Genomic DNA, 71,046 nt, shown 5'->3' with positions numbered 1-71,046 from the left:
ATATTATGATGGTGTAAATAACACTAGTCACAGTACTATATTATGATGGTGTAAATAAGTAAGACTAGTCACAATACTATATTATGATGGTGTAAATAAATAACACTAGTCACAGTGCTATATTATGATGGTGTAAATAAGTAACACTAGTCACAGGCTTATATTATGATGGTGTAAATAACACTAGTCACAGTGCTATATTATGATGGTGTAAATAAATAACACTAGTCACAGTACTATATTATTATGGTGTAAATAAGTAAGACTAGTCACAATACTATATTATGATGGTGTAAATAAGTAAGACTAGTCACAGTGCTATATTATGAGGGTGTAAATAACACTAGTCACAGTGCTATATTATGATGGTGTAAATAACACTAGTCACAGTGCTATATTATGATGGTGTAAATAACACTAGTCACAGTACTATATTATGATGGTGTAAATAAGTAAGACTAGTCACAGTCTTATATTATGATGGTGTAAATAAGTAACATGTCACGTCCTGACCAGTAAAAGAGGTTGTTTGTTATTGTAGTTTGGTCAGGGCGTGGCAGGGGGTGTTTGTTTTGTGTTTTTCGGGGGTTTTGGTATATGTTCTATGTTAGTATATTTCTATGTCCGTGTCTAGTTTTCTATTTCTATGTTTAGGGTTTTTGTTTGACCTTCAATTGGAGGCAGCTGTTTCTTGTTGCCTCTTATTGGAGGTCCTATTTAGTAGAGGTTTTTCAGCTTGTGTTTGTGGGTGGTTGTTTTCAGTCTAGTGTTTTGTACCTGACGGAACTGTTCAGCTGTCGTTCGTTTCTTGTTTTGTTTACGTGTTCAATAAAAGTAAAGAATGAGCACTCAACCCGCTGCGCCTTGGTCTACTCCTTTCGACGGCCGTTACATAACACTAGTCACAGTGCTATATTATGATGGTGTAAATAAGTAACACTAGTCACAGTGCTATATTATGATGGTGTAAATAAGTAACACTAGTCACAGTGCTATATTATGATGGTGTAAATAAGTAACACTAGTCACAGTGCTATATTATGATGGTGTAAATAAGTAACACTAGTCCCAGTCTTATATTATGATGGTGTAAATAAGGTCTCAGTTCTTGGACAGAAAAAAGCCACAGACACTTAACTGAGTAGAAACCAAAACCATGAGGGTTCTAGAAGATAACTGGGGTAGTGGCCAGAAGAGGAAGAGGTAGCAGCTTGTTTGACTCCTGCTCCCGCAGTGTGTTGTATTTTATAATAATGATCCAGGCAGAGGGGATCTACTAGCACACACACACACACACACACACACACACACACACACACACACACACACACACACACACACACACACACACACACACACACACCTCCCTATCTCGCTCTCTCTGGTTTATTTTTACAAACACACAAACACAGACACAGTCGCAGCACAGCTCTCCCACACTTCTTCACATCTGTTTTCACTTATTTTTCGTCTGACACACCCCCCAACTCCTCTCTCCCCCTACCTCCCCCACCCCCCAACTCCTCTCTCCCCCTACCTCCCCCACCCCCCAACTCCTCTCTCCCCCTACCTCCCCCACCCCCCCACCTCCTCTCTCCCCCTACCTCCCCCACCCCCCAACTCCTCTCTCCCCCTACCTCCCCCACCCCCCAACTCCTCTCTCCCCCTACCTCCCCCACCCCCCAACTCCTCTCTCCCCCTACCTCCCCCACCCCCCAACTCCTCTCTCCCCCTACCTCCCCCACCCCCCAACTCCTCTCTCCCCTACCTCCCCCACCCCCCAACTCCTCTCTCCCCCTACCTCCCCCACCCCCAACTCCTCTCTCCCCCTACCTCCCCCACCCCCCAACTCCTCTCTCCCCTACCTCCCCCATCTCCCAACTCCTCTTTCCCCTTCTCTTCCCCTCCCTCATCCTATTCTTCCTCCTCACTACAGGCAAAATGTCCCCCTCTTCCTCATTCCCCCTCCAGTTGTCTGAAAGTCTGAATGGCAGGTATATGGTGACAGGATGCAGCGGGGCATGTGAGCGTGGCTGCCCCCCCCACCATGGCTCCCAGCGTTGACAAAGTAAACCGATCCGGGGGGGCCTACTGTGGACGACTGACAGGGGAAATGTCTGACACACACACACACACACACACACTCCGGCGGGAGGGAGAGTGCTGGTGAAGCCCTGCTCACACAGAGATTAAGTTACAGCTGAGTTGGATCTGAGCTGTGGGAACCAGCACCTTTTCCCAGCCACACACACAAGCGCTTGCTTACATATACACATTCTCACACACACACGCATGCTCACACACACACGCATGCGAACAGATGCACATAGACACACACACTTCAACAGATGCCAACAGCCGTGCACACACACACACACACACACACACACACACACACACACACACACACACACACACACACATTCACACACACACACACACACACACACACACACACACACACCACACACACACACACACACACACACACACACACACACATTCACACACCTACACACACCTGCTTACATTATACACTAGTAGAGCCAAGCGTGTAGAGACATAGCAGTACACAAACACACACACACACACACAGACACACACACACACACACACACAGGGGTGGAGGGGTGGAGGGGTGAGGGGTGGAGGGGTGGAGGGGTGAGGGGTGGAGGGGTGGAGGGGTGGAGGGGTGAGGGGTGGAGGGGTGGAGGGGTGGAGGGGTGAGGGGTGGAGGGGTGGAGGGGTGGAGGGTGAGGGGTGGAGGGGTGGAGGGGTGGAGGGGTGAGGGGTGGAGGGGTGGAGGGGTGGAGGGGTGAGGGGTGAGGGGTGGAGGGGTGGAGGGTGAGGGGTGAGGGGTGAGGGGTGGAGGGGTGGGGGGTGGAGGGTGGAGGGGTGGAGGGGTGAGGGGTGAGGGGTGGAGGGGTGGAGGGGTGAGGGGTGGAGGGGTGGAGGGGGGGAGGGGTGGAGGGGTGAGGGGTGAGGGGGTGGAGGGGTGAGGGGTGGAGGGGTGGAGGGGTGAGGGGGTGAGGGGTGAAGGGTGGAGGGGTGAGGGGTGGAGGGGTGGAGGGGTGGAGGGGTGAGGGGTGAGGGGTGGAGGGGTGGAGGGGTGGAGGGGTGAGGGGTGGAGGGAGGGTGGAGGGGTGGAGGGGTGGAGGGGTGTGAGGGTGAGGGGGTGAGGGGTGGAGGGGTGAGGGGGTGAGGGGTGGAGGGGTGGAGGGGTGAGGGGTGGAGGAGTGGAGGGGGTGGCGGGGTGAGGGGTGGAGGGGTGGAGGGGTGAGGGGTGGAGGGGTGGAGGGGTGGAGGGGTAGGGGTGAGGGGTGGAGGGGTGGAGGGGTGAAGGGTGAGGGGTGGAGGGGGGAGGGGTGGAGGGTGGAGGGGTGAGGGGGGAGGGGTGGAGGGGTGGAGGGTGGAGGGGGTGAGGGGTGAGGGGTGAGGGGTGGAGGGGTGGAGGGGGGTGAGGGGTGAGGGGTGAGGGGGTGGAGGGGTGGAGGGGTGGAGGGGTGAGGGGTGGAGGGGTGGAGGGGGGGAGGGGGGAGGGGTGAGGGGTGGAGGGGTGGAGGGGTGGAGGGGTGGGGGTGAGGGGTGAGGGGTGGAGGGGTGGAGGGGTGAGGGGTGAAGGGTGGAGGGGTGGAGGGGTGAAGGGTGGAGGGGTGGAGGGGTGAGGGGTGAGGGGTGGAGGGGTGGAGGGTGGAGGGGTGGAGGGGTGGAGGGGTGGAGGGGTGAGGGGTGGAGGGGTGGAGGGGTGGAGGGGTGGAGGGGTGGAGGGGTGAGGGGTGAGGGGTGGAGGGTGAGGGGGTTGAGGGGTGGAGGGGTGGAGGGGTGGAGGGGTGAGGGGTGAGGGGTGGAGGGGTGGAGGGGTGGAGGGGTGGAGGTGTGAGGGGTGGAGGGGTGGAGGAGTGGAGGGGTGGAGGGGTGAGGGGTGAGGGGTGAGGGGTGGAGGGGTGAGGGGTGAGGGGTGGAGGGGTGAGGGGTGGAGGGGTGGAGGGGTGAGGGGTGAGGGGTGGAGGGGTGGAGGGGTGAGGGGTGGAGGGGTGGAGGGGTGGAGGGGTGAGGGGTGGAGGGGTGGAGGAGTGGAGGGGTGGAGGGGTGGAGGGGTGAGGGGTGAGGGGTGGAGGGGTGAGGGGGTGGAGGGGTGGAGGGGTGGAGGGGTGGGGGGGTGAGGGGGTGAGGGGTGAGGGGTGGAGGGGTGGAGGGGTGGAGGGGTGAGGGGTGGAGGGGTGGAGGGGTGGAGGGGTGAGGGGTGGAGGGGTGGAGGGGTGAGGGGTGGAGGGGTGGAGGGGTGAGGGGTGGAGGGGTGGAGGGGTGAGGACTGGAGGGGTGGAGGGGTGAGGGGTGGAGGGGTGGAGGGGTGGAGGGGTGAGGGGTGGAGGGGTGGAGGGGTGGAGGGGTGGAGGGGTGAAGGGTGGAGGGGTGAGGGGTGGAGGGGTGAGGGGTGGAGGGGTGGAGGGGTGAGGGGTGGAGGGGTGGAGGGGTGGAGGGGTGAGGGGTGGAGGGGTGAGGGGTGGAGGGGTGAGGGGTGAGGGGTGGAGGGGTAAGTCCTCAGGAGTGTGTGTTGTGTTGGTTGTCTGGTGGGCTGCAACCTCTTGACTTTAAGAGAAAAGAAGAGCTGAAAGAAACCAACAAAACAAGCAGGACAACTTAATTGCCTTCAGTTTTCTCATGCTAATGCACTCTCTATTCTGAGGAGCAGTGAGCACAGGACTCAGGACCCTTTGCCAGGTTCACAGCCCAACAGCCCACCCACCAGTCAGTGAGTGTCTCCCCCAGCCAGACCCATTCCAGCCTGCTCCAGCCCAGCCTCCTCCCACAGCCCAGTTTCCTCCCCAGCCCAGCCCAGCCTTCTTCCCAGACCAGCCTCCTCCCCAGCCCAGTCTGCTCCAGACCAGCCTCCTCCCCAGCCCAGTTTCCTCCCCAGCCCAGTCTGCTCCAGCCCAGCCTCCTCCCCAGCCCAGCCTGCTCTAGCCCAGCCTCCTCCCCAGCCCAGCCTCCTCCCCAGCCCAGTCTGCTCCAGCCCAGCCTCCTCCCCAGCCCAGCCTGCTCTAGCCTGCTCCAGCCCAGCCTCCTCCCCAGCCCAGCCCAGCCCAGCCTCCTCCCCCACCCCAGCCTCCTCCCCAGCCCAGCCCAGCCCAGCCTTCTTCCCAGACCAGCCTGCTCCCCGTCCAGCCTCTTCCCCAGCCCAGCCTGCTCCAATCTGGATGGACCCAGCCTAGCAAAACCCTTGTTTCATTACATCAACCACTGTTTCCAACGGACCACTGCTCCAATCTGGATGGAGCGTTCCCACCATTTGTAAAGATCCTTTTCACTCCCTTGTTTCTTCCTTTCCTCTCTGTCTCTCTGTCTCTCTGGTTCTCCGGCAGCATTCAATATTCCTCGTCCCCTGCCCAGCCTCATCCCCTGCCCAGCCTCATCCCCTGCCCAGCCTCATCCCCTGCCTAATTTAAGAAAATATTTTAAATGTCTATGTCCTTTCCAGACTGTGTCTCTATTCAGGATCTTGTCTCATTGGCTGGTGGAGGAACTGCAGCTGTAATCGCGTGATTACCTGAGTCCCTTTGATGTAAACACCACAGTTTGGATTGAAATACAAGGGCCAGGCTGAAGGCCATTAGACAATGTGTTGACGAGAGAAAACAAAGTTTCACCATCCTCCAAAGGATCCAGTTTCAGCTATTAACGGGCGGGCACACACACACACACACACACACACACACACACACACACACACACACACACACACACACACACACACACACACACACACACACACACACACACACACACGAGCAGCCACACACTGGCCCATTCTTTAGTGTGTGAGAATGGTGGGGGAGTCCGTTTAGGCTCCTTTGTGTGGGTGTCTGTCAGCGGTGTTGTCTAAGTCAGGCCCCATTGTGGCCCACCACTGTTCCTTATTGACACAGGACCCTCTCTGCATGTTCCCAGGCTCCAACCCACCGCCCTGGCTGTGTGCGCTTGTGTGGACGACAGACATGGATGGAGACATGCACTCACGCACACCCACCCACACACACACACACACACCGAACACATAAACAAACACCCATACTTACAAAAGCAGCATAGACACGTACTAAGATAAAGTAACTTACAGTTTTTTACGATTGCTTACACACTCAAGGAGCAAAACACAAGGCTAGATTTGCACAACTGTAAGCACATTGTCAGCTTCACACTATTCGCAAAACATTACACACAGTGATTTGCAAAACACTAAACACACTTGTATACATCAGACACAGAAGTATATCATGATGTCACTTCCTTGCAATTCCAAAGCACTGACTGTCAAATTACCACACCTATGAGCCAATCTGTTAAACACAGCCATCAGGTGCACAAACACGTGATTGCTAAATTGTAGACACACCAATCAGGTTTAAGCACTATAAACATGCAGCAGGTAGGTTCACCTGCCTTCAACCAAAATGGAAGGAGTCAGAAGAAGAGGGAGGGTGAGAGGAGGAGAACACAGAGGAGGAGAACACAGAGGAGGAGAACACAGAGGAGGAGAACACAGAGGAGGAGAACACAGAGGAGGAGAACACAGAGGAGGAGAACACAGAGGAGGAGAACACAGAGGAGGAGAACACAGAGGAGGAGAACACAGAGGAGGAGAAGGAGGTAGAGGAAGAGGCAGAGGCTGAGCCAGAGGTCGAGGAAGACCTGAAGCAGGAGGAGAACACAGAGGAGGAGAAGGAGTACACAGAGGAGGAGAAGGAGGTAGAGGAAGAGGAAGAGGCCGAGCCAGAGGTCGAGGAAGACCTGAAGCAGGAGGAGAACACAGAGGAGGAGAAGGAGGTAGAGGAAGAGGCAGAGGCTGAGCCAGAGGTCGAGGAAGACCTGAAGCAGGAGGAGAACGTGCACAAAGAAGAAGAGGACCAAACTTATCAAATGACATTCGTGCAACACTAGTGGACCATGTTGTGAACCACGGATTGACGCTGAGGGAGGTTGGACTGAGAGTTCAGCCAAATCTTAGCAGATATACAGTGGCATCTGTCATAAGGACTTTTCGACAGGAAAACAGGTAAAAGAAGATCTGTCTACAGTTACAGTAATCAGCCACTTATTGTATGCACTATATCAGCGCATGTATTATTCTCTACATAGGATTGAGGGTTGGGAACGACAAGGAGGAAGGGGGCCCATATTCACGCAAGAACAAGAGAGATAATAAACATGGTTTTGGCCAGTAATGCTATCAGGCTCAGAGAACTACAAGTCAACATTATCGGTGACCATGGCATTTACAATAATGTCCATCAGGCCTCAGAGAACTACAAGCCAACATTATCGGTGACCATGCCATTTACAATAATGTCCATCAGGTCTCTCAGTCAACACTGGCACGCATCCTGAAAAGACATCAGGTTCAAATGAAACAACTTTATCGAGTGCCTTTTGAGCGGAATTCAGAGAGGGTCAAACGGCTGCGGCATGAGTATGTGGAGGTTTGTATTGTTCACTTTAGCACTGTGATGTTGCATACTGCACACATGACTTTTTTACATTGACTGTATACTAGACCTATCCTGAACTACGCAATCTTGTCTTTCACTGTATTTCAGGGAGTTTTGCAGATGGATGCTGAGGAAATCCTGCATGAATTCATATATATTGATGAGGCAGGGTTCAACCTCACAAAAGCAAGAAGGAGAGGCAGAAATATCATTGGCCACAGGGCTATAATCAATGTCCCAGGGCAACGTGGGGGTAACATCACCCTTTGCGCTGCCATTTCACAGCATGGGGTTCTCCTCCGTCATGCCAAAATGGGCCCTTACAACACACCTCACATTCTCGCATTTTTGGACCGATTGCACCACATCGTCACAGCAGGTAATGAAATGCACCAGATGCAATACACTGTCACCTGGGACAATGTGTCATTCCACCGCTCTGCTTTGGTCCAGAAGTGGTTTCAACACCATCCACAGTTGACAGTACTATACCTTCCACCATACTCTCCGTTTCTAAACCCTATGGAAGAGTTTCTCTCTGCATGGCGGTGGAAGGTTTACGATCTCCAGCCCAGGCTCAGGTACCCCTCATTCAGGCCATGGAGGACGCCTGTGACCAAGTCCACGCCGCAGCTGTGCAAGGATGGATTCCACATTCAAGACGGTTCTTCCCGCGTTGTCTTGCTAATGAGGATATTGCTTGTGATGTTGATGAAATTCTCTGGCCAGATCCAGCTAGGCGAAGAGATAATGTATAGTATGTTCACTGTAGTATTTTCTGTACAATATTGTCAGTTTTTTTCAGATTATTTTTTATGTTTGTTGTTATTTACTGTAATTGTAACCTGTACTGGATACAGTATTTTCTGTTTGTCTGTTTGCTGAGCTAACAGTGTTATGTACACTACTGTAGTAGCATGAAAACTGGGACATGTTTTGTTGTGATTCTCCATGTTGACATGTTGACTGATTTGGGTACATGGAGAGAAATAAATGATATTTTCCTCAGTCTGCAGCATTGGTCTTGTGTAGTGTTTGTATAGTTGCACTTTCTCTGTGTACTTCATTTACAGTACTCTAATCACTGACAATTAGACTTGCTAAAAGTGTTTTAGGTTAGCAACAGCAGTGTGTAACTGGTTCAAAAAGATTGAAGTCATATGAAATGTGTTTTGTATGGTAACAAAATATTGTTCTTATGAAGTCGTGTAGAGTTTTGACAAGTGTTCCATTTTGCAAATGATCTGAAGAGTTGTGCTACTTTGGTGTAGGGTTGTGCTAATTGTGTGTAGTGTTTTGACAAACCGGGCCCTGTTTTCAAAATTGTGCTTAAACAATTGAAAAAAACGAACGTACTAATGTAAAGTAATTTACAGTAGGCCTGAAGTATTAATGTAAAGTAACTTACAGTAGGCCTGAAGTATTAATGCAATGTAACTTACAGTAGGCCTGAAGTATTAATGCAATGTAACTTACAGTAGGCCTAATTGTCAAACGTAACAACAGGTTATTGCAGAGATTCACTATACCTTATAACCACCAAACTACCTTTGAATGTTGTGTAACACCAACTGCTATCTAAGGATACAGGATATAAACTTCCTTTAACATCATGCTGACCTGTAGCCTGTCTGTGAGACATCTATCTGAGGATACATAATATACTCCCTTTAAAACCTGTTGGGCTAGGGGGCAGTATTTTCACGGCCGGATAAAAAATGTACCCGATTTAAACTGGTTACGACTCTTGCCCAGAAACGAGAATATGCATATAATTAGTAGATTTGGATAGAAAATACTCTAAAGTTTCTAAAACTGATTGAATGGTGTCTGTGAGTATAACAGAACTCATATGGCAGGCCAAAACCTGAGAAGATTCCATGCAGGAAGTGCCCTATCTGACAATTTGTTGTCCTTCTGTTGCATCTCTATCAAAAATACAGCATCTGTGCTGTTACGTGACACTTTCTAAGGCTTCCATTGGCTCTCTAAAGCGGAATGACGTGTCTCTTGGCTCTGGGCAAAGTACAGCAGCAGAGTTTGTAAGTGGCCTGCCTGGGGACAGTGAGACTGAGATGCGCGTTCATGAGACTTCTCAATTTTTTTCTTTCAGTCTTTCAATGAATACAATGTTGTCCGGTTGGAATATTATCACTATTTTATGAGAAAAATAGAAGAAAAATTTATTTTAAACAGCGTTTGACATGCTTCTAAGTACGGTAATGGAATATTTTGACATTTTTTGTCACGAAATGCGCTCGCGCGTTACCCTTCGGATAGTGACCTGAACGCACGAACAAAACGGAGGTATTTGAATATAACTATGGATTATTTGGAATCAAAACAACATTTGTTGTTGAAGTAGAAGTCCTGGGAGTGCATTCTGACGAAGAACAGCAAAGGTAATCCAATTTTTCTAATAGTAATTCTGAGTTTAGGTTGCCCCAAACTTGGTGGGTGTCAAATTAGCTAGCCTGTGATGGCCGAGCTATGTACTCAGAATATTGCAAAATGTGCTTTCGCCGAAAAGCTATTTTAAAATCTGACATAGCGTTTGCATAAAGGAGTTCTGTATCTATAATTCTTAAAATAATTGTTATATTTTTTGTGAACGTTTATCATGAGTAATTTAGTAAATTCACAGGAAGTTGTCGGTGGGTATGCTAGTTCTGAACATCACATGCTAATGTAAAAAGCTGTTTTTTGATATAAATATGAACTTGATTGAACAAAACATGCATGTATTGTATAACATAATGTCCTAGGAGTGTCATCTGATGAAGATCATCAAAGGTTAGTGCTGCATTTAGCTGTGGTTTTGGTTTTTGTGACATATATGCTTGCTTTGAAAATGGCTGTGTGATTATTTTTGGCAGGGTACTCTCCTGACATAATCTAATGTTTTGCTTTCGCTGTAAAGCATTTTTGAAATCGGACAACGTGGTTAGATTAACGAGAGTCTTATCTTTAAAATGGTGTAAAATAGTCATATGTTTGAGAAATTGAAGTTTTAGCATTTTTTAGGTATTTGTATTTCGTGCCACGCGATTCCACTGGCTGTTGACTAGGGTGGGACGCAAACGTCCCACTGGCCCAGAAAGGTTAACATCATGCTGACCTGTAGCCTGTCTGTGAGACATCTATCTGAGGATACATAATAAACTCTCTTTAACATCATGCTGACCTGTAGCCTGTCTGTGAGACATCTATCTGAGGATACATAATAAACTCTCTTTAACTTCATGCTGACCTGTAGCCTGTCTGTGAGACATCTATCTGAGGATACATAATAAACTCTCTTTAACTTCATGCTGACCTGTAGCCTGTCTGTGAGACATCTATCTGAGGATACATAATAAACTCTCTTTAACATCATGCTGACCTGCAGCCTGTCTGTGAGACATCTATCTGAGGATACATAATAAACTCTCTTTAACTTCATGCTGACCTGTAGCCTGTCTGTGAGACATCTATCTGAGGATACATAATAAACTCTCTTTAACTTCATGCTGACCTGTAGCCTGTCTGTGTGACATCTATCTGAGGATACATAATAAACTCTCTTTAACATCATGCTGACCTGTAGCCTGTCTGTGAGACATCTATCTGAGGATACATAATAAACTCTCTTTAACATCATGCTGACCTGTAGCCTGTCTGTGAGACATCTATCTGAGGATACATAATAAACTCCCTTTAACATCATGCTGACCTGTAGCCTGTCTGTGAGACATCTATCTGAGGATACATAATAAACTCTCTTTAACATCATGCTGACCTGTAGCCTGTCTGTGAGACATCTATCTGAGGATACATAATAAACTCCCTTTAACATCATGCTGACCTGTAGCCTGTCTGTGAGACATCTATCTGAGGATACATAATAAACTCCCTTTAAACATCATGCTGACCTGCAGCCTGTCTGTGAGACATCTGAGGATACATAATATACTCCCTTTAACTTCATGCTGACCTGTAGCCTGTCTGTGAGACATCTGAGGATACATAATATACTCCCTTTAACTTCATGCTGACCTGTAGCCTGTCTGTGAGACATCTATCTGAGGATACATAATAAACTCTCTTAAACATCATGCTGACCTGCAGCTTGTCTGTGTGACATCTATCTGAGGATACATAATATACTCCCTTTAACTTCATGCTGACCTGTAGCCTGTCTGTGAGACATCTATCTGAGGATACATAATAAACTCTCTTTAACATCATGCTGACCTGTAGCCTGTCTGTGAGACATCTATCTGAGGATACATAATAAACTCTCTTTAACATCATGCTGACCTGTAGCCTGTCTGTGAGACATCTATCTGAGGATACATAATAAACTCCCTTTAACATCATGCTGACCTGTAGCCTGTCTGTGAGACATCTATCTGAGGATACATAATAAACTCTCTTTAACATCATGCTGACCTGTAGCCTGTCTGTGTGACATCTATCTGAGGATACATAATAAACTCCCTTTAAACATCATGCTGACCTGTACCTGTGTCTGTGAGTGTTAGCGGTGCTGTGTTGATGGAGCCAGAGATGTGTTGACTTACAGTACTGTAACCATGGCGATCTAGCTGGGCTATCTGCTGTAACACAGGATGAGGTGAAGTGCTCCCACCTTGTGGCGAGAATAAGAATCTCATCACTGAATGTTTTATAGCCAAACTCAACCACTTGATGGCAGCATTGAGTCGTATTAGATGACAGGGCAGTACCCTTATTATAGGTTAGTGGGCTGTACCTTTATTTACACTGACTACAACACATTAGGAACACCTTCCTAATATTGAGTTGCACCCCCCTTTTCCCTCAGAACAGCCTCAATTCGTTGAGGCATGGACTCTACAAGGTGTCAAAAGAGTTCCACAGGGATGCTGGCTCATGTTGACTCCAATGCTTCCCACTGTTGTGTCAAGTTGGCTGGATGCCCTTTGGGTGGTGGACCATTCTTGATATATACAGGAAACTGTTGAGCGTGAAAAACCCAGCAGCATTGCAGTTCTTGACACACTCAAACCGGTGCGCCTGGCACCTACTACCGTACCCCGTTCAAAGGCATTTAAATATTGTCTTGCCCATTTACTCTCTTAATGGCACACACACACAATCCAAGTCTCAATTGTCTCAAGGCTTCAAAATTCTTCCTTAACCCGTCTCCTCCCCTTCATCTACACTGATTGAAGTGAATTTAACAAGTGACATCAATAAGAGACCATAGCTTTCACCTGGATTCAACTTGTCAGTCCATGTCATGGAAAGAAAACCTGAGTGTTTTGTACATTCAGTGTATAGGTTGATGGGCTGTACAAAAAAGACAGTGATCTATAATGATGCAGCATCTCTAAGTGTATTAGGTTAGACTGTCTATGATAAACTTGTCTTTTATCATTTACAGACCACACAACAGTAGTAGGCCTGATTACCAACAATGACGAGACAGCCTACAGGGAGGAGGTGAGGACCCTGGGAGTGTGGTGCCAGGAAAATAACCTCTCACTCAACGTCAACAAAACAAAGGAGATGATCGTGGACTTCAGGAAACAGCAGAGGGAGCACCCCCCATCCACATCGACGGGACAGTAGTGGAGAGGGTGGAAATCTTAAAGTTCCTCAGCGTACACATCACCGACAAACTGAAATGGTCCAACCACACAGACAGTGTGGTGAAGAAGGCGCAACAGCACCTCTTCAACCTCAGGAGCCTGAAGAAATTTGGCTTGTCAACTAAGACCCTCACAAACTTTCAAGGATGCAGAATTGAGAGCATCCTGTCGGCTGTATCACTGCCTGGTACGGCAACTGCACCACCCGCAACCGCAGGGCTCTCCAGAGGGTAGTGAGGTCTGCCCAATGCATCACTGGTAGCAAACTACCTGCCCTCCAGGACACCTGCACCACCCGATGTCACAGGAAGGCCAAAAATATCATCAAGGACAACAACCACCCGAGCCACTGCCTGTTCACCCTGCTGTCATCTAGAAGGAGAGGTCAGTACAGGTGCATCAAAGCTGAGAACGAGAGACTGAAAAGACTGAAGAGACTGAAAAACAGCTTCTATCTCAAGACTGTTAAACAACCATCACTAGAAAATAGAGGCTGGCCACTTTAATAATGGAACACTAGTCACTTTAATTAGGGAACACTAGCCACTTTAATAAGGGAACACTATTCACTTTAATGATGGAACACTAGTCACTTTAATAATGGAACACTAGTCACTTTAATAATGGAACACTAGTCACTTTAATGATGGAACACTAGTCACTTTAATAATGGAACACTAGCCACTTTAATAAGGGAACACTATTCACTTTAATGATGGAACACTAGTCACTTTAATAATGGAACACTAGTCACTTTAATAATGGAACACTAGTCACTTTAATAATGGAACACTAGTCACTTTAATAATGGAACACTAGTCACTTTAATATTGGAACACTAGTCACTTTAATAATGGAACACTAGTCACTTTAATAATGGAACACTAGTCACTTTAATGATGGAACACTAGTCACTTTAATAATGGAACACTAGTCACTTTAATAATGGAACACTAGTCACTTTAATAAGGGAACACTATTCACTTTAATAAGGGAACACTAGTCACTTTAATAATGGAACACTAGTCACTTTAATAATGGAACACTAGTCACTTTAATAATGGAACACTAGTCACTTTAATAATGGAACACTAGTCACTTTAATATTGGAACACTAGTCACTTTAATAATGGAACACTAGTCACTTTAATAATGGAACACTAGTCACTTTAATATTGGAACACTAGTCACTTTAATAATGGAACACTAGTCACTTTAATAATGGAACACTAGTCACTTTAATAATGGAACACTAGTCACTTTAATATTGGAACACTAGTCACTTTAATAATGGAACACTAGTCACTTTAATATTGGAACACTAGTCACTTTAATAATGGAACACTAGTCACTTTAATAATGGAACACTAGTCACTTTAATAATGGAACACTAGTCACTTTAATATTGGAACACTAGTCACTTTAATAATGGAACACTAGTCACTTTAATAATGGAACACTAGTCACTTTAATATTGGAACACTAGTCACTTTAATAATGGAACACTAGTCACTTTAATAATGGAACACTAGTCACTTTAATATTGGAACACTAGTCACTTTAATAATGGAACACTAGTCACTTTAATATTGGAACACTAGTCACTTTAATAATGGAACACTAGTCACTTTAATAATGGAACACTAGTCACTTTAATATTGGAACACTAGTCACTTTAATAATGGAACACTAGTCACTTTAATATTGGAACACTAGTCACTTTAATAATGGAACACTAGTCACTTTAATAATGGAACACTAGTCACTTTAATAATGGAACACTAGTCACTTTAATATTGGAACACTAGTCACTTTAATAATGGAACACTAGTCACTTTAATAATGGAACACTAGTCACTTTAATATTGGAACACTAGTCACTTTAATAATGGAACACTAGTCACTTTAATAATGGAACACTAGTCACTTTAATATTGGAACACTAGTCACTTTAATAATGGAACACTAGTCACTTTAATATTGGAACACTAGTCACTTTAATAATGGAACACTAGTCAATTTAATAATGTTTACATACTGCTTTACTCATCTCATATGTACATACTGTATTATATTCTACTGTATTTCAGTCTATGCGGCTCCGACATTGCTTGTCCAAATATTTATATATTCTTAATATCATTATTTTACTTTAGGTTTGTGTGTATTGTGTGTATTGTGTGTATTGTTAGATATTACTGCACTGTTGGAGCTACAAACACAAGCATTTCGCTACTCCCGCAATAACATCTGCTGAACATGTGTATGTGACCAATAACATCTGCTGAACATGTGTATGTGACCAATACAAGTAGGGGTGTGGATCAGAAAACCATCATTTGTCTCATGCAGCGCGACACATCTCCTTCGCATAGAGTTTATCAGGCTGTTGGTTGTGGCCTGTGGAATGTTGTCCCATTCCTCTTCAATGGCTGTGCGATGTTGCTGAATATTGGCGGCAACTGGAACACGCTGTCGTACACGTCGATCCAGAGCATCCCAAACAGGCTCAATGCGTGACATGTCTGGTGAGTATGCAGACCATGGAAGAACTTGTACATGTTCATCTTCCAGGAATTGTGTACAGAATTGTGTTATCATGCTGAAACATGAGGTGATGGTGGTGGATGAATGTCACCACAACGGGCCTCAGGATCTCATCACGGTATCCCTGTGAATTCAAATTGCCATTGCTAAATGCAGTTGTGTTCGTTGTCCGTAGCTTATGCCTGCCCATACCATAACCCCACCGCCACCAAGGGGCACTCTGTTCACAACGTTGACATCAGCAAACCGCTTGCCCACACGACGCCATACACATGGCCTGCAGTTGAGGCCGGTTGGACGTACTACAAAATTCTCTAAAACAACATTGGAGGTGGCTTATGGTAGAGAAATTAACAATTGGCATGCTGCAGTCAGCATGCCAATTGCACCCTCCCTCGAAACTTGAGACATCTGTGGCATAGGTGTTGTGTGACAAAACCTCACATTTTAGAGTGGCCTTTTATTGTCCCCAGCACGAGGTGTACATGTGTAATGATCATGCTGTTTAATCAGCTTCTTGATATGCCATACCGGTCAGGTGGATGGATTATTTTGGCAAAGGAGAAATGCTCACTAACAGGGATATAAACAAATTTGTGCACAACATTTGAGAGAAATAAGCTTTTTGTGCATAGGGAACATTTCTGGGATCTTTTATTTCAGCTCATGAAACATGGTACAAACACATGTTGCATTTATATTTTTGGTCAGTGTATCATGACTGTAGGTTATAGTGAACCATAGCTGTTCTTTCCCCATGTAAACACAGCATAGATAAGGACTGAGTAATAGCTGTTCTTTCCCCATGTAAACACAGCATCGATAAGGACTGAGTAATAGCTGTTCTTTCCCCATGTAAACACAGCATCGATAAGGACTGAGTAATAGCTGTTCTTTCCCCATGTAAACACAGCATCGATAAGGACTGAGTAATAGCTGTTCTTTCCCCATGTAAACACAGCATCGATAAGGACTGAGTAATAGCTGTTCTTTCCCCATGTAAACACAGCATCGATAAGGACTGAGTAATAGCTGTTCTTTCCCCATGTAAACACAGCATAGATAAGGACTGAGTAATAGCTGTTCTTTCCCCATGTAAACACAGCATCGATAAGGACTGAGTAATAGCTGTTCTTTCCCCATGTAAACACAGCATCGATAAGGACTGAGTAATAGCTGTTCTTTCCCCATGTAAACACAGCATCGATAAGGACTGAGTAATAGCTGTTCTTTCCCCATGTAAACACAGCATCGATAAGGACTGAGTAATCAGAAATGGGTAAAGAATAGAACGTGAAGTGATTAAAAATAATCAGAAATAAATTAACCACAGATCAAGTTTAAGCATTTTATTTGAATATGTATTATAGAGGAACAGTAGTACAATTGAAACAGAAAAAGGAGAATGTAATTCATTTTTGAAAACCTTGGAGAAAAACAAAAATGTAAAAAGAGTAACCTGTGTTTTGTGTTCAGGGTTGAGCCCAGGAAAGGCCCATTGGTTTTGCATCGCTGTAGTTTGAAAAGAGAGTTGAAAAATACACAATTTAAAACATCTTTAAAAAAATACAGCCGAAAAAAGAAAAAAAAAACACTGTTTCTGTAGTAGTGTTTTACTTGATTTGTCCATTACAGTACAGCATAATAAAATCTAAAACAAGTCATCTTGAGATCATCCGTTGTACAGTAAAAGAGAAACAGGATAGTTCGATGGACGAGCACAGGTGTGAACAGATAGAGTGGAAGGTTAGGGACGTGTTCATTAGGGCACACCGTAACAACACATTTTACCATGGAAAACTAAAAACAGGTTTTTTATTGGACAAGTACAGTGCCTTCTGAAGGCAACCCAGTATGACACAACACAAGGCCAAGATTTTAAACAAGCCAACTGCAGCTGAGCGTGTTCCATTAAGTAAAATAAACTAGCTAAATCTTTTTTTTTTCATATATAAAATCCCTCCCAGTGATTTGAAGGTAAATCATATTTTACGAACATGAATGAGGATTTCTCTATAGGAGCTTTCTTTAAAATACATTTGCATTTGGAGTACAGGGAGGTCAAACATTTCTGTATAATTATAGCACTTCAATATATCCACTGCATTTGGACAAACTGCTGTTCCTAGGTTTTAACCTGCAAACAATACATATTTCTTATCAAATATGTGCTTAATTAAATAAAAGAAAAAAGGAAAAGAAAATACATTATAAAAGGACAAATAAAACTATATATGCATTTAAGGTAAAGTGAATGATTTTTTTTTTTTATCTGACAATTACATACACAAGCAGATCTCTACATACTGTAGAGATTACCTGGCTATCTCAACAATAATTAATAAACAATTTGGTTGGACAAATAGATAGAAATTAACAGTCTTGATTGCATTTCGGAGCCAATATAATAATATTAAATAACAAAACATATAAGAAAAAGAAAATAGTTCCATTCAGACCCACTTTGGGGAAGCAAGAAAAGACATTGAAAAACAAAATGATTTTCATGAACGCAAAATAGTAGTAAGTGCATGTCTATTACGCATCATAGATCTTTAGTTTATATCGAACAAAGTGTTTTCCTACCTGGCAGACAAAATAAAAACACTTCTATCAAATTAAATAAACTGATTGTAAAAATTATAACTTTTCAAAATGGAGTTTCTCTTTCAGACTTCATATATCTGCACTCTTTAAAATACTACCTTACACCCAACATTCAAGTGATTCAAAGTATATATATATAGAGAGCTATAATATATCATTACCTGATATAAACCACGTATATATATATATATAAGGTATATTTTTAACTTAGGTCCCTACATGTTTACAAGTACTGCCGGTAGTTCTACAAAATGGTATGTGAGCGTGTGTGTGTTCATTAAATACAAAAAGACAATGGCAAAGCATACCTGATAGGCGCCGTAGCACAACAGTGTTCTATAGAGAGCTGATTAATATATATATTTATAACTGAGTCATTTCAGGCTTTATGATTATAAACATCATATACAGCTGTAGGTCCAGTATTTCGCGACATAAACATTACAGCACCAAACATTTCCGTCATTTGGCAAAATTCAAGCTTTAAGTGAATGTCAAAATGCTTTATAAAGTGTTACTGTGTGGTGCTGTGATTTGTATAAAGCTAATAACATTTCCTCTTGTACTTTCGCTTCTTTTCTTTCTAAATCTTTTTCTATTTTTCTCTTCTTGACTTTTTTTTTTTCTCTCAGTAGTTTTTTGTTTCCTGGTAAATCTTGGTGTGCTTTCTGCTTGGCACAATAGCACAGCCCACTTAACTTAAACTCATAAATATGGCTGTGATAAAATGGTCACAAAACAGATTTTTTGGTTCCAAGATTTGTGCAGGGAAAAGATAGAATAGTAATCATAATGTTCAGGTCATCTAAACATCAAAAATCTTCCTGTCGGCAAATAATGCCCTTTCTTTGACATCCTTCCTTCTAAAAACACGCACCGAGCAATATAGTTACAGATTTGACAGAAAGTACAGTCAAAAACTGAAACTGAACCTCATTGATAGCAGTTTACAACAAAACAGGAAAAAAAAGTATATAATTGAATAAGACCATAATAACTTCTTTCATAAATTAAATAATATTTCTTAAGATGATTGGTCTATTGCAACTAAAAACGCTGTACACCAACACCCCCCCCAAAACAAAATCACCATTAACCTGATTTCAATATTTCATTTTTCTCTTTCTCTAGTGAGCACTAGGCCCAGAGTCTGACACATATCTGTACATCTTGGAGTCCCGCTCTACCAAAGCTTCTCTCTTTGTCTCATACACTAAACCGTGTAAGTAACCTCGAGGTTTTGATAGCACTTTGGAGTTGTTGATTGTTTACCAGCTTAATTTAATTTTTTTTAAATCGTTAACTATTTTTTGTTTGTTTTTATCTGAGCTAGTCATCTTCTGGGGCGGCACCAGTGTCGCCCTCCAAGTTGGATTGGTCGTTGTCGTTAGGCTCCTCCCCCTCCTCGGCCATGTCCTCGTCAGGCTCCTCCCCCTCAAAGTCATCACCCTCGCGGACGAACACCTCCAGGGATTCCAGGCCCTCCTGCGTGGCCGGGTGGGATTCAGCACAGTCCATACACACGCCGTAGCGCCGTGAGCCGTGCCGGATCCCCACGCTGGCCGCCAGCATGAAGATCTTCTTGCACACCATGCACTTGTACTTTTTGTCCTTCTTGTGCACCTGTAGGGATGGGGACGAGAGAGATGGACAAGGGTTAATGCTGCGTTCATGTGCTGTCAGAATTATTGGAAACTTGGAACTGAGAAACTCCTGGAAAAACCCTGGAATCATAAATACAAAAGTTGAAAACCATAAATGAAGGCTGAAATATGAATGGGAAACTGACACTTCCCCAATCCAGCTAAAGTCATGGGAGAGACTTCTACAGAGAGGAAGGGTAGGACAGAGTGATGGAGGACCCACAGAAAGAAAGAAAGAAAGATTGAGACTAAGAGAAAGAAAGGAGATTGAGACTAAGAGAAAGAAAGGAGATTGAGACTAAGAGAGAGCGAGAGAGAGAAACACAGAGCGAGAGAGAGAAACACAGAGCGAGAGAGAGAGCGAGAGAGAGAGAGAGAAACACAGGGAGAGCGAGAGAGAGAGAGAGAAACAGAGAGAGAGAGCGAGAAACACACACAGAGAGAGAGAGAGAGAGAGAGAGAGAGAGAGAGGGTGGGAGACATAGTTATGAGGACAGAGTGATGGAGTACCGTGTGTGGTAATGTTTTGAAGAGGGAGGTGGGGGTGCCTCTGTGTGATAATGTTTTGAAGGGGGAGGTGGGGGTGCCTCTGTGTGATAATGTTTTGAAGGGGGAGGTGGGGGTGCCTCTGTGTGATAATGTTTTGAAGGGGGAGGTGGGGGTGCCTCTGTGTGATAATGTTTTGAAGGGGGAGGTGGGGGTGCCTCTGTGTGATAATGTTTTGCCTGGTTTGGGGATTTATCAATTTTTTAAACTCTCAAAATTACAATTATTCATAGAGAAACAACGAAATGGGATGTTCTGAGTCCATGTCAATGCTGAAATGATATCAGAATATCATTTTTTAGGGTGTAATACCCCTTTAATTGAGCCTTTTGCGACAGAGGAATGTGCTGGTCTAGTTTTTATGCTGCATATGTCATGACAGAGTTTGCAAAACAAAAGCCCACCAGATTGATACAAACCACCATGATTTCGCCAGATATGCTTACTGTGCAGTTAACATTTCATTGAGAAGGTTTGGGGGGAATGTCTTTCTGTCTACCCACAAGACAGTTATCATGATCTAAACTGGCTACACAAACTGAATGATAGACTGGTACGCACGTCACACAGACAGACCAGCGATATTGCTGAAAATGTATTGGCAGGTATGTTAGGTTTGGCTAACTAGGGGTGGGATAATGTCGATGTGGATTTGGTAGCAGCCGGGAGCTTAATCATTTTTTATTGAACCTTTATTTAACTCGTCAAGTCAGTTAAGAACAAATTGTTATTTACAAATGATGGCCTACTGCGGCCAAACCTGGAAAACGCTGGCCCAATTGTGCGCCGCCCTATGGGACTCCCAATCACGGCCGGATGTGATTCAGCCTGGATTCGAACCAGGGAATGAACAGTTAGGGTAGGGTCTAACCAGGGAATGAACAGTTAGGGTAGAAGGTAGGGTCTAACCAGGGAATGAACAGTTAGGGTAGGGTCTAACCAGGGAATGAACAGTTAGGGTAGGTTAAGGGTCTAACCAGGGAATGAACAGTTAGGGTAGGGTGTAGGGTCTAACCAGGGAATGAACAGTTAGGGTAGGGTGTAGGGTCTAACCAGGGAATGAACAGTTAGGGTAGGGTCTAACCAGGGAATGAACAGTTAGGGTAGGGTGTAACCAGGGAATGAACAGTTAGGGTAGGGTGTAACCAGGGAATGAACAGTTAGGGTAGGGTGTAGGGTCTAACCAGGGAATTAACAGTTAGGGTAGGGTCTAACCTGGGAATGAACAGTTAGGGTAGGGTGTAACCAGGGAATGAACAGTTAGGGTAGGGTCTAACCAGGGAATGAACGGTTAGGGTAGGGTGTAGGGTCTAACCAGGGAATGAACAGTTAGGGTAGGGTAGGGTCTAACCAGGGAATGAACAGTTAGGGTAGGGTAAGGGTCTAACCAGGGAATGAACAGTTAGGGTAGGGTGTAGGGTCTAACCAGGGAATGAACAGTTAGGGTAGGGTGTAGGGTCTTACAAGGGTCTAACCAGGGAATGAACAGTTAGGGTAGGGTGTAGGGTCTAACCAGGGAATGAACAGTTAGGGTAGGGTGTAGGGTCTAACCAGGGAATGAACAGTTAGGGTAGGGTGTAGGGTCTTACCAGGGAATGAACAGTTAGGGTAGGGTGTAGGGTCTAACCAGGGAATGAACAGTTAGGGTAGGGTGTAGGGTCTTACCAGGGAATGAACAGTTAGGGTAGGGTGTAGGGTCTAACCAGGGAATGAACAGTTAGGGTAGGGTCTAACCAGGGAATGAACAGTTAGGGTAGGGTCTAACCAGGGAATGAACAGTTAGGGTAGAAGGTAGGGTCTAACCAGGGAATGAACAGTTAGGGTAGAAGGTAGGGTCTAACCAGGGAATGAACAGTTAGGGTAGGGTGTAGGGTCTAACCAGGGAATGAACAGTTAGGGTAGGGTGTAGGGTCTAACCAGGGAATGAACAGTTAGGGTAGGGTGTAGGGTCTAACCAGGGAATGAACAGTTAGGGTAGGGTGTAGGGTCTTACCAGGGAATGAACAGTTAGGGTAGAAGGTAGGGTCTAACCAGGGAATGAACAGTTAGGGTAGGGTCTAACCAGGGAATGAACAGTTAGGGTAGGGTGTAGGGTCTAACCAGGGAATGAACAGTTAGGGTAGGGTCTAACCAGGGAATGAACAGTTAGGGTAGGGTGTAGGGTCTAACCAGGGAATGAACAGTTAGGGTAGGGTGTAGGGTCTTACCAGGGAATGAACAGTTAGGGTAGGGTGTAGGGTCTTACCAGGGAATGTCTCTTGACGTGCTCTCTGCGGGTGAACAGCTTGCCACAGATGTCGCAGCTGAAGGAGCGGACGCCGGAGTGAATGATGAGGTGCCTCTTTAGTGTTCTCCGGTGCTTGGCGATGTAGTTACAGTGGGGACACTTGAGCTTATTCAGGGCTATGTTGGACGACTCGCCTGAGAGAAACACACCATGTATCAGGGCACGAGGTTGCTTTCTAAACAGTGGCTCAAACCCACATTGACACAGATAATGGAAGAGCACAATTGGGGGCAGTCATTTGTAGAGCTGCCCCAGTCTCTGGTGGTAGAACCACTTGGTTCTACACTTCCCAATAAAAGAGAGGAGTCCAGGGGTCGTTGGGTGTGGTGGTGGTGGGACGAGGGGTCGTTGGGTGTGGTGGGACGAGGGGTCGTTGGGTGTGGTGGTGGTGGGACGAGGGGTCGTTGGGTGTGGTGGTGGTGGGACGAGGGGGTCGTTGGGTGTGGTGGTGGTGGGACGAGGGGGTCGTTGGGTGTGGTGGTGGTGGGACGAGGGGGTCGTTGGGTGTGGTGGTGGTGGGACGAGGGGGTCGTTGGGTGTGGTGGTGGTGGGACGAGGGGGTCGTTGGGTGTGGTGGTGGTGGGACGAGGGGTCGTTGGGTGTGGTGGTGGTGGGGACGAGGGGGTCGTTGGGTGTGGTGGGACGAGGGGGTCGTTGGGTGTGGGTTGGTGGTGGGACGAGGGGGTCGTTGGGTTGTGGTGGTGGTGGGACGAGGGGGTCGTTGGGTGTGGTGGTGGTGGGACGAGGGGGTCGTTGGGTGTGGTGGTGGTGGGACGAGGGGGTAGTTGGGTGTGGTGGTGGTGGGACGAGGGGGTCGTTGGGTGTGTGGTGGTGGGACGAGGGGGTCGTTGGGTGTGGTGGTGGTGGGACGAGGGGGTCGTTGGGTGTGGTGGTGGTGGGACGAGGGGGTCGTTGGGTGTGGTGGGTGGTGGGACGAGGGGGCGTTGGGTGTGGTGGTGGTGCGAGAGGGGGTCGTTGGGTGTGGTGGTGGTGGGAAGAGGGGGTCGTTGGGTGTGGTGGTGGTGGGACGAGGGGGTCGTTGGGTGTGGTGGTGGTGGGACGAGGGGGTAGTTGGGTGTGGTGGTGGTGGGACGAGGGGGTAGTTGGGTGTGGTGGTGGTGGGACGAGGGGGTCGTGGGTGTGGTGGTGGTGGGAACGAGGGGGTCGTTGGGTGTGGTGGTGGTGGGACGAGGGGGTCGTTTGGGATGTGGGTGGTGGTGGGACGAGGGGGGTGGTGGGTGTGGTGGTGGTGGGACGAGGGGGTCGTTGGGTGTGGTGGTGGTGGGACGAGGGGGGCGTTGGTGTGGTGGTGGTGGGACGAGGGGGTCGTTGGGTGTGGTGGTGGTGGACGAGGGGGTCGTTGGGTGTGGGGTGGGGGGACGAGGGGTCCGTTGGGTGTGGTGGTGGTGGGACGAGGGGGTCGTTGGGTGTGGTGGTGTGGACGAGGGGGTCGTTGGGGTGTGGTGGTGGTGGGACGAGGGGGGCGTTGGGTGGGTGGTGGGGGGACGAGGGGGGTCGTTGGGTGTGGTGGGGTGGGGTTGGGGGTGTGGGACGAGGGGGTCGTTGGGTGTGGTGTGGTGGGACGAGGGGGTCGTTGGGTGTGGTGGTGGTGGGACGAGGGGGTCGTTGGGTGTGGTGGTGGGGGGACGAGGGGGTCGTTGGGTGTGGTGGTGGTGGGACGAGGGGGTCGTTGGGTGTGGTGGTGGTGGAACGAGGGGGTCGTTGGGTGTGGTGGTGGTGGACGAGGGGGTCGTTGGGTGTAGTGTGGTGGGACGAGGGGGTCGTTGGGTGTGGTGGTGGTGGGACGAGGGGGTCGTTGTGTGTGGTGGTGGTGGGACGAGGGGTCTTGGGTGTGGTGGTGGTGGGACGAGGGGGTCGTTGGGTGTGGTGGTGGTGGGACGAGGGGGGTCGTTGGTGTGGTGGTGGTGGGGACGAGGGGGTCGTTGGGTGTGGTGGTGGTGGGACGAGGGGGTCGTTGGGTGTGGTGGTGGTGGGACGGAGGGGCGTTGGGTGTGGTGGTGGTGGGACGAGGGGGCGTTGGGTGTGGTGGTGGTGGGACGAGGGGTCGTTGGGTGTGGTGGTGGTGGGACGAGGGGTCGTTGGGTGTGGTGGTGGTGGGACGAGGGGGTCGTTGGGTGTGGTGGTGGTGGGACGAGGGGGTCGTTGGGTGTGGTGTGGGTGGGACGAGGGGGTCGTTGGGTGTGGTGGTGGTGGGACGAGGGGGTCGTTGGTGGTGCGACGAGGGGGTCGTTGGGTTGTGGTGGTGGTGGACGAGGGGGTCGGTGGGTGTGGTGGTGGTTGGGACGAGGGGTCTTGGGTGTGTGGACAGGGGGTCGTTGGGTGTGGTGGGACGAGGGGGTCGTTGGGTGTGGTGGTGGTGGGACGAGGGGGTCGTTGGGTGTGGTGGTGGTGGACGAGGGGGTCGTTGGGTGTGGTGGTGGTGGGACGAGGGGGTCGTTGGGTGTGGTGGTGGTGGGACGAGGGGGTCGTTGGGTGTGGTGGTGGTGGGACGAGGGGGTCGTTGGGTGTGGTGGTGGTGGGACGAGGGGGTCGTTGGGTGTGGTGGTGGTGGGACGAGGGGGTCGTTGGGTGTGGTGGTGGTGGGACGAGGGGGGTCGTTGGGTGTGGTGGTGGTGGGACGAGGGGGTCGTTGGGTGTGGTGGTGGTGGGACGAGGGGGTCGTTGGGTGTGGTGGTGGTGGGACGAGGGGGTCGTTGGGTTGTGTGGTGGTGGGACGAGGGGGTCGTTGGGTGTGGTGGTGGTGCGACGAGGGGGTCGTTGGGTGTGGTGGTGGTGCGACGAGGGGGTCGTTGGGTGTGGTGGTGGTGCGACGAGGGGGTCGTTGGGTGTGGTGGTGGTGCGACGAGGGGGTCGTTGGGTGTGGTGGTGGTGGGACGAGGGGGTCGTTGGGTGTGGTGGTGGTGGGACGAGGGGGGTCGTTGGGTGTGGTGGTGGTGGGACGAGGGGGTCGTTGGGTGTGGTGGTGGTGGGACGAGGGGGTCGTTGGGTGTGGTGGTGGTGGGACGAGGGGGTCGTTGGGTGTGGTGGTGGTGGGACGAGGGGGGTCGTTGGGTGTGGTGGTGGTGGGACGAGGGGGTCGTTGGGTGTGGTGGTGGTGGGACGAGGGGGTCGTTGGGTGTGGTGGTGGTGGGACGAGGGGGTCGTTGGGTGTGGTGGTGGTGGGACGAGGGGGTCGTTGGGTGTGGTGGTGGTGGGACGAGGGGGTCGTTGGGTGTGGTGGTGGTGGGACGAGGGGGTCGTTGGGTGTGGTGGTGGTGGGACGAGGGGGTCGTTTGGGTGGGTGGTGTGGGACGAGGGGGTCGGTTGGGTGTGGTGGTGGTGGGACGAGGGGTCGTTGGGTGTGGTGTGGTGGTGGGACGAGAGGGGGTAGTTGGGTGTGGTGGTGGTGGGACGAGGGGGTCGTTGGGTGTGGTGGTGGGTGGGACGAGGGGGTCGTTGGGTGTGGTGGTGGTGGGACGAGGGGTCGTTGGGTGTGGTGGTGGTGGGACGAGGGGGTCGTTGGGTGTGGTGGTGGTGGGACGAGGGGTCGTTGGGTGTGGTGGTGGTGGGACGAGGGGTCGTTTGGGTGTGGTGGTGGTGGGACGAGGGGGTCGTTGGTGTGGTGGTGGTGGGACGAGGGGGTCGTTGGGTGTGGTGGTGGTGGGACGAGGGGTCGTTGGGTGTGGTGGTGGTGGGACGAGGGGTCGTGGGTGTGGTGTGGTGGGACGAGGGGTCGTTGGGGGGGGGGGTGGTGGGACGAGGGGTCGTTGGGTGTGGTGGTGGGACGAGGGGGTCGTTGGTGTTGTGGTGGTGGGACGAGGGGGTCGTTGGGTGTGGTGGTGGTGGGACGAGGGGGGTCGTTGGGTGTGGTGGTGGTGGGAGGGGGGGTCGTTGGGTGTGGTGGTGGTGGGACGAGGGGGTCGTTGGGTGTGGTGGTGGGGACGAGGGGGTCGTTGGGTGGTTGGTTGGTGGGACGAGGGTCGTTGGGGTGGTGGTGTGGGACGAGGGGTCGTTGGGTGTGTGGTGGGACGAGGGGGTCGTTGTTGGTGGGACGAGGGGGTCGTTGGTGGGTGTGTGGCCGGGGGTCGTGGTGTGGTGGTGGGACGAGGGGGTCGTTGGGTGTGGTGTGGGACGGGGGGGGTCGTTGGGTGTGGTGGGTGGGACGAGGGGGTCGTTGGGTGTGGTGGTGGGACGAGGGGTCGTTGGGTGTGGTGGTGGGACGAGGGGTCGTTGGGTGTGGTGGTGGTGGACGAGGGGGTCGTTGGGTGTGGTGGTGGTGGGACGAGGGGGTCGTTGGTGTGGTGGTGGTGGGACGAGGGGGTCGTTGGGTGTGGTGGTGGTGGGACGAGGGGGTCGTTGGGTGTGGTGGTGGGGGGACGAGGGGGTCGTTGGGTGTGGTGGTGGTGGGACGAGGGGGTAGTTGGGTGTGGTGGTGGGGACGAGGGGGGTCGTGGGGTGTGGTGGTGGTGGGACGAGGGGGTCGTTGGGTGTGGGGGTGGTGGGACGAGGGGGTCGTTGGGTGTGGTGGTGGTGGGACGAGGGGGTCGTTGGGTGTGGTGGTGGTGGGACGAGGGGGTCGTTGGGTGTGGTGGTGGTGGGACGAGGGGGGTCGTTGGGTGTGGTGGTGGTGGGACGAGGGGGTCGTTGGGTGTGGTGGTGGTGGGACGAGGGGGTCGTTGGGTGTGTGGTGGTGGGACGAGGGGGTCGTTGGGTGTGGTGGTGGTGGGACGAGGGGGTCGTTGGGTGTGGTGGTGGTGGGACGAGGGGGTCGTTGGTGTGGTGGTGGTGGGACGAGGGGGGTCGTTGGGTGTGGTGGTGGTGGGACGAGTGGGGTCGTTGGGTGTGGTGGTGGTGGGACGAGGGGGTCGTTGGGTGTGGTGGTGGTGGGACGAGGGGGTCGTTGGGTGTGGTGGTGGTGGGACAGGGGGTCGTTGGGTGTGGTGGTGGTGGGACGAGGGGGGTCGTTGGGTGTGGTGGTGGTGGGACGAGGGGGTCGTTGGGTGTGGTGGTGGTGGGACGAGGGGGTCGTTGGGTGTGGTGGTGGTGGGACGAGGGGGTCGTTGGGTGTGGTGGTGGTGGGACGAGGGGGTCGTTTGCGGTGTGGTGGTGGTGGGACGAGGGGGTCGTTGGGTGTGGTGGTGGTGGGACGAGGGGGTCGTTGGGTGTGGTGGTGGTGGGACGAGGGGGTCGTTGGGTGTGGTGGTGGTGGGACGAGGGGGTCGTTGGGTGTGGTGGTGGTGGGACGAGGGGGTCGTTGGTGTGGTGGTGTGTGGGAACGAGGGGGTCGTTGGGTGTGGTGGTGGTGGGACGAGGGGGTCGTTGGGTGTGGTGGTGGTGGGACGAGGGGTCGTGGGTGGTGGTGGTGGGACGAGGGGGGCGGTGGGTGTGGTGGTGGTGGGACGAGGGGGTCTGTTGGGTGTGGTGGTGGTGGGACGAGGGGGGTCGTTGGGTGTTGTGGTGGTGGGACGAGGGGTCGTTGGGTGTGGTGGTGGGGGACGAGGGGGTCGTTGGGTGTGGTGGTGGTGTGACGAGGGGTCGTTGGTGTGGTGGTGGTGGGACGAGGGGTTCGTTGGTGTGGTGGTGGTGGGACAGGGGGTCGTTGGGTGTGGTGGTGGTGGGACGAGGGGGTCGTTGGGTGTGGTGGTGGTGGGACGAGGGGGCGTTTGGGTGTGGTGGTGGTGGGACGAGGGGGTCGTTGGGTGTGGTGGTGGTGGGACGAGGGGTCGTGGGTGTGGTGGTGGTGGGACGAGGGGTCGTTGGGTGGGGTGGTGGTGGGACGAGGGGTTCGTTGGTGGGGTGGTTGGGTGGTTGGGACGAGGGGGGTCGTTGGGTGTGGTGGTGGTGGGACGAGGGGTCGTTGGTGTGTGGTGGGACGAGGGGTCGTTGGGTGTGGTTGGGACGAGGGGGTCGTTGGTGTGGTGGTGGTGGGACGAGGGGTCGTTGGGTGTGGTGGTGGTGGGACGAGGGGGTCGTTGGGTGTGGTGGTGGTGGGACGAGGGGGGTCCGTTGGGTGTGGTGGTGGTGGGACGAGGGGGTCGTTGGGTGTGGTGGTGGTGGGACGAGGGGGTCGTTGGGTGTGGTGGTGGTGGGCACGAGGGGGTCGTTGGGTGTGGTGGTGGTGGGACGAGGGGGTCGTTGGGTGTGGTGGTGGTGGGACGAGGGGGTCGTTGGGTGTGGTGGTGGTGGGACGAGGGGGTCGTTGGGTTGTGGTGGTGGTGGGACGAGGGGGTCGTTGGGGTGGTGGTGCGACGAGGGGTCGTTGGGTGTGGTGGTGGGACGAGGGGTCGTTGGGTGTGGTGGTGGTGCGACGAGGGGGTCGTGGGTGTGGTGGTGGTGGGACGAGGGGGTCGTTGGGTGTGGTGGTGGTGGGACGAGGGGTCGTTGGGTGTGGGTGGTGGGACGAGGGGTGTTGGGTGTGGTGTGGTGGTGGTGGGACGAGGGGGAGTTGGGTGTGGTGGTGGTGGGAAGAGGGGGTCGTTGGGTGTGTGGTGGTGGGGACGAGGGGTCGTTGGGTGTGGTGGGTGGTGGGACGGGGGGGTCGTTGGGTGTGGTGGTGGTGGGACGAGGGGGTCGTTGGTGTGGTGGTGGTGGGACGAGGGGGTCGTGGGTGTGGTGGGTGGTGGACGAGGGGGTTGGTAGTTGGGTGTGGTGGTGGTGGACGAGGGGGTGGTTGGGTGTGGTGGTGGTGGGACGAGGGGGTCGTTGGTTGTGGTGGGGTGGTGGGACGAGGGGGTCGTTGGGTGTGGTGGTGGTGGGACGAGGGGGTCGTTGGGTTGTGGTGGTGGTGGGACGAGGGGGGTCGTTGGGTGTGGTGGTGGGTGGGACGAGGGGGGTCGTGGGTGTGGTGGTGGTGGGACGAGGGGGTCGTTGGTGTGTGGTGGTGGTGGAAGAGGGGGTCGTGTGGGTGTGGTGGTGGTGGGAACGAGGGGGTCGTTGGGTGTGTGGTGTGGGACGAGGGGGTCGTTGGGTGTGGTGGTGGTGGGACCGAGGGGGTCGTGGGTGTGGTGGTGGTTGGGACGAGGGGGTCGGTGGGACGAGGGGGGTCGTTGGTGTGGTGGGGTGGGACGAGGGGGTCGTGGGTGTGGTGGTGGTGGGACGAGGGGGTCGTTGGGTGTGTGGTGGTGGGACGAGGGGGCCGTGGGTGTGGTGGTGGTGGGACAGGGGGGTAGTTGGGTGTGTGGTGGTGGGACGAGGGGGTCGTTGGGTGGGTGGTGGTGGGACGGGGGGGTGGTTGGGTGTGGTGGGGTGGGGACGGGGGGTCGTTGGGTGTGGTGGTGGTGGGACGAGGGGGTCGTTGGGTGTGGTGGTGGTGGGACGAGGGGTCGTTGGGTGTGGTGGTGGTGGGACGAGGGGGTCGTTGGGTGTGGTGGTGGTGGGACGAGGGGTCGTTGGTGTGGTGTGTGGTGGGGACGAGGGGTCGTTGGGGTGTGGTGGTGGTGGACGAGGGGTCGTTGGGTGTGGTGGTGGTGGGAGGTGTTGGTGTTGTGGTGTTGGTTGGGAACGAGGGGTCGTTGGGTGTGGTGTGGTGGGACGAGGGCGTCGTGGTGTGGTGGTGGTGGGACGAGGGGTCGTTGGGTGTGGTGGTGGTGGGACGAGGGGTCGTTGGGTGTGGTGGTGGTGGGACGAGGGGTCGTTGGGTGTGGTGGTGGTGGGACGAGGGGTCGTTGGGTGTGGTGGTGGTGGGACGAGGGGTCGTTGGGTTTGGTGGTGGGACGAGGGGTCGTTGGGTGTGGTGGTGGGACGAGGGGGTCGTTGGGTGTGGTGGTGGGACGAGGGGGTCGTTGGGTGTGGTGGTGGGACGAGGGGGTCGTTGGGTGTGGTGGTGGGACGAGGGGTCGTTGGGTGTGGTGGTGGGACGAGGGGTCGTTGGGTGTGGTGGTGGGACGAGGGGTCGTTGGGTGTGGTGGTGGGACGAGGGGTCGTTGGGTGTGGTGGTGGGACGAGGGGTCGTTGGGTGTGGTGGTGGGACGAGGGGGTCGTTGGGTGTGGTGGTGGGACGAGGGGTCGTTGGGTGTGGTGGTGGGACGAGGGGTCGTTGGGTGTGGTGGTGGGACGAGGGGTCGTTGGGTGTGGTGGTGGGACGAGGGGTCGTTGGGTGTGGTGGTGGTGGGACGAGGGGTCGTTGGGTGTGGTGGTGGTGGGACGAGGGGGTCGTTGGGTGTGGTGGTGGTGGGACGAGGGGGTCGTTGGGTGTGGTGGTGGTGGGACGAGGGGTCGTTGGGTGTGGTGGTGGGACGAGGGGTCGTTGGGTGTGGTGGTGGGACGAGGGGGTCGTTGGGTGTGGTGGTGGGATGAGGGGTCGTTGGGTGTGGTGGTGGGATGAGGGGGTCGTTGGGTGTGGTGGTGGTGGGATGAGGGTTCGTTGGGTGTGGTGGTGGGATGAGGGGGTCGTTGGGTGTGGTGGTGGGATGAGGGGTCGTTGGGTGTGGTGGTGGGATGAGGGGTCGTTGGGTGTGGTGGTGGGATGAGGGGGTCGTTGGGTGTGGTGGTGGGATGAGGGGGTCGTTGGGTGTGGTGGTGGGATGAGGGGTCGTTGGGTGTGGTGGTGGGATGAGGGGGTCGTTGGGTGTGGTGGTGGTGGGATGAGGGGTCGTTGGGTGTGGTGGTGGTGGGATGAGGGGTCGTTGGGTGTGGTGGTGGGATGAGGGGTTGTGTATGTTTGAATCCTCAGTGAAAGGATATCCTGTTTACTATGATGTTTATGGGAAGGAAAAACACTCCGAAACGGTTAAATACTAAACTGTCGTGTTGTCATGGCTACGCTACTGCCTAGGGAGTCACAAAATAAGTATCATTTGATTTCTCTACCAAAAACTACTTTTACCATTAACACACTGATCTAAAATATTCTACATGTAGTTAGGAAAGAATGTCTCAGAAAATGCTGTACCTCAGCTGCTATTAACAGAAGATCAACACAGGCTAAAGTCTTCAAATAGTACAGCCTCCATAACCAATTTACACAATTGAGAAGAAAGATGTTTGACAAATCTAGTATGTGAGAAATGTGTAGTGACGTCGTAACACCGTCCTAACCACCTAAGGGACAACTGTAGATGTGACTGTAGTCAAACTATTGATTTGGCTGGTTAGGTTCACGTCACAGACAGCTGAATGATGGGGTCCTGCCTTTGTCTTTGTTTGAGCCAAGACGCCCTAAACAAAAGCGTTGTCAAGCAGGCCAGGTTGCCAGGGGGGCTGAGGAAAAGCAGGTCACCTGTGTGCTGTGTTCAACTGGCTAACGTGCTATTCACACCACCATCTTGGGGGATATCTGCGTTAGTCATTTATCTCCTATCCAGAACAACCTACAATACCGGAAGTATTCACATCTTTGATCATCATCATATTAACCAACCACTGAATTAGGTTCATGACATAAGGTGTGAAAACAAATCTGTCATAAGAATGTGTTTAGTAATATCGAATCAGGAAGTCTGAACATATATCTGACACTGGGCCATCTACTATATGGTATAATTACAGGAGAGCACAACCCTTACCATTCTCCCAGGACTCCCCTTGCTCGGACTCTTGTAGGAGGCCGTATTGGAACTGATTGGCCAGTTCTGTGAGAGGAGGAGAGGAGGAACAAAGACATGATTAGAGGGTCTGAAAGCTTTGGGTGGGGGGAGACAGAGGGACACTACCTTACGTACACAAACACCAGGCCCCACCTAGCCCAGGGTCTTGTTCAGCTGGGCACACCTGTAGTACAACGGTTTAAAACTAAGTCAGAACAAAAATGTGAGTTTCTTATTTGAAAAGTCGTTGAGGTAGACACTCCCTGTTTCAGTCTGCTTTCGTTCTTTCCGTTTGGTGCCTAATCCCAGATGAACACGACCCTGGTGCCTAATCCCAGACGAACACGACCCTGGTGCCTAATCCCAGATGAACACGACCCTGGTGCCTAATCCCAGATGAACACGACCCTGGTGCCTAATCCCATTATGAACACGACCCTGGTGCCTAATCCCATTATGAACACAACCCTGGTGCTTAATCCCATTATGAACACAACTCTGGTGCTTAATCCCATTATGAACACGACCCTGGTGCCTAATCCCAGATGAACATGACCCTGGTGCCTAATCCCAGATGAACACGACCCTGGTGCCTAATCCCATTATGAACACGACCCTGGTGCTTAATCCCAGATGAACACGACCCTGGTGCCTAATCCCATTATGAACACGACCCTGGTGCCTAATCCCATTATTAACACGACCCTGGTGCCTAATCCCAGATGAACATGACCCTGGTGCCTAATCCCAGATGAACACGACTTTAGTGCCTAATCCCACATGAACACGACCCTGGTGCCTAATCCCAGATGAACACGACTTTAGTGCCTAATCCCACATGAACACAACCTTAGTGCCTAATCCCACATGAACACGATTTTAGTGCCTAATCCCATTATGAACATGATTTTAGTGCCTAATCCCAGACAAACACGACCCTGGTGCTGCCCGTGCTCTGTCATCCATTCCCTAGCCTGCCTGTCTGCTACTGTATGAAGGTATACTTCTTCTAGCCAGGACAGCGTGTTCAGCAGCCTCTCCCACTGGACTGTGGATTAATATGTGAATCACAGGATGGAGCCCTCAGCCCCTCACTTAGGATCACTGAACAGGCTTAATTAGCCCTAGCTCTGGGCCTGGCACTCAGAGCCCTCAGAACCTATTGTTAAGAACCTGACCACCAGTCTCATTCTCTATTCTGCCTGCCAGCCTGCCTGCCTGCCTGCCTGCCTGCCTGCCTGGGTCAATATTTGGAATGGCGAGGACAGCCCCAGTGCATTAGGGGGGATTAGGGAGGGAGAGGGTCAGACCTTAAACGTTTTGCACCTCAGAGGGATTGAGGGGAGTTATTTATTGTGTGTGCGTATAAAGAGGCAGAAACCAAGCAGCTCGCCCTTTTAAACAATCCAACAGCCTTGTTTGGAGAGGAACCAAGAATTTATTGCCATGAATACAGCAGCTCTGCTATAGTAAAGCAGGGGGTGGGGGGGGTGGCCCCGTGGTTCACCTAAAGGATAGCTCCTGTTTTTCTGACACCAAGCATAAGAGAACAGACTGGAACAAGGAGAGACTATAGGAAATGATCATATTCATTGCGTGTTGCAAAATGTTTTAAAACGCTGTGCCCTAATGAACACGATTCCAGGCCTCTACAAGTGCTCAGCCATGCTAAACAGCAGCTTCTCCTCATAGTAATCCATACTACTACAGAGCTCAGCCATGCTAAACAGCAGCTTCTCCTCGTAGTAATCCACACTACTACAGAGCTCAGCCATGCTAAACAGCAGCTTCTCCTCGTAGTAATCCACACTACTACAGAGCTCAGCCATGCTAAACAGCAGCTTCTCCTCGTAGTAATCCACACTACTACAGAGCTCAGCCATGCTAAACAGCAGCTTCTCCTCGTAGTAATCCACACTACTACAGAGCTCAGCCATGCTAAACAGCAGCTTCTCCTCGTAGTAATCCACACTACTACAGAGCTCAGCCATGCTAAACAGCAGCTTCTCCTCGTAGTAATCCACACTACTACAGAGCTCAGCCATGCTAAACAGCAGCTTCTCCTCGTAGTAATCCACACTACTACAGAGCTCAGCCATGCTAAACAGCAGCTTCTCCTCGTAGTAATCCACACTACTACAGAGCTCAGCCATGCTAAACAGCAGCTTCTCCTCGTAGTAATCCACACTACTACAGAGCTCAGCCATGCTAAACAGCAGCTTCTCCTCGTAGTAATCCACACTACTACAGAGCTCAGCCATGCTAAACAGCAGCTTCTCCTCGTAGTAATCCACACTACTACAGAGCTCAGCCATGCTAAACAGCAGCTTCTCCTCGTAGTAATCCACACTACTACAGAGCTCAGCCATGCTAAACAGCAGCTTCTCCTCGTAGTAATCCACACTACTACAGAGCTCAGCCATGCTAAACAGCAGCTTCTCCTCGTAGTAATCCACACTACTACAGAGCTCAGCCATGCTAAACAGCAGCTTCTCCTCGTAGTAATCCACACTACTACAGAGCTCAGCCATGCTAAACAGCAGCTTCTCCTCGTAGTAATCCACACTACTACAGAGCTCAGCCATGCTAAACAGCAGCTTCTCCTCGTAGTAATCCACACTACTACAGAGCTCAGCCATGCTAAACAGCAGCTTCTCCTCGTAGTAATCCACACTACTACAGAGCTCAGCCATGCTAAACAGCAGCTTCTCCTCGTAGTAATCCACACTACTACAGAGCTCAGCCATGCTAAACAGCAGCTTCTCCTCGTAGTAATCCACACTACTACAGAGCTCAGCCATGCTAAACAGCAGCTTCTCCTCGTAGTAATCCACACTACTACAGAGCTCAGCCATGCTAAACAGCAGCTTCTCCTCGTAGTAATCCACACTACTACAGAGCTCAGCCATGCTAAACAGCAGCTTCTCCTCGTAGTAATCCACACTACTACAGAGCTCAGCCATGCTAAACAGCAGCTTCTCCTCGTAGTAATCCACACTACTACAGAGCTCAGCCATGCTAAACAGCAGCTTCTCCTCGTAGTAATCCATACTACTAGAGCTCAGCCATGCTAAACAGCAGCTTCTCCTCGTAGTAATCCATACTACTACAGAGCTCAGCCATGCTAAACAGCAGCTTCTCCTCGTAGTAATCCATACTACTACAGAGCTCAGCCATGCTAAACAGCAGCTTCTCCTCGTAGTAATCCATACTACTACAGAGCTCAGCCATGCTAAACAGCAGCTTCTCCTCGTAGTAATCCATACTACTACAGAGCTCAGCCATGCTAAACAGCAGCTTCTCCTCGTAGTAATCCATACTACTACAGAGCTCAGCCATGCTAAACAGCAGCTTCTCCTCGTAGTAATCCATACTACTACAGAGCTCAGCCATGCTAAACAGCAGCTTCTCCTCGTAGTAATCCATACTACTACAGAGCTCAGCCATGCTAAACAGCAGCTTCTCCTCGTAGTAATCCATACTACTACAGAGCTCAGCCATGCTAAACAGCAGCTTCTCCTCGTAGTAATCCATACTACTACAGAGCTCAGCCATGCTAAACAGCAGCTTCTCCTCGTAGTAATCCATACTACTACAGAGCTCAGCCATGCTAAACAGCAGCTTCTCCTCGTAGTAATCCATACTACTACAGAGCTCAGCCATGCTAAACAGCAGCTTCTCCTCGTAGTAATCCATACTACTACAGAGCTCAGCCATGCTAAACAGCAGCTTCTCCTCGTAGTAATCCATACTACTACAGAGCTCAGCCATGCTAAACAGCAGCTTCTCCTCGTAGTAATCCATACTACTACAGAGCTCAGCCATGCTAAACAGCAGCTTCTCCTCGTAGTAATCCATACTACTACAGAGCTCAGCCATGCTAAACAGCAGCTTCTCCTCGTAGTAATCCATACTACTACAGAGCTCAGCCATGCTAAACAGCAGCTTCTCCTCGTAGTAATCCATACTACTACAGAGCTCAGCCATGCTAAACAGCAGCTTCTCCTCGTAGTAATCCATACTACTACAGAGCTCAGCCATGCTAAACAGCAGCTTCTCCTCGTAGTAATCCATACTACTACAGAGCTCAGCCATGCTAAACAGCAGCTTCTCCTCGTAGTAATCCATACTACTACAGAGCTCAGCCATGCTAAACAGCAGCTTCTCCTCGTAGTAATCCATACTACTACAGAGCTCAGCCATGCTAAACAGCAGCTTCTCCTCGTAGTAATCCATACTACTACAGAGCTCAGCCATGCTAAACAGCAGCTTCTCCTCGTAGTAATCCATACTACTAGAGCTCAGCCATGATAAACAGCAGCTTCTCCTCATAGTAATCCATACTACTACAGAGCTCAGCCATGCTAAACAGCAGCTTCTCCTCGTAGTAATCCATACTACTACAGAGCTCAGCCATGCTAAACAGCAGCTTCTCCTCGTAGTAATCCATACTACTGCAGAGCTCAGCCATGCTAAACAGCAGCTTCTCCTCGTAGTAATCCACACTACTGCAGAGCTCAGCCATGCTAAACAGCAGCTTCTCCTCGTAGTAATCCACACTACTGCAGAGCTCAGCCATGCTAAACAGCAGCTTCTCCTCGTAGTAATCCACACTACTACAGAGCTCAGCCATGCTAAACAGCAGCTTCTCCTCGTAGTAATCCATACTACTACAGAGCTCAGCCATGCTAAACAGCAGCTTCTCCTCGTAGTAATCCATACTACTACAGAGCTCAGCCATGCTAAACAGCAGCTTCTCCTCGTAGTAATCCATACTACTACAGAGCTCAGCCATGCTAAACAGCAGCTTCTCCTCGTAGTAATCCATACTACTACAGAGCTCAGCCATGCTAAACAGCAGCTTCTCCTCGTAGTAATCCATACTACTACAGTTCACTACTACTTCAGAAGGAATTTTTCTCCGATTGGCTGAAGAGACGGAGAGAACGGGAGATGTCGAAGTGCCAAATTAGGGAATGATGTTGTTGCATTAATGATGAGACAGACGTTACTGGAACACCCCTCTCTACATTAAAGTGGTTCAGGAACATGAGCTCAGATCAGTTGTGTTTAAAGAAGCCCAAAGGAAGAATGTTTCCCCTGCATTAGGAGTGAACCCCCTCCCACTTAATACATCATATCATTCCATACAGCACACTGCTTAATGGGGCAGAGCTGGGACTCTGTGTGTGTGTGTGTATGTGTGTGTGTGTGTGTGTGTGTGTGTGTGTGTGTGTGTGACAGGCTCATAGACTTAGAGATTACCCAGGGTTTCTGTGGTATGGGGCGGCAGGGCGAGAAGAGAAGTGGACGGGCTTAAAAACGCTGTCCATAATCATATATGAATGCATTCACTTCGGATCAGACCTGGGTTCAAATACTATTTGAAATCTTTCAAACCCTTTGAACGTTATCTCAAGCCTGCCTGAAGTGCCAGATGGGCGGGTTTCACAGTTTTAGGATTATTCTTTTGGTCCATTAAGCCAGGCAAGCTCAATTGAGCACAGATAAAGTATTTGAAATGATTTCAACTAGTTTCTGAACTGCTCTGGGTATTGTCTCTAGTCACTCTCTCTGCCATCCATAGCTGAGAGAGAGGCTGACTAGCCCTAGCTGGCTGCCATGTCCAGTCAGTGTTGGACCAGTTAGCTAGATACTGTACTCTCTCTATGACTGTGGAACAGAGCTAAACTCTGAACTAACTCAGACTTCTACAAACTCGAAATGCCATGACTAGAGGCATGGTCGTCATACCATGTCAGTCTAGGAACTAGAGACAAAATACTAGGATGTACACATTCACTAAAACAGGCCCGCTGTTTTGTCATCTAAAGAACTGTTGGTTGTTTATGTGTTGTCTATGGGGCGATTGAGTGTAGTGCAGTTGAACAATAAAGTTGTATTGTATCAAACTGTTGGTCTGACCATTGGCTACCTAAAGATCTGCAGGTGTGAGTGAGAGGAGGGTGAGGTGACGTACCAGCGTTCTCAGAGAGGAAGGAGAAGTCCTCCCTGGGGTAGGAGGCTGAGGGCTGGATGAACATCCCCTCGTCAAACCCTTCCTCCGACTCCGGTGGGATGTTGTAGACGAACCGCCGTGTGATCTGTTTTTTCCTCCGCCCGCTCCCCGGCTCCGCCTTCTGATCTTCCCGCTTCACCACCACCGGCCCGCCCGCCGCCGCCCCGGGAGCCGGCTCGTTCCAGACGAACACCGGCCCCGGAACGCTCGGAGGCTCGTTCTCAGCCGAGTTCTCACAGCCCCAGCCGGAGCTCCCCAGGGCGCAGCCCTCCCCCGCAGATACCATCACATCACTGGGCTCCTCCTTCACGCTGCCTCCCCCTACCTGGTCCCCATTGTTGACATGACCACTGGCTTTTATCGACAGCTTGGACAGGATGCTGGTGGCCCAGAAGTTACATCCAGGCTTCTTGTTGGTGCTGCCGTCCGAGCCCACCTGTCCTGCTCCGTCTTTGGCCACCGTTCTCCTCTTGTTGTAGTCCACCACCACTGAGTCGGGGGCCTCCTGCTTGATGCTGATGTTGAGGGCTTCCTTGATGAACGCCCGACACGATCCCACCACCTCCGTCATCTGGAGGAAAGAGGCCATGGACATCACCTCGATGGCGTTCTGACTGGTCAGTAGGAGGTTACCGCTATACAGGAAGTCCAGGATGACTGAGAACCCCGCCCCGGCCGCCACGTCGAGATGGGTGACTGTGGTCGTCTGGTCAGATGGCGAGGATGAGGAAGTGGAGGAGGAGTTCTCGCTCTTGGTCAGGCAGTAGAGGGTCTTGAAGTAACGGCTCCCGGCCACGAGGATGTTCTTGTGCGCCCGGAACACCTCTCCACTCACAACGATGTTGACGTCACACAGGATTCCTCCCTTGCGTTGTTTGTCCAGTTCCTGCAGCAGCTGGTAGCAGTACGAGTCCTGGTTAGGTTTGTTATTACTGTAGTAGTCTTCTGTCTCCATGTCTGTCCCCTGGGGGGGGTCCTCACAGCCAGGCCGCTCCAGCTCCTGGTAAACACACACACACGCACACACACACACACACACACACACACACACACACGATTATTGGCAAGGGACAAAGGACAGGGGTGCACCTGGCAGGGGTGAAACTGGTCTGACTGGCTCCATAATGGGGGAGGTGAGTTGCGAAGGTGTGGGGTTGCTTTACCTGGCGGAAACTGGAAATGTAGGAAAGCCTTCTACTACTGCTGCTTCTGCTACTACTACTCTAAAGTAGGTGAATACACTGTTGTCACGAGAGAGCGGCTTGGGTCACGGTTACTCCCAACTATCCAGATGACGGTGCAGGTCACCCAGATCCAGATGACGGTGCAGGTCACCCAGATGACGGTGCAGGTCACCCAGATGACGGTGCAGGTCACCCAGATGACGGTGCAGGTCACCCAGATGACGGTGCAGGTCACCCAGATGACGGTGCAGGTCACCCAGATCCAGATGACGGTGCAGGTCACCCAGATCCAGATGACGGTGCAGGTCACCCAGATCCAGATGACGGTGCAGGTCACCCAGATCCAGATGACGGTGCAGGTCACCCAGATCCAGATGACGGTGCAGGTCACCCAGATGACGGTGCAGGTCACCCAGATCCAGATGACGGTGCAGGTCACCCAGATCCAGATGATCTATTTATTTCCTATTGAGTTCAGTACTCTTTCTATTGAGAAAGCATAAACATGTGTTTTAGTACAACAATAGGACTTCATCTGGATCTGTGAAAGCGTCCCATTGAGTCAACTTACAATCAACCATGACGGACGGAGACAGATCTAACTACCCTGCTACCTGTCACTGTGATGTCTGATGGGAGAGAAACCCCTCCTCCTTCTGCCTCCATCTCGCCTATCCTCCCTTCATCCTCATCCTCCATGGGAGTTTCCCCAACCAGGGCAGCAGACCAAGTTGGTACGAAGCAGAACACAGCACTGGCTGAACAGTTACTACACTAACACACTGGCTACATACATTTCTGCCTCGTAAGAAATTGCACAGCAGTTGTCCTAATCCTGAGTAATTTGCATTGCTCGAGCCCTGCACCCCCCCACCCCAGCTGGGGTGACTAAATTCAGACTAAATTCATTACTCTGCCTTCGCAGGTCCCTACACCCCTACTCTGCCCTCGGAGGTGCTTACCCCCCTACTCTGACTGGATGCCCTTGTCCAAGCAGACAGGATGACTCTCTCTTAATGCTAGCTAACGCAACGCAAGACCGGGGAGGGGAGAGAGATTGGTCACCCCATTTCTAATAACAGGCCCTCTCCTCCAGGCTCATTGTTCAGTACCTCACTGGGGCCTCTTTGTATGGCCCTGCACTCACTTATTACACACAGCAGCTAAAGCCTGGCTCCTCTGTGTCTCCTCTGCTCTAACTCTGCTCCCACTTAACAATAAAGGCCCTAATGTGAGTGTGTGCGTGTGCGCGTATGTGTTTGCATGCTTGGTAAGACATGGTGCACGTGGCTCTCTAAGAGGGGCTAAGCCCTGAATAGGATAACAGGAAGGAAGGAAAAGGCAGAATGATTCCATCATCATCCACACCACCATACAATGGGCTCAATGCCAGAGAGTCGGTCACTTTATTTTTTTACCCCAACAGGATGGATAGTATTTGGAGAGGTCATAGGTGTGTATAAGGAGGGAGGAGGATGAGCACGTGGATGAAGCATCTCTGGGGAAATCACCAACACATAGTCTTGTCCTACATAAACTAACCTTCAATCCAAACTGGTTCTCTAGCAGATTAGTCAGAATGTCTCGAGAATGTCCTTTTTCAGTGTTCAAGAATGTCCTTTTTCTCTTCATTCAGATTACACCCGCTCACTTTCAGTTATTTGAAAATGAAATCTACAAAATATCACTATTTTTAAAACATGCCATAGAAAGCTGGTTGCAATTTCAGTTTAGTCCACCAGAAAAGAACAAACAAATATTAAAATTGTTCAACTTAAATATACTAATTGATAAAAACCCGTTATTATGGGGTTTTTTCGGGGGGGGGGGGTTAATCTTTGTAAATTATATCATAAATAGGACTGGTGGAGTTGTCACACATGCAGTTAAAAATATATGGAAATGTCAGCTCTATCCAAAATTACAAGCAACTGATTGCAGCATTAGCGCAAAGTGGAAGGTGAAGAACTTGTCTGCCGGCCCTGCGTAAAAGACAAAAATTGTGATAAATAAAAAAAGTCAACCAGTTTAATTTAAGGACCAAAAACATGACAGCTATGCCATAAAGGTTGCGAGGACATTTTCTATGTACCGATTCCATGGCACATGGTTTATGGGCTATACTCGGCCTTGTCTCAGGATGGTAAGTTGTTGTTTGAAGATATCCCTCTAGTGGTGTGGGGGCTGTGCTTTGGCAAAGTGGGTGGCGTTATATCCTGCCTGTTTGGCCCTGTCCGGGGGTATCATGGGAGGGGGCCACAGTGTCTCCTGACCCCTCCTGTCTCAGCCTCCAGTATTTATGCTGCAGTAGTTTGTGTGTCGTGGGGCTTGGGTCAGTCACTTATATCTGGAGTATTTCTCCTGTCTTATCCGGTGTCCTGTGTGAATTTAAGTATGCTCTCTCTAATTCTCTCTCTCGGAGGACCTGAGCCCTAGGACCATGCCTCAGGACTACCTGGCATGATGACTCCTTGCTGTCCCCAGTCCACCTGGCCGTGCTGCTGCTCCAGTTTCAACTGTTCTGCCTGCGGCTATGGAACCATGACCTGTTCACCGGACGTGCTACCTGTCCCAGACCTGCTGTTTTCAACTCTCTGGAGACAGCAGGAGCGGTAGAGATACTCTCAATGATTGGCTATGAAAAGCCAACTGACATTTACTCTTGAGGTGCTGACTTGTTGCACCCTCGACAACTACTGTGATTATTATTATTATTTGACCATGTTGGTCATTTATGAACATTTGAACATCTTGGCCATGTTCTGTTATAATCTCCACCCGGCACAGCCAGAAGAGGACTGGCCACCCCTCATAGCCTGGTTACTCTCTAGGTTTCTTCCTAGGTTTTGGCCTTTCTAGGGAGTTTTTCCTAGCCACTGTGCTTCTACACCTGCATTACTTGCTGTTTGGGGTTTTAGGTTGGGTTTCTGTACAGCACTTTGAGATATCAGCTGATGTAAGAAGGGCTATATAAATAAATTAGATTTGATACAGGCCTGCAACAGTACTGCATGTAAGCTATGTTAGATAGGCTGCTGTACAGAGGTATGGAGTCCGGCTAGGACTCCCTCCTCTCTCCTGGTCCAAGATCAGCTCCAGCTCCACACTCGAGTTCATCCTTCATCCTTTCTCCAGATGTGCCAGGTGTTACAGTGTGTCAGTGCTGCTGGATGGCAGTGCTGCTGGATGTCCAGGTCTCTCACACTGATCTGACTGGGTCCAAAAGAGAACATTATGGTGACGATATCCACCTCTGTGATGTGGCCATTTGTTGTAGGTCTAGAGATAGTTAGTGGTGGAATAATAATCCATCTGCGTCCTTATGCAGTACGAGGAAAAAAATGTATGAAATGCATGCATTCACTACTGTAAGTCTCTCTGGATAAGAGCGTCTGCTAAATGACTAAAATGTAAGGTTCCTACTATCCATGTAGCCTTTATTAAAATAGTTGACTGAAACTACCTACCAATGGATATCCTGTGATGTACAATAATCACTTACCATAACGGAGTTTAAATACAAAACAGTTCCCTTTAGAGTAGAATTCTCAGAACGATATCTCACAACACCAAAACAAACCAAGGGCCGTGCGGGCAACGAGAGCCCTGGTTAATGTGGCCATACACACACACACACACACACACACACACACACACACACACACACACACACACACACACACACACACACACACACACACACACACACACACCTCCAACCCCACAATGAGCAGATGTGACGTAACATTGTTCTCAGAGACGACAGAGGACAGCGGAACACCACTAATTTCTGCTTACCCCCCCATACACACAAACACCCCTGTTCCTCTACCATCGATCTACCAACCCTATCCTGAGGCCAGCTAGCTCCCCACCCTCTCTAACCCAGACATTAGAACACTACTACAGCGGTGTGAATGACCCTACGGTGTGTGGAGGGGAAGGGGGCTCCAGGCCTCCCAACAATGCAAAGGGCTCCACATAGGGCTGAAGAATTCCTGGGAAGAATTCTCTGAATTCAATTCAAGGGCTTTATTGGCATGGGGAAACATATGTTAACATTGTCAAAGCAAGTGAAGTAGATAATTAACAAAGGTGAAATAAACAATAAAAATGAACAGTAAACATCACACTTACAGAAGTTCCAAAAGAAAAGACATTTCAAATGTCATATTATATCTCCCTCTCCCCTTCCCTGGCCGAACACTACCCCAACCCAACCCAACACTACCCCAACCCAACCCAACCCCAACCCAACGCTACCCCAACCCAACCCCAACCCAACACTACCCCAACCCCAAACCAACACTACCCCAACCCAACACTACCCCAACCCAACCCCAACCCAACCCTACCCAACCCAAACACTACCCCAACCCAACACTACCCCAACACAACCCCAACCCAACACTACCCCAACCCTACCCCAACCCAACCCTACCCCAACCCAACACTACCCCAACCCAACCCTACCCCAACCCAACACTACCCCAACCCAACACTACCCCAACCCTACCCAACACTACCCCAACCCTACCCCAACCCAACCCAACCCCAACCCAACGCTGTATAGAACCTCTGTACCAGGACTGTACAGCCCAGACCCAGGCTTGTACGAGATCCACACTCAGTCAGCCGCAGCTGCTTTGGTCTGTGTGCCTTCTCTATAGCAGAGCTAATTGAGTAATCGAGTTAGGTTAGCCACGCAGCTGGGCATGACTTTGATCGGGAATAAGGTGAAGAAAATAAGGATGCCATTTCATGTGCTGCAACAATGCAGTTCACACAGTCAATATTCAAACAGTATCAGGCTACTGTTATAATATATATATATATATATATATATGGAAAACACCACAGGGAAAAAAATAATTTGCATATATTTAACTTTAACCTTAATTAAATTGAAAAAATGTAAGAGATTTTAAAGACCATCTAAAACCATCTAAAAATATGCTACGACGTGAAATTAGGCTATAGCAAAGTGTTTAAATACACAATGGATAAGGCAGGTTGGTGTCTGTCGTGTCCCTCCCTATCTTTAACTTGTAAACCTACGCCAGGGCCTTGTTACCAACCATCCGGGGTCGTCTTGTTTCCAGGGAGGAGGACTACTGCTTCTTCTCTAATCTCTCCTCTCACTGGATTTCCTTCTTAATTAGTGACGTGTACAAGTTAGTGGATCGGACAGAAGGAACTAACCATGCAGTGTGATCCAATCCTTTTGCACTTCACTGACAAATTAAGAGTCAAAGTGTGGCTACATGCTCTTAATTCCCCTGACAGCTTGAATCAGAGTCAGGATAGGGAGTGATCGATATCAATTTGGTAACTGGTATCTGTAGTTCTTGTATATTTGGTAACTGGGATATGTAGTTATTGTGTGTAAAAAAAAAAAAAATACATATACATGTGTAAATATATGTGTGTAAATATACAGCCCTGGGTTGGATCGGGGTAGTTTACGGCACACACACACAAACTACAGATCCCCAATACACACACACACACCAAATTGCTATTTATCACTTCCTATCCTGACTCTGATTCAAGCTGTCAGGGGAATTAAGAGCACTGTGATTACCCTTTAACCCTGTGTAAAAAAAAAAAACACTGTAGCCCAATTACAATTCACAACATTGTTGTTAGATTTGAGTAATTGTGTAGTAATTGTGTAGTAACAGTCTGACAGTTTTTGTTCTTACACAAGTGGAATGTTTAATCTCGTCCAGAAGCAGTTTTATATGTCCTATGGTCAGGACTATTCCAGCTATGTGAATAATTTGCATCAATATATTAATCCTTTTCACATTGGTAATTTCACCAAGTAGGCTAATCAATGTTTGATATCAAGCTAACAGGGGAAATAACCCTTGGTGATGGTCTTTCAAGAAGGCATAATGGTTTCAGTTGTCCTCTACATACAATCTGACAATGTATGGCTATAGAAATCTATGATATGAAACAACCATACCATAATACCCCCCATTAATCCATACATTTATGGGGTGACAAGGTCAGATGTTGCTGTGACGATCCATGATGCTGCTGGCATACATATGAACCCATTAGAGTAAAATTCTACCAATTAGAGTCCCATTGTAAGCAACTGGGACTTTATTTACCTCTCCTCCTGTTCAACCTAGGCCATCACACACCATCTATGGATTTTTGGGGGGTCATCTTGAACAATGCCTCTAATTTAACTGCCCCAAAGTGGAGGAAAGGGAGAAATGCGCCAGAGGACATTCTGCTCTTTACTGTAAGCGAGCCATCAAAATGACATTTGAAGCAGAACAGAGGCTTGGTTGGGTAGGCAGGGGTTCAGTTCCCCAAACATAGCCTTTTTTGCCTTTACCTCCCTTATCTCACCTCATTTGCTCACATTGTATATAGACTTATTTTTCAACTGTATTATTGACTGTATGTTTGTTTTACTCCATGTGTAACTCAGTGTTGTTATATGTGCCAAACTGCTTTGCTTTATCTTGAGGTCGCAATTGTAAATGAGAACTTGTTCTCAACTTGCCTACCTGGTTAAATAAAGGTGAAAAATAAATAAAAATATGGTCAAGCCCTTACCTTTGGCGACCTCTAGCTAGCAATCATCCAATGTAGTTGCTGGTAACTAGTATGTGTACTGTTCTTGTGGCTATGGAAATGTAAATTAAGCGAAGCTAGCTAACCACCTATTACTTTTAGAATAGTACTGTAAGCTAATGGGACTCCCACGGTTACTGGCCTACAGGCTAACTCGAACTAGACAGATTTGTTTAGCTAGTTATTGGTTTCTACAGTAACGTCACCATTAAACACATTTTATTTACGTTAGCTGTAACGTTAGGTACTTAGATTGACATGGGATAAGGCTAGCTCCCATTTACTATCAAGCAATAACGTCAGTTTCAAACTAGAAAATTACATAGCCTCTTGTGGGGAAATGAAACTGCCAGCAAACTGTTAGCTCGAACTAGCCCGGCTAGCAAGCTACTCGAAGTCAACTGTGCCTAAAACAGAAACTAGCAAGCTAATTAGTTGGTTAGCTGTCTTGTCTATTTTCCTTCTCAGATAATATTGGCTAGCTACAAATAACTAAAAATGAAAAAAAAAATGAAATTAAGAGGATGACACTTTACCTGCTTCGTCGGGTCATTCCTCCCGTGCTCAGAAGACAGGTGATGTCTCAGCAACAAGGCCCGCTTGTAATTTCGACTACCTCTGACCAGCTCGTCGTTGTTTTTAGTGGGAATGTTGTGACACCAGGAGCAGGACATAAGTCCCGTCTCCTGACAAAATGTGAGCCATGGAAACTCCTGTAGCCATGAAGCTTGGAATTGGGAGTGTTTCAGGAGTAGCGTCTGCGGTCTCATTTCTACCCAAGATTTCCCGGCGGCTTCGCCTCTGTCGTCCTCGGATCCCGTGCCCCCGCTGCCCAAGTCAGCGCCGTCCAGGCAGTTACCCGCTGTCCGGCTACTCCCTTCCCTGGACTCTTCTTCTCCGACAGTTACTGCCACCCAACCGACACGATCCTCTCCTACCCCTGATGCCCAGTTGCCCCCTTCCGGGTCCTCTTCCTCCTCAGCCTCTGGTTCTGTGCTATCACTGACAGACCCCCCACCCTCCACTTTCCCTTGCGATGGTCCTTTTGCCCCCAGATCCCTATCCTCTTCTTGATCTGGCCTGTTCCCGTTCAAATGTCGGTCTTGACAGGCCTGGGCCTCCCAGCTGTTACTGTTGCCCCCACCGACACCACTGGAGCTGGTTACCGCTAATCCACCTCCTCGGAACGCCAGCGACCTGCGGTTTCTCTCTCCGGACATTTTCTTAATATATCAAAATTTACCACTTTTTTAACAATATTACTACCGACTAATGTCTATTTCTTTAAGTATGATATGTTACGGATCCGAATTAAATGGCTGATTGTCGTTTTTTTCCGCTTTGGCCTCCTGGTGAGAGTATGTAGGTTATGCGGAAATAAATAAAGCTTTTAAACGCATAATGAATTTCAGGTTTCTAGCTGCGTCCGCGCAGGCTTGCAGAGGTCGAATGGCAACGACTTTCCCCATAATGCACCTCGATCAGAGAAAGGGGGGGTAGTTGGGGCTCATTTAAAGGAAGATGGGGGGTGCGGTTAACAGCATGGCGTCTTTTGTTTGAGTGGCTGCGCTCATTTTACGCGTGCTTTTCATCTTATGTTTACCTTCTCTTCAACCAATAAATCATTGTCCTCCTTTCATACCTCATGCCAAGCGGGTTGGCAGGCCCCTTGTATTAAATAACTGCGTCAAACAGATCTAGTGCGCGTATCGTGTTTGTTTTATACTAATTCCAATGGACAGGTACAGCAAGTGATCCAACGCACAAGGTGTAGTGGTGGTGGTGACAGAGCCTACCGGTTACCACAGGCACAAAGTCAACATTGGCTATATCGTAAAAATTCCTGAATTTTTGTTGTTGTTGCTTTAGGGCAGTGGCGGAAAAAGTACCCGAATGTCATTCTTGAGTAAAAGTAAAGATACCTTAATAGAAAATGACTTAAGTGAAAGTCAACCAGTAAAATACTACTTGAGTAAAAGTCTAAAAGTGTTTGGTTTGAAATACACTTATCTATCAAAAGTAAATGTATAAATAATTCCTAATTCATTATATTAAGCAAACCAGATGGCACCATTTTCTTGTTTTTAATTTATTTGTGGATAGCCAGGGGGCACACTCCAACACTCAGACATAATTTACAAACGAAGCATTTGTGTTTAGCGAGTCCAATAGATCAGAGGCAGTAGGTATGACCAGGGACGTTCTCTTGAGTGCGCGAATTTGGGCCATGTCCTGACGAGCATTCAAAATGTATCGAGTACTTTTGGGTGTCAGGGAAAATGTATGGAGTAAAACGTGCATTATTTTCTTTAGGAATGTAGTGAAGTAAATCTTTTCAATCAAACAAATAGCAAAGTAAAGTACAGATACCCCCAAAAAACGACTTAAGTAGTGGTTCAAGTATTTTTACTAAAGTATTTCACACCACTGGTTTTTGGTCTTAATTTAAGGTTAGGGTTAGGCATACGGTTAGTAGTGTGTTAGGGTTGAGGCTAGGGTTAGGGAATGATTAACACTTTCATGGTTCTTTGCATACCAACTTTTCCCCCACTACTATTTCGATATTTTCAACAACAAAAAAATGTCATCCAACATCACCCCTTTTCTTTATTATGTACTTATAATACAATTAACTCAAACTCATTTAGTCCAAATGTAGCCTATATATTTTATTAAAATACATTTTGTGAAAAACCACAGCTATATCAGAGATAATGTTATCATCAATCAATAACAATCAAAATAAGTAAATATGAATTGCTTGGAAATGTACACAGTCAAATGTGACTAAGTGGAATATTTAGCTATTCAAATGAGGTTTTATTGATGAATAGACCAAAACAAGTAGCCCTAATTCATTGGCTTAAACATGTATAATGATATAGTAATATATATATATATATATATATATATATATATATATATATATGTTTCTATCAACATCATCAATAGTCTATAAAACATTTGTTTTGGTATAAACCATTAATTGTCAGGCCTGATTTTACATTGCTGTTGTTTTTTCTCCTCCAGATTATTGAAGTTAAAGATCCATACAAAATAGGGGAATTGATATTGATCTATTCTAGCCTATGAGAATGTAATCCCATTGAAACTTGCTCCTGCTATGCTGCTCCAGCAGGTGGAAGCCTTTCATGATTCACTGAGTTGACAGCACAGTTAGAGTAATGAGTTGCATTGTTAGGCCTAGTGTTCAGTGTCCTGTTTCAAAGTCAGTAAATTAAGGACTAAGCCAGGACACAGTGTTTGACTCTGCTTCTGGTAATGGCATGTGTTTTTAAAGCCTTGTCAGGTCTAAATCCAAACAGAGGGAGGGTAATAAAATGTGCATGCACAAAACAATCAGTGTCTCTACATTTAAATGGCTCAAATGTGTGTTGTTGAACTACTGACACAATTGTGGGTGGAATGCATGTCTTTTTTTGTTGTTGTTTGGAATGGAAATGAATAGATCAATAATGATGAATGGTGGCAGGTGTGTCAAGGCCACACCTCTTCTCTTTCATTAGTGCCTTCAGAAAGTATTCACACACTTTGACTTGTTCAACATTTTGTTGTGTTACAGCCTGCATTTAAAATGGGATCAATTGATATGTTTTGTCTCTGACCTACACACAATACCCCACAATATCAAAGTGGAATAATGTTTTTACATTTTTTTACAAATTAATTAAAAATTAAAAGCGGAAATGTCTTGAGTCAATAAGTAATCACCCCCTTTGTAATGGCAAGTCTAAATAAGTTCAGGAGAAAATTTTGATAAGTTTTATAATAAGTTGGATGGACTCAATCTGTGTGTAGTAATAGTGTTTAACATGATTTTTGAATGACTACCTCATCTCTGTACCCCATACATACAGTACAATTATCTGTAACATCCCTCATTCAAGCACTACACTTCCAACACAGATTAAACCACAAAAACCAGGGAAGTTTTCTAATGCCTCGCAAAGAAGGGCACCTATTGGTAGATGGGTAAAAAAATAATGTAAGCAGACGTTGAATATCCCTTTGAGCATGGTGAAGTTGTTCTTACACTTTCGATGGTGTATCACTTTTCAGGATAAAAAATAAACGTAATGGAGCTAAGCACAGGCAAAATCCTAGAGGAAAACCTGCTTCAGTCTGCTTTCCAACAGACACTGGGAGATTAATTCAACTTTCAGTAGGACAATAACCTAAAACACAAGGCCAAATCTACACTGGAGTTGCTTACCAAGAAGACAGTGAGTGGCAGAGTTACTGTTGACTTAAATCTACTTGAAAATCTATGGCAAAACCTGAAAATGGTTATCTAGCATTGATCAACAACCAATTTGGCAGAGCTTGAAGAATTGTGAAAAGAATAATGGGCACATGTTTCACAATCTAGGTGTGGAAATCTCCTAGAGACTTACCCAGAAAGACTCACTGCTGTAATCGTTGCCAAAGTTGATTCTAACACGTATTGACTCAGGGGGTTGAATACTTATGTAAATGTGATATTTCCCTATTTCATTTTCAATAATTTTTCAAAAATGTCTTAAAACATGTTTTCACTTTGGCATTATGGGGTATTGTGTGTAGATGGGTGAGATAAAAATCTATTTAATGCATTTTGAATTCAGGCTGTAACACAACAAAATGTGGAATAAGTCAAGGGGTATGAATACTTTCTGAAGGAACTGTACTTTGATCTTTCTTAAAATATTAATATATGGATCTGGTCAAGGAAGTCTATGGTTATAGTCTGAATCAAGTCTCATATTGGGTGTCTTTCTATTAATTAGGTTACAGGTCAGATTGGAACTTAGTCTAGAAGATCCGTATGCCACACATTAAATTCATGAATGTATGTTCAGACAGACCTCAATTAGGCTATCCTACATGCACATGAAGATATATATTATAACAAAATGTGAAATATTAGTTTATCAGGCTTGGTGTTTATTTTGTATTTTTTTTAATTGAACCTTTATTTAACTAGGCAAGTGAGTTAAGAATAAATTCTTATTTACAATGACGGCCTACTCCGGCCAAACCCTAACGACGCTGGGCCAATTGTGCGCCGCCCTATGGGACTCCCAATAATGGCCGGTTGTGATACAGCCTGGAATCAAACCAGGGTCTGTAGTGACGCCTCTAGCACTGAGATACAGTGCCTTGGACCTCTGTGCCACTCTTGAGCCCAAATAGATAGTTTTGTGTGCTGAAATAGATCGTTTGATTAATGCAGTGAGCTCTCACTGGCCCTTGAAAATCCGGGGGAGAGGATGTAAATCTCGCGCCGGGCCGTACCCATATCCGCAGCAGGTCTCCAAGGTGAACAGCCTCTGGCATGTTAGAACAATGTAGGTAAGGAAAGTCGGCAAGTCAGATCAGTAACTTCGGGATAAGGATTGGCTCTAAGGGCTGGGTCGGTCGGGCTGGGGTGCGAAGCGGGGCTGGGCTCGAGCCGCGGCTGGGGAGCAGTGAGGGGTATACTATAAACCAGGGTCAATGAGTTAGCCAGCTAACTTTGATAAACAGACAGAAAAATAAATAACTGTTGCTTTTCTGGTTCATTTGGTGAGCTAAACTTCGATATGTGTTTGTGGCTGTTGACTCAATTAGACCATGCCCATCTCAAGCTTATCTTTCCCCCAAAACATGTTTTTCAGAATATTTAGGCAAGTTAGCTGGATAACTCCTTGACTCCGCTTTGTATTACACCACTGTGGAGTTATTAACCACGTGCCCAGCTCTTGTTTACACTTCTACGTGCTCTTTCTACGGCTTGACGTCACAGAGGGCCCCACCCCTGCTGCCTAGCAGCATGCGAGTGCGCAATATTGCTGGAGCGAAGTGGGGAACCTGCAAGCTTTTTGACCAAAAACACAATAGCAGAAACAGCGTAAAGATGGAGGAAGGAGATCAAGGTAATGTATTTGCTTTAGCATACATTGCAAAATTACATTCATATTACTGACAAGGATTTTAAAACACTGTTTAGTTTGTTTTAAACCAAAGTTAGCTAGCTAGCTGTAAGCTAGCCCCGGGAAGCATGTGGAAGTTCAATCACAGAGATAAATATATTTATAAGTAACCAAGGTAGTTCATCTGTGTCGTTTTATAGTGGTAGCAAATTAAGTATAGTGAGCAAAACAAGCAAGGAAGTGGGCAAGCACGAGGTAGCGAGATCCTATTGGCGCGTTGCAGCATCATTTACATATTTCCGTTAAGGAACGTGTGAAGTGCGCGTGTGCACAAACGCAATTCTTTAAAACTTAGTGCGTTGTGTTCGTAACATATTTATGTTTTGGCAACAGACGAATCTATTGAAAGAAAAAATGTTTCATCTCTGAGACAATTAGCAAAATGTCTGCCCAGTTTCACCTAGTTCCGTCCTCTCCCACTACCATATGTGGTGGTGAGAAAGCAACGTTTATTAATTAACGGATGTTTCAACTTTATAGCCCCCAGTGGCGTGTCTGGGTTACCCCATCGGGGTTCGTTATCATTTTGGTTTAATTACAGAAATCAGTTAAACAGGGTTTTGAACCCGGTTGTAAATCACAGACGCCTCACAACACGTCCAACGCCTTTACTCGGGTGGTGCTGTCCAGGTTAGTGTCGCTTTACTCGGGTGGAGCTCCAACGGTGCTGTCCAGGTTAGTGTCGCTTTACTCGGGCGGAGCTCCAACGGTGCTGTCCAGGTTAGTGTCGCTTTACTCGGGTGGAGCTCCAACGGTGCTGTCCAGGTTAGTGTCGCTTTACTCGGGCGGTGCTGTCCAGGTTAGTGTCGCTTTACTCGGGCGGAGCTCCAACGGTGCTGTCTAGGTTAGTGTCGTGGGAGAGACCACGTGTGACGACTAACGATGTCAACATAACACTGGTGACAAACATTTTTATAAAGTTTGCAGGTTTTCCCAGCTTTTATTTCGAGATGAGCTAAATCTGTGACAACAGGGGAGAAATGGTCTACAGTGGTGGTCATATCAATATTTGTGACGGTTCTGAAGTGATGTTTGACTGTAAAGGCTGGCATAAGGGACAACAAGTAGCTACACACAGTGAGGTTCGTTTTGAGAAAAGCCAGAAAACCTTGTACGCTACCAAGGTATAACTAACTAGCTAGCTACTAGCTAGTTAATTTTGTCACACGATTATAAAGCCAACAAAATGTTTATTAAAACAGCATATTATTTACTTAAAAGGTTGGCTGTGTTAGCCCAGTCCCTAGTTTATTCAGGGTCAGTGATACACAAACAGTACATGGTTGTTCTATCTATGGGAACGACTGCAATCATTTTGAAAGCAATATTGCTAAAATGAATGAAATGAAATGTAATGAACTTAAAATGATACCTGTAATGCTCATCTCCTGCAGCCTAATTGTCATCTCTTTATTTTCATAATGTACCTAAGTTACAAGGGTTGGATTTGCACTAAACTATTTTATATGTCAGAACTTTAAAGGCATGTACAAAATCTGGTATATGGTTTGCCTCATATACATTGTCTACTGGTAACATTTTAAATTGAGAACATACAGCTCAACATGTAAACGATGAGTTTAGCTATTCTCTGCTTCAGATGCCCATTAGGCCAGTAATGCCATCATACTGTAGGCCTATGGCAGCATTGGCGATGCATGCCATTTGACAGGGCTATTCAACTATATTCTTACAGGGGCCAGTTGTAAAAAAAGGTTAATTGCAGGGGGGCCGGATGTTTTCCACATGCGATTATTCTTCGGAAGAACTGTATAAAAAAAGAAATGCACACCCACCAATAAAGCACTTTTTCTTAAAATGAAATGTTGCTGAAAGTAATTAGGATAGAAGTGGAGCTCAATCAACACGCGTCGAGGTGCAACCAAAACATGTTGATGATAATAATTGAAAATTAGATGATCATTGCTAATTATTTTATTTAAACAACTATTAAAATTGTCTTAAGTAATTAGGTCATTTTTTAAATGATCTGAAAACTTAAGTATCTCAATAAATACTACAAAGCTAGAGATAAATTCAAATGATGAAAAAGTTATCATGGAAACCACACAATGGTGCTTGTCATTTTGGCACTGAATGTTGGATTTGTGCGGGATTTCTTTTAATGTTCAGAATTGATTAAAATGCCAGTCTAAATTAATAAACGGTCCGGATCTGGCCCGCGGGCCACCAGTTGAATAGTCCTGCCATATGATAAGCTGCAAAACAGATTTACATAGCTGATATACTGAGAGAGTGACAATCAAATAAAACAGATTGGAGATCTTACAACTAGACCAAAAGGCAATGTTCATTTGAGAAAACAACAGAGAGCCAGAACCCTTTCCCTCTTTATTGCAGGATTGTGAAAAGGCTAAGGTCTACAAAACTTAGTCTACTCTTACATGCTGACCAGACCGGATATGTCGCGTGAGCGAGCGTCACAAAATAAATGTAGAAATCCATGTTATTCAATTATTGCACCCACACTGCTTGCGCGCGCCAACGAGCGTCTGCGACGCATTTTACATTTGAGTCATTTAGCAGACGCTCTTATCCAGAGCAACTTACAGTAGTGAATACATACATTTCATTTTCATTTCATGCATTATTTTTTATTTTTTATTTGTACTGGCCCCCCGTGGGAATCGAACCCACAACCCTGGCGTTGCACACACCACGCTGGCGTTGCAAACACCATGCTCTACCAACTGAGCCACAGGGAACGCGATGCCAAGGGCTAAAATAGAACTCCTTTCTATTTCTGACACAGATCGCGCTGGTTATACCCACGTAGGGGATTGAAAGACAAACTGTTTTGCCGGCTGTGGTAATACTATGAAAGTGTAGATGCCGATCACAATATAAGTTCAAAGATGAAAAAGCCTGGAAGGAGGAGAGATGACTAGAAACGATTTGGTTGGCTGTTTTATGTGTGGATTAATTGTCAGAGTAGAGGACCTTGTGCATTTCAGATAAAATAACAACTCAATGTTTATATCCCAGGACAAATTAGCTAGCAACAGCAAGCTAGCTAAATAGGACACATTAGCTAGCAAGTGCAAGCTAACTAGCTAATGCTTTTCGACCTGTCCCCAAATTAATGTCATTGGTTCAGAGTTTGTTTTGATATTTTAACCTGCGTGTCGTGATCGCGTTTGGTGTAGGGGGACAAAATAAATGTATGCACGATGGCGCACGCGCGCAGCCGGTTTGGGTTCGGTGTTATCATAACCTTTTCTAGTTTCGGGAACAGAAAACTGTATTAAGATCAAATGTTTCATTGATGAGAAAATGTGCAGAATGTTGGCCAAAATCCATCTCGTTATATCTTCTACCACTGACCGCTAGTGGGCTTCCTCTCACTACATATTTGGTAGCATATGCTAGCTAACGCAAGTTCAGCCTTCTGCAGAAGCTTGTACATTTTTTTCGATATACCCCGAAGAAATAATATACCAGCTTTTCATCTCAATCAATACAAGTAAAACAAATACACTACATGGCCAAAAGTAGGTGGACACCCCTTTTTAAATGAGTGGATTTGGCTAAATCAGCCACATACGTTGCTGACAGGTGTATAAAATGGAGCGCACAGCCGCGCAATCTCTATAGACAAACATTGGCATTAGAATGGCCGTACTGAAGAGGCTGTATCACATCCGGCCGTGATTGGGAGACCCGTAGGGCGGCGCACAATTGGCCTAGCGTCATCCGGGTTTGGCCGCGGTAGGACCGTCATTGTAAATAAGAATTTATTCTTAACTGACTTGCCTAGTTAAATAAAGGTTTAAAAAAATAAATAAAGAGCTCAGTGACTTTCAACGTGGCACCGTCATAGGATGCCAGCTTTCCAACTAGTCAGTGCTGCCCTGCTAGAGCTGCCCCGGTCATCTGTAAGTGCTGTTATTGTGAAGTGGAAACAGATAGGAGGAACAACGGCTAGACCACACAAGCTCACAGAATGGGACCGGTTAGTGATGGAAATCTTTGTCTTTATTACTCAGACAATGACATAAGATAGGGTTATTGAATGAATGGCAACGTAGGGCCTAACACAACCGATATGTTATATACTATATATACAAAAGTATGTGACTATGCAACACTCACTACTGAGTTCCAAACTGCCTCTGGAAGCAACGTCAGCACAATAACTGTTTGTCGGGAGCTTCGTGAAATGGGTTTCCATGGCTGAGCAGCCGCACACAAGCCTAAGATCACCATGCGCAATGCCAAGCGTCAGCTGGAGTGCTGTAATGCTCGCCGCTATTGGACTCTGGAGCATGGTTTGGGCTAGGCTACTTAGTTCCAGTGAAGGGAAATCTTAATGCTACAAAATACAATGACATTCTAAACCATTCTGTGCTTCCAAATTTGTGGCAACAGTTTGGGGAAGACCCTTTCCTGTTTCAGCATGACAGTGCCCCATGTACAAAGCAAGGTCCATACAGAAATGGTTTGTCGAGATCGGTGTGGAAGAACTTGACAGGCTTGCACAGAGTCCTGACCTCGAACTCCATCTTAAACCTTTCTGATGAATTGGAACGCTGACTGCGAGCCAGGCCTAATCGCCCAACATCAGTGCTCGACCTCACTAATGCTCTTGTGGCTGAATGGAAGCAAGTCCACGCAACAACGTTCCAACATCTAATAGAAAGCCTTCCCAGAAGAGTGGAGGCTGTTATAGCAGCAAAGGGGGGGACCAAATCCCTGTTAATGCACATGATTTTGGAATGAGATGTTGAAAGAGCAGGTGTCCACATACTTTTGGCCATGTAGTGTAGTTCAATATTGTGCAGTGCTCATGTCTTGTTTTTTTACTCCAAAATTCAAAGAACAAGGAAGTCTCTGTCTGGTCCGCAACTTCAAAACCCAACCTCAAGTTAACTGTAATGTTGTTGCACGCTTTTGAAAACATTTAAGAAAGAAAACCAGTCATAATATTGGTTATCAACATTTAGCTGGTATTTTACAGAAATATATTTATGCTTTGTTGCTTTGCAGTTATTTTCACTGAAGTGGGTTGAAAAATAAGCATTTACATTTACATTTAAGTCATTTAGCAGACGCTCTTATCCATATAGCCTTAGCATATGTTTGCTTCTGGAACGCCGACACACTACACCTTTAGATGTGTCACACCTACTTTACTATGTACGCAATACAGATTGTTCTGGGCTTGAATCAATAACCCATTGATTACCGTTTACTGTATCTCTTTCGTCCTTTTAAAGGTTTGTGATAGCCATTTTTAGCTTTATGTAGAGAGTCATAATTCAATTGTCACACTTTGGATGACAATTGACATAGTAATGTTAGTTGATAAGCGACACTGAACTGTTACCACTTCTTGTGGTTCATTTGGTTCATTTGTTTACAGGATGTTGGCTTGTAGTCTACCAGCACTCTTCAGTTTTCCTGCTATCTCTGAAACGTTGTAAACAACTCATGTCTCTACATGTCTAGCCTAGTATTTTACGCCCAGAACTAGGCTACACAAGAGCAATTCAGGTAGTAGCCTATGCCTCTTGAGCGTGTTGAGCAGCAGCAACACACTCTACTTCTGCTTCCTCTCTCCAGTCCCCTATGACCCCTCTGACCACTTCCCTGTTCTCCTCCCTCCTTCCCCACGGTTTTCCATTCCTTCCAACATTCCTCTTGGAAGGTGGTTCGATGCAGGGTCAGACAGGTAGCAGCTGAATGCATCCTTCCTGGCTTTGACTCCTTCCCCCCCGCCCCCTCTATCTCTCTCTCTCTCTCTCTCTCCCCTCTCACCCTTTCCTCTCCCCTTCCTCTTCTCCTCTCCTGCTGGGCAGCCATCTGCCTCGTGGCTCCCTCTCCTTCCACCTCTCCCTTCATGTCTGCCTGGTCACGTCTCGCTGCAGCAGGTATACAGGCCAGGGATCCACGTGTTGTTTAAACAGCAGATTAACAGGATGATGCCAGAGACAGTCTGGTTTGTGTACTCTGCAGGAGGGGCTGCCAGGTAGGAGGACCTCTGTGACCTGCTTTTCTTTTCTTTCAGCGGAAATTTGAGTCATCTGCTATGCAGGATCGCAATCCTTGGGCATCTTAAAGGTGATGGATGCTGTTTCCTGCAGTCAATCTGCTCATTTTGTAATATGTCTTGAGGTTCAGAAACGTGGAGCCTGTATTTTTTTTGATAACATGGCATCTTTTTATGATGCTATTGTATCTAAGTAGTTTTTATCAAAAGCAGACCTGGCATTTAATAGCCTGCAAAAGGCAGCGTTCTTGACATGCCACTGCAAATATGAAAAATAGCAATCCTTTTTATTACCTTCCTCCATTTTCAACTCTGAACAGTTTGTCACAGTGAACGCTGTGTATGGATATGAATTGGCTCCGTTGCCAAGGCTTTCATCAGGGTGTCGTGACCACTAGTCCACGGTTTTTCTTCTTAGGCAGCTGTCATGGCAACAGAGGGAGAGGTTCAGTTGGCTGTCAGAGCTTCAGGTAAAAGCAACAGGAGTGCTGATCTGGATCTGTAGCCAAATGACTATTATCAGCCACAGGGCCTAGGTTTCAAACATGAAGCCTAAATTCAGATGAAAGAGTACATTTATGGCTATTTAAGACACCTTTTTGAGGCATTCCCCTGGTACAATTATAGAGTGCTATCTCTTTTGCAGGCACTGCATCTCAGTTGTTAGCTGTGCCACTAGAGATCCCGGTTCGAGTCCAGGCTCTGTCGCAGTCGGCCGCGATCGGGAGACCCATGGGGCGGCGCACAATTGGCCCAGCGTCATCCTGGTTAGGGGAGGGCTTGGCCGGCAGGGATGTCCTTGTCCCATAGCGTTCTAGCAACTCCTGTGGCGGGCCGGGCGCAGTGCACGCTGACACGGTCGCCAGGTGTACGGTGTTTCCTTCGACACATTGGTGTGGCTGGCTTCTGGGTTAAGCGGGCATTATGTCAAGAAGCAGTGCGGCTTGGTTGGGTCTTGTTTCGGAGGACGCATGGCTCTCGACCTTCGTCTCTCCCAAGTCCGTACGGGAGTTGCAGCGACGAGACAAGACTGTAACTACCAATTGGATACCACGGAATTGGGGAGAAAAAGGGGTAAAAAAATAAAAATATGTTTCAGCTACCCTATACGACAAAGGCCTGAAAAGGAACTGTTTTACCAGGAGGCAGGGAAGGGCTTCATTGTACTGTTTACCGGTGTAACTGAGAAGAGTTACCCAAGGAATGGCTCCAGTTCAGTTGTCCTATACTTCTCCGCCTGTGCTTGTTTAGATGACCTGAGTTGATAACAAACACCCTGTTCTTCCCCTTCTGTCAGTTCCATAGTTTCCATCGGTTACTTAACTAGTTAAATAAAGGTATAAAAAAAATGTAACTACAGTGTCCTCTCACAGGCTGACTACACTGCTCGCGTTGCCAAATAAATTTAGACATACATGTTATTCAATTATTGCACCCACACTGCTCACGCGCACCAATGACTGTCAGCGTTGCCAAGGGCTAAAATAGAAGTCAGTTCTATTTCTAAGTCCTGCCTCTCCCATCTCCTCATTGGTTCATAGAAGCAGGTACCCACGTGCAATCTCCTCATTGGTTATACCCACGTGGGTGACTGAAAGACGAACGAGGTCGGTGGCGTTAATGCACCTAATTTATGAAAGTTGCCAATCGCAATATTAAGTCAAGAGAAGAAAAGGCCTGGGAGGAGAGATGACTAGAAACGATTCGGTTGACCGCTTTATGTGTGGATTAATTGGCCGGAGTAGAGGACCTTGTGCATTTCAGGTAAAATAACAACTCAATGTGTATATCCCAGGACAAATTAGCTAGCAACAGCAAGATGGCTAAATAGGACAAATTAGCTAGCATGTACAAGCTAGCTAGATAAATTGCCATAAATGTTTAATGCTTTTTGACCTGTCCCCAAATGAATGTCATTGGTTCAGAGTCTGTTTTGATATTTTAACCTGCGTGTCGTGATCGCGTTTGGTGTAGGGGGACAACATTTATGCACGATGGCGCACGCGCACAGCCGGTTTGGGTTCCGTGTCAGGGGTCACGGGAAATGTCTCTCCCTCCCTGGGAATATCTGACGGTTAAATAGGATGTATTTATTTTGACTTTATCTAACCCTCTGCTATGATGTACTGGATATGGAGACATTGTACTCAAATGTGTGAGCTGCAATTTACCTCAAAAGTGGGCCAAAGGGATATTTTATTTGAACGGTTTGACTGAAAGTGTGAATGTGGATCAAAAGTAAGAAGAATGATGAAAGCACAGGCCTAGAAGCCTGGGCCTATATGATGGAAGCACAGGCCTAGAAGCCTGATTCTATATGATGGAAGCACAGGCCTAGCAGTTTCGTAGTTATCTCAATGGTCATACCCAAAGACCTACATCTATTTTATGTAGTTTAAGTTTAAGGCTGGAAATCTGTCTTTATTACTCAGACAATGAAATAAGATATGGTTATTGAATGAATGGCAACGTAGAGCCTAACACAACCGATATGTTATATACTATATATGCAAAAGTATGTGACTATGCAACACTCACTACCGAGTTCCAAACAGCCTCTGGAAGCAACGACAGCACAAGAACTGTTTGTCGGGAGCTTCATGAAATGGGTTTCCATGGCCGAGCAGCCGCACACAAGCCTAAGATCACCATGCGCAATGCCAAGCGTCAGCTGGAGTGGCGTAAAGCTCTCCGCCATTGGACTCTGGAGCAGTGGAAACGCCTTCTCTGGAGGGATGAATCACGCTTGACCATCTGACAGTCTGACGGACGAATCTGGGTTTGGCGGATGCCAGGAGAACGCTACCTGTCCGACTGCATAGTGCCAACTGTAAAGTTTGGTGGAGGAGGAATAATGGTCGGGGCCCTTTTTTTGTGGTTCGGGCCCCTTAGTTCCAGTAAAGGGAAATCTTAACACTACAGCATACAATGACATTCTAGAGGATTCTGTGCTTCCAACTGTGTGGCAACAGTTTGGGGAAGGCCCTTTCCTGTTTCAGTATGACAGTGCCCCCATGCACAAAGCGAGGTACATACAGAAATGGTTTGTCAAGATCTGTGTGGAAGAACTTGACTGGCCTTCACAGAACCCTGACCTCAACCCCATCGAATGCCTTTCTGATGAATTGGAACGCTGACTGCGAGCCAGGCCTAATCGCCCAATATTAGTGCCCGGCCTCACTAATGCTCTTGCGGCTGAATGGAAGCAAGTCCACGCAACAACGTTCCAACATCTAATAGAAAGCCTTCCCAGAAGAGTGGAGGTTGTTATAGCAGCAAAGGGGGGACCAACTCCATATTAATGCCCATGATTTTGGAATGAGATGTTCGACAAGCAGGTGTCCACATACTTTTGGTCCTGTAGTGTAGCTTATGACAACGTTATCATTTATCTATGGCCCTTAGTAACGCAACCCAGATAATCCACTTAAATACATTATTCTGAATTTTTCTTCACAAGAAATGATTTCCAAATGATCTCCTTTAATAATGTAGCAGGTCTGACTCTTGTAGGAAGTCTTTCAGAATCTGAGGCGACAGAATCCGCCCCCTCCAGCCACGACTGAGCCGACACTGGCACACCCCTACCCGCAAGGCCTGGTTAAAACTTCAAGGAGCATCAGAGGGAACTGAAGATTTCTGTCTTCGTCAGAAGTAGCCTAACCTATTCCTACATCCATTTTTGTTGTTGTTGATTTCCCTTAGTGATGTGGATCAGCCCATATGCAGCTTTCTATGAGTGAAGGATATAAGTGGCCTTATGAAACTTAAACCTATTCAAAACAATTTCACACCCTTCCACCACATGTCTCTTGCGTACAAGTATGCGGATATAAGTAGCTGAATGACAGAAATTGCCATCAGAGATGTTTGTAATTGAAACAAGAAGCTCGAATTGACATTTGGCCTATCCTGTACTCTTGAAAAATCATCATTCACTTCCTGAATCTGTGAGTAAAAGCAGGGGATTGGTTGAAGTCCCAGTGTGTTGATGTGTCATGATGAATGACTCATGATGTGTCCATATGTCATTTGCTCTGCCTCTTAGTGTCTGTCACCAACATTTTCTCTCTAAGCTTCTATTACTGCTGCTTACCCAATGCTCCAGTGAGGGGAACCTGCCATGCAGCCTCCCATGTAAATACTATATAACAGGGATCGTCAACTAGAATTCAATTTGTTTTCTTGAGCAGATGGTCGGGGGACCGGAACATAATTAAGCAATAAGGCCCGAGGGGGTGTGGTATATGGCCAATGAACATTGGCTAAGGGCTGTTCTTATGCACGATTCAACGCGGAGTGCCTGGACACATCCCTTAGTTGTGGTATATTGGCCATATACCACAAACCTTATTGTGCCTTATTGCAATTATAAACTGGTTACCAATGTAATTATAGCAGTAAAAATACATGTTTTTTTCATACCTGTGGTGGTATATGGTTTGATATACCACGGCTGTCAGTCAATCAGCATTTAGGGATCGAACCACCCAGTTTATAATTACAAATCATTTGTAGACTTCAAATTGACTGCAAGTAGCCCAAACAGATATGTTTGACTAAAACAATCATTTCAAACCTTGTTTACATTTGTATACAATCACGTGTCTCTCCATTATGCATGGGAATACTTGGGAAAATATTTCTTAAATTAAAATCACTTGGAGCAACATTTCCTGGTGTTTTTGCAGTCTTTTATGTCAAACAATAAAAAAAATAAAACATTTGCTCAGAACTTGGGGGGCCATATAAAACCGGTTGCCAGTTGTGGAATCCTGCCGTATAACTTGGCCTGGGCTATACCTGCTGCTGTTGACCTAAGATATACGCACAGGATCAATCAGACTAACTTTACATTTAGACCTAACTTGTTTTACACTGCTATTGGCTTGAATTAGGTTTAGGAAACTTTAGGTTATGCTAACTGTTGTTGCAACTCAAAATGTTTCTGTAACAAATAGGCTACAGAGGTGCATTATGGTAATACCAAGCGGAAGATAGTGATACAGCAGACCAGATAGTGGTTTATTTTCAGGGAAATCTCCAGCGGAACATTATCCTAATCATAACAGGATAGGACTTGTCAGATTCCTTGTCATGTCAGCTGTAATGGAATGTCCATTCCATACTTCTATCCCTGAAGGGTCTGCTCATCTCTGTTGATATTACTTGACATAACTTCCTCCTAGTCAGTTTCCTGATCAAAGACTAGGCCTGTATGAGAAGGATCACAGAAGAAAAGCCTGTAGTCTCCCATCTTTGATCTTATTCAGTTGTTAACTTTGTTATTATTCTCGAGGCAAGACCCCTTGATAGCCCCACTTCCTTACTGTACAGGGTTCCATGGACAGGATTACTGTACAGGATTCCAACAACACCGTGCTGTAAACTGTTGCCATTGTGAATTCATTACAGGATCTATTTCTTTGTGAATTTTCCATCAGAGCGTGAGATTTGGCCGGGCTGTCGACTGGCTGTAAGTTAAAGGGGGGCCCAGTGGGCCTGGGATGGCTGGGGGAACACTAACATTACAGTCAGCTGTAGGGGGGCCTAGGGAGCCCGGGATGGCTGGGGGAACACTAACATTACAGTCAGCTGTAGGGGGGCCCAGGGAGCCCGGGATGGCTGGGGGAACACTAACATTACAGTCAGCTGTAGGGGGGCCCGGGATGGCTGGGGGAACACTAACATTACAGTCAGCTGTAGGGGGGCCTAGGGGGCCCGGGATGGCTGGGGGAACACTAACATTACAGTCAACTGTAATGACTCCTTGCTGTCCCCAGTCCACCTGGCCATGCTGCTGCTCCAGTTTCAACTGTTCTGCCTGCGGCTACGGAACCCTGACCTGTTCACCGGACGTGCTTGTTGCACCCTCGACAACTACTATGATTATTATTATTTGACCATGCTGGTCATTTATGAACATTTTAACATCTTGACCATGTTCTGTTATAATATCCACCCGGCACAGCCAGAAGAGGACTGGCCACCCCTCATAGCCTGGTTCCTCTCTATGTTTCTTCCTAGGTTTTTGGCCTTTCTAGGGAGTTTTTCCTAGGGAGTTTTTCCTAGCCACCGTGCTTCTTTCACATGCATTGCTTGCTGTTTGGGGTTTTAGGCTGGGTTTCTGTACAGCACTTTGAGATTTCAGCTGATATACGAAGGGCTATATAAATACATTTGATTTGATTTGAGCTGTAGGGGGGGCCTGGGAGGCTGGGGGAACACTAACATTACAGTGAGGGGGGAAACCAGGGGGCCCGGAATGGCTGGGGGAACACTAACATTACAGTGAGGGGGGAAACCAGGGGGCCCGGAATGGCTGGGGGAACACTAACATTACAGTGAGGGGGGGAAACCAGAAACCTGTTAAAAAAAAAAAATGGTAATGTAGAGCAGGAAGATCCTCAAGGAGAAGGGTCTGAAAAGGAAGCTGCAGCTGCAACAGAATTCTAAGAAGGGCCTAAAAAGGAAGCTGCAGCTGCAACAGAATTCTAGCTCATAGATTACGCCACCAAAATATATATTAAGCCCAATGAAAGTTCCCCTCTTATCCTTGAAGTTCTTCAGTATAACCTCTCTAGTAATGTTACCATGGGGTGATACGCCCCCATCATAAAATTTGAAATCGCAGGGCTCACCACTCTGCAGTGTCACATGGTCCCCCTGGCTGTGTCCAGTGTCCCATTGTCATGGGTTGATGTCCCCCTTTGGTGTGGAGAAATCCCTGGCCTCTGTCTCCACACTGTCTGGCTTCCCTCCTGCCAATGACTGACTGTGGCTAGCCACAGCTGTGCTGGGTCTGGGCTAGAGAGTCGTCTTCCAGCCAGCCAATGTCCCATGATTCCTGTTTTGGCCTCACCACCATCATGTGACACGGATGATTCCTGTTTAGGCCCCTCCACCACCATGTGACACGGATGATTCCTGTTTGGGCCCCTCCACCACCATGTGACACGGATGATTCCTGTTTGGGCCCCTCCACCACCATGTGACACGGATGATTCCTGTTTGGGCCCCTCCACCACCATGTGACACGGATGATTTTGGTTTTGGCCTCACCACCATCATGTGACACGGATGATTCCTGTTTGGGCCCCTCCACCACCATGTGACACGGATGATTCCTGTTTGGGCCCCTCCACCACCATGTGACACGGATGATTTTGGTTTTGGCCTCACCACCATCATGTGACACGGATGATTCCTGTTTGGGCCCCTCCACCACCATGTGACACGGATGATTTTGGTTTTGGCCTCACCACCATCATGTGACACGGATGATTCCTGTTTGGGCCTCACAACCATCATGTGACTGATTCCTGTTTGGGCCTCATGACCATCATGTGACACTGATTCCTTTTTGGGCCTCACCACCATGTGACGCTGTGCGTCTGTAATAATCTACTAATGGATTAGAGACTGTGGTGTATTAAACACTTAAAGAACGTCTTTGTTCCAGTCTGACCATGATGGCTGCTGTTTTGTGGGGGTGGGGGGGTTGTGGAGAGGAAACCACAACTTGGGTTGAATCAAGAAGATAACCTATGCCTAAATGGAGAAGCTGCATGGATTCAAAAACAGTTAGTCTATTACTCAATTTCCTCTAATGGTAAAACAAGTGTACAGTTATACTAGTTGGGAAGGAAGTGTGTCTATTCAGCGTGCTTTCCCTGTAAGATGACCCGTGACTGAATTTTGCTGTGTATTTTCATGTAGGCTTGTTTACGTGCGTGTCTAGGCTGTTCTGTAATGTCATCTTATTGAGTGATGCATGCTTTGGCAGCCCGCCAACAAGGACCAGTCAGGAAAGCAAACATCCGGGACCTATAAAATGATTCTCACTGACTGCAGAGAGAATGAAGAGACCAGGTTAACCTGTCCTTGATTTTTATGTGTGTGTGTGTGTGTCTGCCTGCCTACCTGCCTGCCTGTGAGGAACTTGCTGATTGGAAGCAGTGTAAGGTTTCATTGTTACCAAACTCGATCACAGCCTTGCGATACTGTAACAGACTCTCTGCTTCATATATCCCACTGGTCCCTATTCTCCACAGAGGAAGCCGTACAGGCTTGTTTATATAGTTCAACACCCATGGTTGCTAGGACATATGTCCCTTACCAAGACAAAGTCAGCCTCATTGGTCTACTGGTTGTATGAATGTGGGATCGATCATCCCATAACTGTCCCAGAGTTTATTTGGAATAGGCTATTTCTTTCTCGCACAGAACGACAAGCTGACCGATAGACTAAGTAAACTTGTCTACTATGTGGGATAGTAGATTGACATAGGCTAGTGCTTTTGCTGTTCGTTACTCGTCTTGTTGGCTGAGAGAAAAGTTTAAAAAAAATCTTCAAATGCACTGTTGCATCCTCGAGTTGCATGTTCTTTTAATATAAATTAGCATAATCTAAATGTGATTCCTGTCATTCTGAGCACCTTGGGTGGACGCCCTTATCAGGTTATGCACCCAATGCATATGAGTCTGGTAAATTTCTCAAATGTCTAGTACATTTTAAATGCTGCTGGTCATATGTCCGGCGCCACATTTTCTTAACGGAAACCCTGGCCTGTACTGTACACCAGCTCAGGTGTCGTATAGGCTATCAGTATCACGGACACATACAGTGAGCTCAGTATTGGGACACTGACAATTTTTGTTATGTTTTGGCTCTCTACTGAAATTATACAATGATTATGAGGTTAAAGTGCATCCTGTCAGCTTTCATTTTAGGGTATTTTCATCCGTATCGGGTGAACCATTTACAAATTACAGCACTTTTTGTACATAGTCCCCCCATTTTAGGGGACCAAAAGTTTTGGGACAAATTCACTTACAGTGCCTTCGGAAAGTGTTCAGACCCCTTGACTTTTTCCACATTTTGTTACGTTACAGCCTTAATCTAAAATGGATTAAATAAAAATAAGTCCTCAGCAATCTACACACAATACCCCATAAAGACAAAGCGAAAACAGGTTATTTTGAATGTTACACATTTATTAAAACTAAAAAACATATCTTATTTATATAAGAATTCAGACCCTTAGCTCTGAGACTCGAAATTGAGCTCAGGTGCATCCTGTTTCCATTGATCATCAGCATTGAAGGTCCCCAAGAACACAGTGGCCTCCATCATTCTTAAATGGAATGTTTGGAACCACCAAGACTCTTCCTAGAGCTGGCCGCCCGGCCAAGCTGAGAAATCAGTGGAGAAGGGCCTTGGTCAGGGAGGTGACCAAGAACCCGATGGTCACTCTGACAGAGCTCCAGAGTTCCTCTGTGGAGATGGTTGTCCTTCTGGAAGGTTTTCCCCATCTCTGCAGTACTCCACCAATCATGAAAACCTGCTCCAGAGCTCTCAGGACCTCTTGGGCGAAGGTTCACCTTCCAACAAGACAACGATCCTAAGCACACAGCCAAGACGATGCAGGGGTGGCTTCGGGACAAGTCTCTGAATGTCCTTGGCCCAGCCAGAGCCCGGACTTGAACCCGATTGAACATCTCTAGAGACCTGAAAATAGCTGTGCAGCGACGCTCCCCATCCAACCTGACAGAGCTTGAGAAGCTCTGCAGAGAACAATGGGAGAAACTTCCCAAATACAGGTGTGCCAAGCTTGTAGCATCATGCCCAAGAAGACTCTAGGCTGTAATCTGCCAAAGGTGCTTCAACAAAGTACTGAGTAAAGGGTCTGAATATTTATGTAAATGTCATATTTACGTTTTATTTTTTTATTAGCAACATTTTTTTCGCTTTGTCATTATGGGGCATTGTGTGTAGATTGATGAGTACATTCAAAAAATGTAAGGGGGCTGTAAACGTAACAAAATGTGGGAAAAGTCAAGGGTTCTGAATACTTTCCGAAGGCACTGTATGTGTATGAAAGTACTAAGTTAAGTATTTGGTCCCATATTCATAGCATGCGGTGACCATCAAGCTTGTGACTACAAATTTGTTGGATGCCTTTACTGTTTGTTTTGGTTGTATTTCAGATTATTTTGTGCCCAATAGAAATAAATGGTAAATAATGTACTTTTATTTTGTAGTCAATTTTATTGTAAATAAGAATAAAATACATTTCTAAACACTAATACGTTAATCTGGATGCTACCATGATTATGAATAATCCTGAATGAATTGTAAATAATGATGAGTGAGAAAGTTACAGATGAACGAATATCATACCACCTCCCCAAAAAATGTAACCTCCCCTGTTATTGTAATAGTGAGAGGTTAGCATGTCTTGGGGTTATGATATAAAATGTAACCTCCCTTGTTATTGTAATAGTGAGAGGTTAGCATGTCTTGGGGGTATGATATAAAATGCTAACCTCCCTTGTTATTGTAATAGTGAGAGGTTGCATGTCTTGGGGTTATGATATAAAATGTAACCTCCCCTGTTATTGTAATAGTGAGAGGTTAGCATGTCTTGGGGTTATGATATAAAATGTAACCTCCCTTGTTATTGTAATAGTGAGAGGTTAGCATGTCTTGGGGGTATGATATAAAATGCTAACCTCCCCTGTTATTGTAATGGTGAGAGGTTAGCATGTCTTGGGGGTATGATATAAAATGCTAACCTCCCCTGTTATTGTAATGGTGAGAGGTTAGCATGTCTTGGGGGTATGATATAAAATGCTAACCTCCCCTGTTATTGTAATGGTGAGAGGTTAGCATGTCTTGGGGGTATGATATAAAATGCTAACCTCCCCTGTTATTGTAATGGTGAGAGGTTAGCATGTCTTGGGGGTATGATATGTGAGCTTCTGTAACTTTCTCACTGCATTGGCAGGACATCAAGGCTACGGCTCTTTCCACACGCAGCTGTCTGTACAGTAACATTTTATTTAACCTTTATTTAACTAGGCATGTCAGTTAAGAACAAATTCTTCTTTACAATGACTGCCTACCCCGGCCTAACCCGGATTGGCGCTGGGCCAATTGTGCGCCGCCCTATGGATCTCCCAATCACGGCCGGTTGTGATACAGCCTAGAATTGAACCAGGGTCTGTAGTGACGCCTCTAGCACTGACATGCAGTACCTTAGACCGATGCGCCACTCGGGAACCCAGTACAGCCTAGCTCCCTGGTCTCTCTCCCTGGTCTCTCTGTTCAGTAACAGTACAGCCTAGCTCCCTGGTCTCTCTGTTCAGTAACAGTACAGCCTAGCTCCCTGGTCTCTCTGTTCAGTAACAGTACAGCCTAGCTCCCTGGTCTCTCTGTTCAGTAACAGTACAGCCTAGCTCCAAGCTGGACAGTCTGAACTGGATTAGCAGCTCGCTATAATCTGGGACACTGCAGATTACCCCGGCATCCATCTCACGGGCCTGCCCTATCCCGGGCCTGAGCTTGTCATGTGACCAACCAACAAATGGAACCTTGTATTTCCTTAGATGGCGGATGTGCAACGGACGGAGGGAGGGAGGGGGAGAGTGACCAGGGCTGGATACTGGAGCTGGAAGATTGGTGTAATTATCACAGAAGAGCTCCTGCATGCCATAAACTCTAGCTAGCCTTGCAGCTTCATGTTCTTTTACTTTAAAAACCTCCTGATTTTGCTGAATCAGAATCTGTGGATGGCAGCAATCCACCAGTGGCCTTTGCGATTATTTACAACAGACAAGCCTTGTTACCGGGTGACTGACTGACTGATTTTGGTGATTGCAGCGTCGACAGAGAGCGAAGGGGAAAGGGAAGGTAACTCATTAACACAACAGAACGACTGTAGTGATGCCGCCTCAGCCTCCCTGTCAGGCTGCTTGTCTAATGAGCCTGCAGCAGAAAGACAGACCCAGAGACGGACGGACAGACCCAGAGACGGACGGACAGACCCAGAGACGGACGGACAGACCCAGAGACGGACGGACAGACCCAGAGACGGACGGACAGACCCAGACCCAGAGACGGGCGGACGGACAGACAGACCCAGAGACGGGCGGACGGACAGACAGACCCAGAGACAGATGGACAGGCTAGGAGGCTAGCCTTGACTGGAGCGGTCGGACACACACACACACAGCAACACACACATACTGACATATAACCCACACGACACACTGTCACAAAACACACACTGTCACGTAACACTGCTACACACACACAACAGAAGTGCCGTGCGCTACCAGACCAGGAGACAGGAGAGGACAATCAGAGCAGTGAGTGAGTTGTGGCCCAGTTGCATGCGCCCTATCACATGCAGACAATTAGTGGCAGCAGCAACAGGGTTCTATGAGGCGTGGTAGTGGGAGCCCGGCCAGCTAGCCAGCCACCTAACCCATCCAGGCAACAGCCATGGACCCTCTGGAGCAGGAATACAAGTCTCCGTTTGACTTTGAGCAGGGCGTGAATAGCAGCTACCTCTATCTGTCTCCCAGCTTCAATGTTACACCACCGGGCTCACCGCAAGTGACTGTCAGAGCCAGAGGTAACCAGAGCAGTGTGTGGGGGAGTGAGTGAGGAACTTTGTATTTGTTATAGGGTGTTTGGAAAGGGAACGAGCGATGGAGAGGGTCATGTGAGAGAGAGGGGGATGGATCATTTGAGTTTCTTGATTTGTGAGAGTGTGGGTGGGGGGCATTTGTGTGTGTGTGTGTGTGTGGGACTGCGTACTTTTGCCATCACATCCTGACCTGTTGAGTAAGAGGGTCTGTTTGGAGCAGATGTCAAACAGACTTAGTTCTGACAAGCCCACAATGAACACACTCCTAGAAAGAAACCTACAATGGTTTCAAACCTAAAGTGGTTTAGTCAAACCTAGAATGGTTTCAAACCTAAAGTGGTTTAGTCAAACCTAGAGCGGTTTAATGGCATCGCAGGAGCTTAATCAAGCCATGAGAAATACTCTAAAAAGATGGTATCATAGGCAAATCCCTTTAAACAAATATTAGTCAAAGAATGAATAACAAAGTGTTTAAGTGACTCTTAACTATGCTGGCAGTCGTGTGTGCGTGTGGCCTTAGGTGATTCAGCAGTCAACACAGTTCAGGGATAAAGGCTAGAAAAATCAT

At 47.7% G+C, this 71,046-nt stretch overlaps 2 protein-coding genes and 1 long non-coding RNA gene across 7 annotated transcripts in view; 2 read left to right on the top strand and 1 right to left on the bottom strand.

Moving 5' to 3' along the window:
• Positions 1-16,985: 16,985 nt before the first annotated feature.
• On the bottom strand, positions 16,986-47,535 carry LOC115175380 (zinc finger and BTB domain-containing protein 10). The gene is made up of 5 exons (XM_029734614.1): positions 46,596-47,535; positions 38,237-39,275; positions 32,236-32,301; positions 22,691-22,866; positions 16,986-19,879 (listed from the first exon to the last, which is right to left on the bottom strand). Exons 1-5 carry the CDS (start codon positions 47,277-47,279, stop codon positions 19,586-19,588), a joined length of 2,259 nt encoding a protein of 752 aa, XP_029590474.1. The 5' UTR covers positions 47,280-47,535; the 3' UTR covers positions 16,986-19,585.
• Positions 47,536-51,818: 4,283 nt separating this feature from the next.
• The window catches only part of LOC115175375 (tumor protein D52), a 33,913-nt gene continuing 14,685 nt past the window's right edge, over positions 51,819-71,046 (top strand). The window contains exon 1 of one of the 5 annotated variants that reach the window (XM_029734602.1): positions 51,819-51,974. In XM_029734602.1, the coding sequence (XP_029590462.1) occupies positions 51,872-51,974 (103 nt within the window). In that variant the 5' untranslated portion in view covers positions 51,819-51,871. Of the gene's footprint in view, positions 51,975-70,286; positions 70,464-70,818 lie in introns of those variants that run through there. The other 4 variants (XM_029734601.1, XM_029734603.1, XM_029734604.1 and 1 more) reach the window with 4 other exon arrangements.
• LOC115175376 (uncharacterized) lies at positions 52,610-53,936 on the top strand. Its single transcript, XR_003872032.1, has 2 exons — positions 52,610-52,661; positions 52,752-53,936. It is a non-coding gene; the product is annotated as an uncharacterized LOC115175376 (long non-coding RNA).

The sequence above is a fragment of the Salmo trutta genome, chromosome 36 (assembly GCF_901001165.1).
Source record: "Salmo trutta chromosome 36, fSalTru1.1, whole genome shotgun sequence".
Lineage (NCBI taxonomy): Eukaryota > Metazoa > Chordata > Actinopteri > Salmoniformes > Salmonidae > Salmo > Salmo trutta.
The sequence above is the reverse complement of the archived record's forward strand: the minus strand, read 5'-3'. Positions and strand labels throughout refer to the sequence as shown.

Excerpts from the sequence above, each read along its gene's own strand:
- LOC115175380 (XM_029734614.1), bottom strand. The coding sequence starts at position 47,279 with ATGTCCGGAGAGAGAAACCGCAGGTCGCTGGCGTTCCGAGGAGGTGGA. Across the intron at positions 32,302-38,236 it reads CTTCCTCTCTGAGAACGCTG|AACTGGCCAATCAGTTCCAA; the intron begins GTACGTCACCTC and ends CTCCTCTCACAG. Across the intron at positions 19,880-22,690 it reads ACGTCAAGAGACATTCCCTG|GTGCACAAGAAGGACAAAAA; the intron begins GTAAGACCCTAC and ends CCATCCCTACAG.